Source organism: Pelecanus crispus, chromosome 4 (genome assembly GCF_030463565.1).
Source record: "Pelecanus crispus isolate bPelCri1 chromosome 4, bPelCri1.pri, whole genome shotgun sequence".
Classification (NCBI taxonomy): domain Eukaryota; kingdom Metazoa; phylum Chordata; class Aves; order Pelecaniformes; family Pelecanidae; genus Pelecanus; species Pelecanus crispus.
In genome coordinates, this window is record NC_134646.1 from 38,820,019 (window position 1) to 38,880,966 (window position 60,948).

Sequence of the window (60,948 nt, forward strand, 5' to 3'; positions counted from 1 at the left end):
TGTTCCCAGTGCTCACCTATGCAGGTTATCACCATGCTTAATGAGCTTTATACTCGCTTTGATTACCAATGTGGAGAGCTAGATGTCTACAAGGTACACAATTTATTGCATTTCTGTGGGGTTCTGGGGCAGGAAAGGAAACTAAGACTAAGCGGGACAGAGGATAATAGAAGTCCAAAAAGTATTTTGCCCTAAACCTTCACTATAAGAAAGATGTATTAAGATAAATCACAAAACAGACAAAAAAATCAACAGAATCAGCCATTCATGCAGCCAAGAGAGAAACCCATCAAAACTTCAGAGTTAATTTAAAGAATTAATTTCAATGACAGTGCTGTGAATCTGGAGTAAATAGGTGTCTAAGGTAGCTATGGGTGCCTGACAGCAAGTGAGCAAGGAAAAGTATTTCAGCATCATGCCCAACAATAAATACAAGTTGTGCAATTTTTCCTTTTGAATGATACTGCAGGATTTGCCCAGGACTTAAATAATTTAGCAGGACAAATAAGACTCAGTCAGTATGTAGGTACAATTCTTACTGAAGCCACAGACTATTCTTTTATATCTCAAACAGTCTAACAGTAAGGAACAAATATGCCTGTTTTAGGTTGAGACTATTGGAGATGCCTACTGTGTCGCTGGAGGTTTACACAAAGAAAGTGAAACACATGCTGTCCAAATAGCATTGATGGCCCTGAAGATGATGGAGCTGTCAGATGAGGTGGTGTCTCCCCATGGAGAGCCTATCAAGGTCATATATTTTATTGTATTTTATATGGTTAAAGTGGACATTTTTGTTTGTTTAGTTGCTTTTGGGGTTTTTGTCTCAAGGAAATTTCACATCATTGCATTTACTCAGACAAGCTGGGGAATCAAGTGTGTATAGCTGGAGAAGCTGACCTATTTAGTTCTATGAAAGAGTTTTGTGGAGAGGTAACGATGAAACAGAGGTCTGAAAATCAACCCGAAAGACTTAAATGCAGTGAAATCAATAGGTGCACACTGACATGCTGCAGTTTTTGTCTCAGTAGCAATAAATTTGTCAGTGACATGAAATATTCTGTTACTGTTTTCTAATGAGGAGACTAATCCTCTCTCAGAATTAGACCCAATGAGAACATCTAAGACTTTTGAGGTAATAGGTATAAATATGAATCATCAAAGACATGTTCTGATTGCAGTAACCCACACATCTTTAAAAGATTCTGTTGCTGTTCTTGTTTTACAGTCAGACACTGAACCACTACCATAAGATAATGGTGTTAATGCTGTCAAAGCAACTGTTAGATTTGGTGGTAGTTATAATTATGGCTTCCTTTCAATGAGGACTTACACATGTACTGAACTTTTCGTGTCGGTTTACCTCTCACTGAGGAAAAAAGAGAAAGGCCTGTGTACCTGACAAATGATGTGGACCTTCTACTAAGTTGAAATGTCCTGGAATGGGATCTTACTATTTTTAATACAGGTGTCTCAGTTCATTATGTCTTTCAATTGCTCATTTTTAACATTTATCTGTTCATTTGTTCCTTTAGAAAACTTCAGGCTTCTTTGATTTGAGATTGAGGAATATTTGTATTCCAAGACATAGAAAATGGTTATTAAGAGGATTACACACTCTACATTTAGAATAGCAGTATTATATTATAAATAAATGTTTTTCTTTTTGTATTTCACAATATCAAATTAAATTACACTTAAAAAATCTGGAAACATCTTGACAATATTAAAACATGTTTATAATTTCCATGCCAGTGCTACCTCTGTAATTTTGAATGAGGAATGCTATTACGTTTTAAAAAGTAATTTTAAAATAGGGAGAAAAAAATTGTATTTTATAAGTACCTACTAGAAGCTTCTTAGAAGAAAAATGAATCTTTCTATTTTTAATGAAAGCATGCATCTATTTTAATGAAATGTGTCATGAAAGCATTGGCTGTTTTGCAAAGCAACAAATATGTCACACAGTCTACTGTCATTGTCATTCTCAAACAAAAAGGTGTGACTGCAAACCGCTTACTTTAAATCATACTTGTATATCCATGTACATATTTCAGCCATCTTTGCTGTGTAGGTAGATTTTGCTTTTGTTGCAGGCTTTTCTGCTTTTACACTCAAAATTAGAAATTGTGACTTCTTCATAATATGATATTCACTTGATATGTAAAGAGCAGCACACACAGTAGATACACAAGCTTCCCGACATCATGGTGTTAGGGTGTCAGAGTGCTATTCCAAAGAAAACATGTCTACACATGTATAATGCACATAAGAAAAAGAACACACCTCTAAAAAAAAAAGGAACATAGAAAGCAGCACTAGCTAAGCAAAACTCAAAAATCTGAGTATGAGTTACAAAGAAGAGGTATCAAAATATTTCAAATGCTGTATAATTTGATTAATAATCAAAATTCTGTACTCTGGGATTGGGATTTACTCTATGTGCAACCTTGTCAATAGAGTTCAGTTGGAACTACAGCATATACATACTATCTTTGCTATTCCCTAAAACTTGTCTTCTACCTTAACAGCAAAGCAAGTACTGTTCATTAACTGTCACCAGTCCAACAACATGGTGTCAGGTAATTCCTCCCAGGAAACAATCCAAGTGTCATAGTAACTCCTGCTGATGTTTCTAGATCAATTTACTGCCACAGAGACCAGCGTTATCACAGTCATATCAGATGAAGGGTTACTTACTATAAATGCAAAGCAAGGTAAACTTCAGCTAGTTTCCTCTCCACGAGCAGTGATGACCAGAATACAGATATTTTACGGAGACTGTACTAACTCAATTTATATCAGTAGCTCATTATTTCTTTTTTTTTTTTTTAAGTAGAGGAAGAATATATAAAACTGACTTTAACCATTTTATTTTACTTAATGCTGTTTTCTGTCTTTTATTTAAAGATGCGTATTGGCCTTCATTCTGGATCTGTCTTTGCTGGAGTTGTTGGGGTTAAAATGCCTCGTTATTGCCTTTTTGGAAATAATGTAACCCTTGCCAATAAGTTTGAATCTTGCAGTATACCTAGAAAAATAAATGTCAGCCCAACAACTTACAGGTACAGTGCTTCATATCTGTAAAATGTCCACCTGAAGTAGTTACCGTTCATTACCTTCCTATTCTTTTTTTTTCCCCCTCTGAAGTACTGCTGTTTATTTTCCTTTTTCTCTTTTTATCTGACGGCTCATGAATGCACCATGGTTATTTTAGTCAGAATGCAACCAGCAGCAGCAAGAAAAATGAAGCAGAACAGCTGATATCTATTTTTCAGATGTTACATTTAAAATAAATGGACTGTCTGGGCCAATTTTCCTTCTTACCCTGCAGCTGTATACCTCTTGTGTTTCTTTTTTTTTCTTTTCTCATATAGTTGGCTCCTCTTTGAGCTATGTGGCTTTCTGTGTGAACTGGATGCCAAACTGGCTGCAGGTGCCCTTGAAAATAACAACCTAACTAAAGAATTGTTAAACATCACCCTACATATCTTCATTCTCTTTTGGTTAGGGAAGATTAATGAATAGGTTGCAGTGAAACAACCATGCCAGCGTTTAGTTTATACAGGTCTTGATCCCAACTCAGTTTAAACCTTTTAGTATGGAACATGGGCTGTACTATTTATCCACTCAGATCAGACATTTTTAGTAATGTGTACTGTGTGATTATGCAGACAGCTAGCAGGCTCTCCCATGGGAAATACACCATATTTCCTTTGTCCTCCAAACCTAATACTCTCTCTGTATTATCTCTTTAATTGCACTTAAAAATCACCTTGCAACATGTTCATGGCCAAGTAACACCATCTTATAGGTGGCAGGCAAAATAGTAGGAAACTGTTTTGAATTTGGATGGTAACAACAGTATACATCTCAACTCCAGGTCCAGGTCTGAATTTTATGCCACTGAGCTGGTAGAGACTATTGTTTCTTCCAGAGTCGTCGAAAGTTTTATAAGAATGAACTGCAGAGGGTGAATCTACTAGTAGAAAGTGATATGCCTGGCTGGGTAAAATAACCAGAAATACGGATATAAATTACTTTTTCCTTTTAAGGAAGCTCTGCTACCCTCACTGTAGCCTGGACAGTCAGTTGTTCCTACTGAGCTGGTACCCGCTGCCATATATCTGATAATGCCTTGTGGCAAGGTGCTGTGTCCAATGTCAGACAGAGAATTTGGCACAGGATCCTGACATCCCCTGCAGTATGGGCAATGTGACTTACAGGGTGCCAAGCTTTAGATCATCTCATATAGGTGATTTAGATAAAAGTAGCACAGGTATTAGGGCACACAGTAAGTAACCTTTTTGTTCATGCACTCTAAACAAATATAGAGATAGCATTAGCATCGCCAGTGCTTATGTATGTCAGAAGAACAGTGCTGGCCAACGGTGATTTTTTTTTTTCCATATCCATATGGAAAATAATTTTGAATGATACTGATTACAGTCTTTTCTTAAAACCATTAGACACTTCGTCCACACAAGACTTGCCTATAACTTGTGGCATAAGTAGGTTTCTGCATGGCTCTGTATTCATCTCAAGAATATCTGAAATGAGTATACTGTTGGAAAAAAAAAAATAGAATTAATTCTCTGAGTGCCTAGAAAATAGGCAATTTGATTAGAGGGTTGTCGTGGTTTAGCCCCAGCCAGCAACTAAGCACCACACAGCCGCTCGCTCACTCCCCCTACCCCGATGGGATGGGGGAGAGAATCGGAGGAGTAAGAGTGAGAAACACTCCTGGGTTGAGATAAGAACAGTTTAATAATTGAAATAAAGTAAAATAGTAATGCTAATAGTAACAGTATAATAATGATAATAATAATAATGATACACAAAGCAAGTGATGCACAATGCAATTGCTCACCACCCGCCGACCGATACCCAGACAGTTCCCGAGCAGCGATCGCTGCTCCCTGGCCACCCCCCCCAGTTTCTATACTGAGCATGACGTCATATGGTATGGAATAGCCCTTTGGTCAGTTTGGATCAACTATTCTGGCTGTGCCCCCTCCCAGTTTCTTGTGCGCCTGGCAGAGCATGGGAAGCTGAAAAAGTCCTTGACTAGCATAAGCAGTACTCAGCAACAACTAAAACATTGGTGTGTTATCAACATTCTTCTCCTACTAAATCCAAAACACAGCACTATGCCTGCTGCTAGGAAGAAAATTAACTCTATCCCAGCCGAAACCAGGACAAGGGTAAACTTATAATTGTTGTGGTATGTTTGTTTCTTTTCCCTGAGTGAATGACGTGTTAACTCCTTTTTGTTTAGTTTTTTTCTTTTTGATTTGTACACAAATTCTAAACACATACTGGTAACATTATGGCACCTTGCACAACTCCTGTATATTGCAATAATTGTTTGGAAGCTTAGATACCAGTCACCAGTATTTATCCCTAAGGATTAGCAATCTGTGTTTCAGATATAGAAGACTACTGGGTTTAGAGGACACATGTGAAAAAGCAAAATTATTAGAATTAGTAAGAGGATCTCAATAGTTTAGTTAATAAGCTTTTCAGTATTTCATTAGTTAAAACATTAATTATGGTGCCAGTTTCATGTGCAAATCTGAGATAGTTTTCAGTACTAAATAATTTTTGAAAATATTTACAACAACCAGCACCTACATGCAAAACATTGACAAGACAAAAAAAGAGACAATCCTGCTGTTTGCACTGGTACACAAGTTAATAGGTTATCAAGGTTACCAAACAACCACTATTTTTTTTTTATATTTTCAGTAGATAACATATAAATATTAAATTAGAGTCTGCCCTGCCATACATGAAGAATTATTGAATGTCTGTACTTGTAACTATTAGTGACTGATTCATTTTTAATCAAGACGATTCATTTTTGTTCTAGGTTGTTAAAGGAATACCCAGGTTTTGTGTTCACACCTCGTTCAAGAGAAGAGCTTCCACCAAATTTTCCCAGTGATATCCCTGGAATTTGCTATTTTCTGGATTCTTATATTCAAGGAACAAACTCACAGACTTGGTTTCAAAAGAGAGATTTGGGAGATGGCAATGCCAATTTTTTGGGTGAGGAAACAGGGATAGACTAAATTGTACATTCACAAGCATATAGAATAAATTTATAAATATTTTGGGTTTTGTATAAATTGAAAATTTTTAAAAATGTATGAAACACGAAAGCACTTTAGATTGTTAACACCTGAAAGCCAGTATTAAAATTTCAGGAAGTATGTCACTGACTACTTTTTATTTTTCCTTTGCATAAGGAACATAGTCACTAAAATAATGTTGCAACTTCACTGTTGAAAATGCTACTAAAAACTACATTTTCCCTGTGGTAATTTGTAAGTGCTATGTAACAACTCTCTCAGTTCTCTCTGTGCCGAGAATTCTAGATGTATTGTACATGCAGTGTGTCAGGAAATGTAATGTGCAAGTGATGCAGCCACATGCAGTGTTGTGAGCTGGTGCTTATCAATGACTATTAAAATATATTTTCTTAGTGATTCTGTAAGAAAATATCCATTAAAATATTGTCATTGCTTTCACATACTCCTTCCAAGTGCATCATTTGGGCCCCATCCTAGAAGCTGCTGACCATCTTCTAACACTGACTGGAGTCAACTTGTTGAGGGTGCTCAGCATCTACTGGATCAGGCTAATTGTAGCTAATACACATATACATAGCAGAGTTTGCTGCTTACTGTTTCATGAACTTTATTTTGTGTATAAAATGAATATAGATTAAACCACTGTATAATCACATACTAAAGTCTCTGTAATCATCAAACAATATTTTAGTTCTTGGGGTTTTTAAAATACTTTACAAAAAATAATAATATCCACTTGCTATTATGTATTAGAGCAATAAATGTTTTCTTTTTGTTGTCATTTAAGTTTGAAATGTTTTGAAAGAAGTGTAATAAAACATTCTTTGGAGTGTTTGCTTAGAAAGGAAATTCCAGTCAGACTGTATAAAATGGAACAGAAGCACACCGGTTTAAAGCTGTGATCCTTATTCAAGGACAGCAATGTGGGTACGACATATTATTGGAATGCCTATGGTACAGTCACTTTAAAGTTGCCAGGGGAATCTACAGGTAAACAGAAATTATTTAAGACACAAATATGAAGTATTACTATTACTACAGTACGAGCTTTTCTATTGTGGATGGTAGAACATGAGTGGAAAAATCTCAAGGGTGTCTAGAAATGGCAGGATAGAGTTTTATGAGCCCTGAGTTTAGGATTTTGCCTCTCTCACTAGGAGATCCATTTGCACAGAAATTTCTCCGTGCTACACAGTTTGATCCCAGGTGCAGGCTGGAGAACTGCACTGCTTACACACATACAAATATTTCCAGTAGTATCAAATATTATTAGTTATTATTCTGACCTTTTAAAGTCTTGGGTTTTGGCATATCAAGCCATAAAAGTCTTTCTTCAAGCTACTTGCCACTGAATCGGATTTTGCTCTCTGAATATTTACAGGGAGTAATTACATTAGACTATGGTGCCATTCCGTTCATTTTCTGAACTTGACTGGTTTATTCTGAAGCTCGATATACTGTTTTATCCTACTATTTTGCAGTAGAAATTCATATAGAACATGAACCATCAGAACCTTGAGAAAAAATCCTTATAAGGGACTAGCACTAAGAACATTTTAAAAGCATATTTTAATTCAGATTTCCTGTAAGCAGCATTTGAACAAAACTTGAAACATTGAATCCTGCTATTGCTTGAGGTCTCCTGTATCCATCCAAGATGCTTAGAAATAATTCAGTGACACAAAAATGGAACCTGAAGGTCTCTCTCTCTATTATGTATACATACATCTCTCTCTTGCACATGCCATATATACACACACATGTATACAAGCAAACATACTTGTAACATATTTAACAGCAGTGTTTCAAGGAAACAAAAACTATGCAAATCTTGGCGACTGATCTTTGCAGTATTATTTTGGTCAGAAAATTCTGTTCTATTGACATAAATACCCAGGGTCTAGTAGCAGTCCCATGTGGGTGCTCCTGGATTTGAAAATGCAGGAGTATTTGATGACTGACTCTTCAGTAGGCTCATTATATTAAGCCAGTAATGACTAAAGTCAGTAGGAATCTATCCATCCCTGGCACCTGTTGAATGTTAAAAAACAAACAGGCTTTTAAATAAAAAGCCTCTCTTTCTCCTTATCTACCAAATGGGAGGGACTCTAAGGAGTGAATTTCCTTTTGTCCCTAGGAAAGAACTATTGCTGGACTGGATGATGGCCATTCTCAAAGCCAGGTTTCATACAGATCTCTCATTCAGTAGGATGTTCATCATGGCAGTTCCTGACACCTTCCTAAGTGTATCTCTGTAAAATAAAATGTGCCCTACGCCAAAGTTCTTCTTACAGATCAAATTAATCTTCCAGCATTACTTTTTATAACTCTCTATTTTGAGTACACCCTAGGCTACATTACCAGCTGGGACAGAATTGCTGTAGAATTCCTTTTTACGTCACTAACTTTTTTTCTGAAAAGTTCAAAACATTTCCATGTCTACTTCAGCATTAGTACAGAGAAGAATCCTGATAAGGCGCTTAAGTGTACACACAAAGCAATATGCTTGAATCTCAGTGAATTAAATAGGATTTAGGCATGTATTTCAAACAATGATTCAAGGAAGTGTTTTAAAATGTACTTGTGTTCAGACCTGTTCTGCAAAAAAACACACAAGTCCGTCGTTAGCTTTAAGCATAACTTAAGAATGTAGGTCTCACTGAAGCCATTCCTCTGTTTAAGGTTTTTGCTGAATTAATATGTATTTAATAAGGGACAATTATTTTTAACTAATCTTTTCACTTAGATCTTAAATAGTCCTTTCACTTTTTAACTAATGTTTTCACTTAAATTAAAGCCAAAGGAAAAAAAGGAATCAGAAAGCCAATAAGCAAATTGTTGAGATAAACAAAAGGAAGGCAATTTAACTGATATAATACTGGGAGATTTTGCAAGGAAATAAAACAGTTGTTTTTAAGCTGATGTCTTGTACAGTATTATGTTGTATGATATTGTGAGTCTTCAGAGACTATGCAATGCTATTTATATAACTATACAAATACTTAGTATTATGTCCAGAAACAGTTCTGTTACTGTGTGAATTTTTATTTTATTAGTTCATGAAGATTCTGTGGGGCTGATTCCTGTCCACATTTACACCATGTGATGGAAGGTGCATTTTTATCGCACTGCGATTTCTTTGCCAAAGAGGTGTAAATGGCCCTTGAAATAAATAAAAAGTGGGTCCTTTGAATCTTAACAGTGACATAGCTAAAGTAAAAGCTATAGTTAAATAATTCAACTAATTTTATTTCATTCAGGCAAGACCTGATAACATTTCAGGGAGATGTTGGAAAAAAACTTCTCATTGCTGGTGTCAGAGGAAGTGCAATTAGAGTAGAGCTGATGTTTTCCTTCTCTCTGAACTACTGTGCAAAAACAAAGCAAACGAACTCAAAGAAACTGACAAAACAGTGAAGTGCGCCCACAGTTGAGCCCCAGGACAGATCTACTTTTTCCTGTGAAATCTTACAAAGGAAGAATTCAGAACTCCCCCAAACCCTGTTTATTTCTCCCATCATTTGCTTTTGCATTCTCTGCAGAAACAACTGCAACAGATAGCACAGGAGGCAAAATCAGTATTTCCAGCTGAAAGCCATCAGAATTGAGGGGAATTTCTCTTGAATCTTGGCAAGGGGACCGTTTTTCAAACCCCACCCATCCTATAACCTAGCCACTCTAGCTGCTACTATTCTTCATGCCGGCTCATTGTTCTGCAAAAGCAGTGGAAGGGGAGTTTTTGTTTCCTGCAACAGCAATAATTTTTTGTGGCTATTTGCCATATGGTGTACCAGGGACTGTGTTGCTTTCAAAGCCCTGCTCCAGCTTATCAGAATTCAGCTTGGCAGGAACCAAATTTAACTTTGACGCTGTTTCTGAAATGAAAGCTAGGACTTTCTTTTCTACCTCTAAAGTCTGCAAGATGTGTGCCACAACAGCCTTTAGAGATATCTAAAACCATCTCTGATGGTATGGCTGCTCACAACAGCATAGGAAGGAAATAATCAGATATAACCTTTTTTTTCCCCATCTAATTTCCCAATCCCATTTGCATGAGTTCACTGGCAGTCCTTTTATGCAGAGCAAAGGAAGAGAGTAAAACTCACTGTCTTATGTTACTCAGTATTGCTCTGATACTGAAACACAAATAAAAGATGGAAGATAATCAATGGTTCTGGAACCTCTGCTACATCCAGATGCAATGGTTTAGAGATATGTACTCTCCTGAGCACAAACAGTAGGATCTGAATGTTAAATATGCAGTTAGGCTGGAGAACCAGTCAGAGAAATAATAAACTGTGAAAGAATCTAAGACAAAGTAAACAACCTTATAAAGTTGTGTGTCTCATCTGCTTCAGCAGATTTTTGATGCTGACAGTAAAGTTCAGCCAGTGATTTCCTAATATAAATGGAAATGAGCACATTGCTTTGCAGCTCGATTATAAGGCCTCCTTTGAAGATCTGTGCTGAAGTTGTTTCCCATCTTCTGAGCAGTACAAAGTTACAAATTCCTGTGCCACTACACCAACAAATGCCATGTTTCTATGAGTATCCTGCACAGACAGCATGTAATGGGAAATAACCTAGAGCAATATATGCACTAACATCCAAAGGATGTGAAAAGGGCAGATTAAGTCATAGGTACACTTCCACTCTTCTGATTTTTTCAGCCCAAACAAAACCTGCCAAAGAAATATTGAGGATGATAACATTCCCAGGAGCTTTGGACTACAAGCCTATGAAAATCAACAGGAGTCTTTCCACTGACTGCAGAAGGTGTTAGGGAAGATTTTGACATATGACTAGTTTGCTCTACATTGCTAAGATTACATTCCTCTTACAGCAGGATGCAACAGAGCCCTCAGAGTTTCTCAGATCTACACAGGTTATTGCATTATAGAACATCATTGACATATTGAGGGCTGCTTCAGTCATAGCTTGTCAATACCAGTATTGGAAAATGAATGTAACGGTATAGTGAAATAGTGTACGGTGGTACAGTAGAAATAATGAATCTTGCTGAAGTGATCTTAAAAAAAAAGCATATTTCTGCACTTGAGAAGCATTATTATGACAATCCCAAATGTCAAGTCTCAGACCATTATGATTTGAAACAGATAACTAGAAAATACCCATAATTCAGTTTGATGTCAGTAAAGTAACTCCATCCTCAGTAAGTGAAATCCAGCAATACCATATAAGGCAGCATTTTATTCAGGATTACAATAACAATATAAACTGTAAGAGCAAAGTCCAAAGTAAAAAATGCCACTTATTAAAATATTTTCTTTGTTTTGTAGTGCTTGTGTATTAATGCAAACCATATTGAACTGAATGTAGATGTTCTCGGCCAGCTAGTGGTTTTCCCAAAGTTATCGTGTCAGCAACTGCCCTTTCATACAGCATAAAAGGATCCTATGCTACTTTTTGCTTTCATGGATTTCAACAAGAATTTGCACATAAAGTTAGCATCTCAAAACAGGAAAAAACATGTATACCACCACTTAACATGTACAGCAGTTGTTTTTCTCCCGTAATCACTGACTGCAACTCTTTTGGCTTTCTGATGGCCAGCACAGGAAACTCCTCCTGAGAAACATGTTCCGGGGGACACAAAGTGGAGAAGCTGCCTTGTAGGATTTCAGTTACAGAAAACACTTTCTAAAAGGCTCCTTTCACACCAGCATTCCATCCCATGCACACCCCAGTTGTGGCTAGTGCCACAGCTACCCTCCCACTCCTGAATACCAAAAAGCAGCTGGGTAGTGGGTCATGAGCTGTACCTAGTTCATGAGGGTCCCGAATGGGAATGAGATTGCATGCTATAGTGAGTAAGGTGCAGGCTTTATGGAAGGGCGTCACAGTCCACATGGTTGCGTGATGTGCGTAATGCATGGGACCTAACAGTCCTGATACTGATAGGGTTGGGCCTTGAAAACACAGGCCAGTATTAACAACTTAGTCTGACACGTAGTTTACCTTGTTGACTTAGAACCTTTCCTTCAGCTGAAACCAAATCTTGCCTACGACCTCCCAGGTAGTCTTGATTCAGCAGGCATCTGGAATGGAGCCCTCTCAGGCAACCACTTGGTTGAATTCTTTAATTCAGCATCTTCCATACTTTTAAAAGGGGATCCCTGTTTTAGAAAAGTAAATCAATCATTGCCTGCTTTAACTCTGCCTGTGCTGTTTCCAGTTCACATTTTACAAATCTCACCTCAGGTGCTAGAACTTCCACTTGTATTACAAAGGCTTAATCACGAGAACAGCCTGCAAATGCTGGCAAAACCTACCAGGCCTGAACCAAATCAGAAGAAAGGCAATTTCACAATTGTCTAAAGCAATTTTGACCTTTGCAGATATCAGCACTTTTGAAAAAGTGTCACTCAGGTACACAAAATTGCCAGGATAATCTACTTTCCAAAAACTGTATCAAAAAAGAATTTTATGTAACCTCTCTAGTATCATTTTATGAGCATGAGGGTTTACCACATATACAAACTGAGCAAGTGGATTCCCTTGAAACTTATGAAGAATGGGGATGTTGTTAACACTGATTCTCAGTCCAGTCTTATTGTTTCCTGCCCGGGATGTGCTGTCAGGACTTCCTTGACATTTTGTAGCCTCAAAACTGTTTTATAGGTGTGTGAGGAGAAAGACTACACAACATCAGAGGGCAAAACTCCCAAGTATTGTCTTAGATCTTCCAGTAGTGTAGATGCACTGCCACCCGTAGGCACACAAAGATTACAAAGGGCATGCAACTACAACATTTGTATTGTAGGGTATGTTTTCCCATTTTCCCAAAACTTCCTTCCTAAGAAATAGGAAAAGTAGCTGGTGACCTGATGTACTCAAATCCTAGTTAGCTGGCGAGAAGCTGACCCTCCTCAGCTGTAGGGAAACGTAGCCTTTTGTCTGGTTACAACAGCATGATTTATTACATCATCTCTGTTGCCAGTTTCCTGGAGATTGAAGAGATTCTTAGAGATTTGCATCTCTTCAGTTTTTGTTTGGTTTTCTACACAGATATCTTTAGGCAGTAGTTTGGTTATTTTTTCTAAAAATTTTCTTTCCTCCCTTCATTAGCATATTATTTGTATGGTTTTAACTGGTTATATTGAAACTATTGAGTTAGTTTTCCCAGTAGATTTGGAATGTGTTAAACTAAGTAGAATTGATTATTAAGCCTACGTGACCTAAAAGCTGGGTTTCCCTCTACTGTTCTTGGAATGCCTACTGAAATGACGTTTGCCAAATTGCTAATGGCTATCCACCTGTAATTTGTCTCCTCACTTACTAGCAATTTTAACAGATCTTAACACAGATTCAAATAGATGAGATTTCAAAAGATTTTAAATGCTGTCACTTGTTAACTTACTTACATGGAAGTTCCAATACACATACTCCATTTTGGGGGTTTTTAAATTTTTTTTTCATGACGTACGCGAACAGTTAAAATTTTAAACTTATTTTGTACTATCTGACTAAGGACTGAACTTTGCAATTTTACTTACATCTAGAATCCATCTGGATCAATTAGCCTCTATGGTTCTGCTGACTTCATGCAGCAAGGTTTCTACCCACGAGTTACTACAGGAGTAGCCCATCAAGTGTTCATCCTATAATCCTCCTAGATAATCTCATTATCTCTTGAATATATTTTGATTCTTTTTAAGCAAGGAAAAAAAAAAATCAGTTAGCCCTCTTAGGATTTTTATTTCATACACTGAGGCCAGATCTTTAGATGGTACAAGGGGCTTTAAAATAAATGGGTTTTTCAAGTGCTGCACTATCTTTTTTGTTCCATTTATATGACAACATATGACGACAGCGTGTTATTGCTGAACTGTCCTTGGCATGTTGTCAGCAATCCTCTGCTCAAATACTCCTGTTGTAAGAGTCACACCTTACTCGGAGAACCCTTTGTGAATCCGTATGTAGCAGGTTAGTGATACACTGCAGTGTTTATTCACGTTGGCTGCTGACAAGGACTCAACACCACAACAAAAACATTACTGAAAGCAGTGACTTTTATGCTTTTATCTTCACTAGCCTTTGAAAAATGAATGCGCGGAAAACAGAAACATCTGTGATCATTTTTCCCCTCGGATTCTTCACTTTTTAGGGGGCGTTATCTGCCTAAAAAGTGAAGTGGTTGCATTGGGGTACAAAACTGAGGAAGCATTTCGGTTCCTGCGGAGGCGACCGCTGCACAGGGCACCGAGACCAGCGCCCACCTTGCCCTGCAGGCGCCTACCGAAGCGCTGGGAACCCGCCAGGCACTTCGATGGATCTCCTGACCCAGCGTCAGGTGGGCCCCAACGACTCCAGCGGGAGAAAAGCATTTGGAAAATCCTTTTTGATGCGTGGGAAACCGTGCGACAGACGCTCGCAGGGTTCCCCGCTGCGGCGAACATCGGGGAACACAAACCCGAGAGGGACGTATATGTATTTCCGAGGCCTGTCCCTCCGCCCCTCCCCTCCGCCGCGCACGCCGGCCTCAGGCGACAGCAAACGCTGTTACCCCGCCGACCGCCGCCGCCCCAGCACCTGAGGAGGAGCAGGGCGAGCCGCAGACCTGGCAGTGTGCACAGGGAACACACCCAGCTCCCAGGGCAGCCGGTCCGGCCCGCACCCTCCAGCTCCCCGCCGGGCGAAGGCAGCGGCGCCCCAGGCCGCTCCGCGAAGGGCTGCTGCCCGCGGCCCCCGCGCCCGCCGCTCCCACGTCCCCCCCGCCGCGCCGCCGCATCCCCCGGCCACCCTCGGTCCCGCCTCCGCCTCTGATTGGAGGAGAGCACGGCGGCCGCGCCCGCCATTGGATACTAGAGCAGCGGCCGCGCTTGCCATTGGCTGTCGGTGGGTGCCACTCGGAGCGGCGGCGGCGGCTGAGGGAGGTGGTGAGGCGATCGGGACCGATCTCCTGCTCCGCGGCGGGGTGGCGGCGGCGGCGGCACCACCATGGTGAGCTCCGCCGGGCCGCCCTCCCTACCCGGGGGACCGGGGCTGACGGAGGACGTCCGGTCCGGTCCGGTCTGCCCGGGCCCATGGTGGGAGGGAAGAGGCTGAATCCGCTTGGGAAGAGGGAACCGTGAGGGGAGCCGGGCCCCAGCCCTTTGTTTTTGGGGGGAGACGGGGGGGTGTTTCGGAGAGGTTGCTTCTCGCCGGGGTGCCCGGCAGCGGGATGGGATGGGATGGGATGGGATGGGATGGGATGGGATGGGATGCTGCGGGGCGGCGGAAGGGGCTCCCCCGCCCGGTGCCTGACCGTGCCGCCGCCTCGCCCTGCCCCGCAGTACGGCTTCGTCAATCACGCCCTGGAGCTGCTCGTCATCCGCAACTACGGCCCCGCCGTCTGGGAGGACATCAAGTAAGTGCGTGCGAGCGGCTGAGTGTGCCCGTGCCCGTGCCCGTGCCCGTGCCCGTGCCCGTGCCCGTGCCCGTGCCCGTGCCTGTGCCCGTGCCTGTGCCCGTGCCCCTGCGGCTGCCCGTGCCCCCGCCCCGTCGCCGGGCCGGGCTGGGCCCGCGGGGGTACCAGGCCGGGCGGCCGCGGCCCGGCGGTGCCCCGCCTGCCGCCCCGCCCCGCTCTCCGGTACCGGCGGGTCTGTATGAGGCGCTGTGGTCTGGCAGCGGTCCCCGGGAGGCGGCTCTCAGCGGTGACAGGACCGGCACGGTTCTCGCCGCCTTTCGTCCTGCTCGGGGCCTTTCTTCACGCCGCAGAGATCCGCCTTGTCCCACCTATTCCGATCTCCAGGAGCCGCAGCAGAGATGACATTGATCCCTGCGGCTGCCTCGATTATACGAAGTCTGTGGCAGAAGCAATGTGCAGGCAAAACGTCCCAGAAACCACGAAAGCCCTTCCTTGAGTCAGAGCACCAGACGAACCATGCAACAGCCATCTCTTTGCGTTCCTGAAGGAACTGAAATACAGTTTTTAGCTAGTAAACGCCATCTAAAATTAGCGTGATATTTTGGTAACGTACTCAGCTTTAAATTAAAAATAAAAAAAAAAAAAATTAAGAAAAGTCACTGCCGTAGAGAAACACGTGTAAGAATGTATGTATAAGAAAGATTTTTGGCTTTCTTCTCTTGGACCTGATTTCTTGTGTCCAACTGTTGCTTGTCTGGCAGTATAGCATTTTTCCAAGGCGATGCCTGTCTTCACTTTAAACTTTTGATGAATTGTGAGATTGCACAAAAAATTTGAAACGGGTAGAGCAAACAAAATTCTATTTACTATAAATATGGTAGTATCGATACTTGGGCAAAACTACAAGAAATATTTTTAAAAAGACAGAAATGCTTACAGAGTTGTAAACTTACTTTGTAAGGCTTCAGGTAACTATGTAGTTAGAAGAAAGGGTTTAATATCTCTTCGTATTGTATGTTTTAAGGGAGAAGTAGATTATCCAACTTGGAGAAAGTGGTCTTCTTTCAGCTGAACACCTTCTTCTATACTCCTCTCTCCCATTTATTTTGGGCCAGTTTTAATATGTCTATGTAGCTGTCTTGCGATTGTCCCAATACAATTTTTGGAGTTAAAGGAGTGCTCTTGACTGTGAGATTTTTGCAACCATGACACTTTTTTTTTATTAATCCATGTATTAAGAATGTGGTAATTTTTCACAGTACCATGAAATCAGAGAATCATAGAAAAGTTGGTTGGAAGGGACCTCTGGAAGTCATCTAGTCCAGTCTCTGTTCCAACCATGACTGTTACCGTCACTAGATCAGGGCTCAGCTATGACTTTTGTCTAGCTGAGTCTTTAAAATCACCAAAGATGGAGAGTCCACAGTTCTGGTTCAGCAGACGTTCACTGTTCCAGCGATCCCTGACAGTTAGTCTATAAGGTACTCTTTGCAAATGCACTTCTATGGATTGTGTAGATGAGTCTTCAGTGAATGCCACACAGTTTTGTGCTGTAAGTTAAGTGAGCTAAATAAGTTTATTTTTCTTACATACCTTGTCTAAACACACTGATCTATTTTAAATTCTTATGGTTTGATACTGGTTTTATACGACACATGTAAGTTAAGAGACAGTAAAAACAATAGTGATACATATATTGTTTTCCATGAGAATTATAATAAAATATGTATAAAATACAATAAAGAATGTTCACTCTTTCCTGGCATGCCATCCCAAGATGCTTTTGAGTATTGTGGTCCACTTTAGTCCAGATTACCCACTGAACAGAATTTGTAGTTAAGACTGATCCTTCTGAGAAGATACAAAGTTTCATCTTCTAGTACAAGATCATGCTGTAGGCTGTCAGAGAACCTGGTCATAATTCCTGATGCATGCTATCTCTAAGATTTTACATACCTAATAGAATACTGAAGATGACTAAAGCCTGTGCGGAGTGTTACTCATTTAACGTTTTGGAGAAATTTAATAGAAAGATATGAATATTTTGCTAAAGGTCCGCTGTGAAAATTCAGGAAGCTGCTACATCGTGTTTCTGTCTTCCAGCTGAGAAACATTTCTGTCTTGTAGCAGCCCAACAGCTAGGCTCTGCTGTTAACTCACAAGAGAAGATTGCTTTCTGGAAGGAAACTGTACCACAGCACCACCTAAGCAGACAAATGGAGCATGATCTGCAAGAAAGAGCCGACATATATGCAACAGCTGCCATAGCTCCTTATGCAAAAGGTGTTTGTAACAGGGTATTTATTCAGCAAGATTTATCTTAAAAAATAGTGTGTTCTAGAGTTCAGAAACCAGCAAGCAAATACCTATATATCTCACTGGATAATCTCTCAACGGATTATAGTGGTTGTGCTGGTTTAGGGGATGGTACAGGGTCAACTGATAGACACAAAATGCTTCTTTTTTTAGGTACTTCAAGGTCCCGCGGTGCACTTACAGAGATGTTGTGGAAGAGGTTAGATGTTTTACCTTATGTAAGCAAATACAGACTTCTTGCAAAGGCTTTGTTAGAACTGTTAATCATTTAGGAAACAAAGAGAAAATACAGACCAGTGTTGTGGCATGATGGGTTGAATCAGTTGAATCACTGATGACTGAATTGAAGGAGTAATTGTTGAAGTCAACAGTCCTTGGCTGTTAAAAAAAAAAATGAGAGGAACTTTGCACTGTTAGTGTGGCTGAATTTGCAACAACTTAGGCATTTCTGTGAAGCAGAAAAGCCTCTGGGTAGTTCAGTACAAAATTTGACATCTAAGCTTTTTAATTTTTTTTTTCTGTTGAGCTGATCACATATTGCTATTTTGCTCTCCCTGAAGTCACTGCAGAAGCTGTGAATCAGCATTGCAGAGTGGTGGGTTGTGATTGCTGAGTGATTCTCAAATGCCAGTGGGTGAATTTGTACTTAATATTGACAGAAGTGAAAAGACAACATAGAACTGAATAAACTGAAGTAATTAAAACAGGTCATTCTTCAAAAAAAAAAAAAGTACATTCAGAAAAGTTAAATACTGAATTGGAAGGGTATGCTCCATCGGAAGCATGAAAACTCTTGTCTCCTGTAGCTTCTTCAGTCAAAAGGGACGTTGAATGAAGTTCTTAAACACAAAATTTGGGAAACCAAAGAGTTGAATTTGATGCTCTTGTGAGAGTGGTGTTCTTCTTGTCATCAGTTACTGTTAACTGAGTCAGAATGATTTCAAGTCTCCGTTTCTGCTATTTCATGAATTTTTCAACATCCTTGTGAAACCACGATCTATCTGAAAAAGGCATGTACTGACATCGCTTTTAAATGTCCCAGAGTGGAATTCCTGGGAAAGTTAGACACCATGTTTTTTTAATCCACTTTTAAAACAGAGCATAACTAAACAACAGACTTTTTTTTTACACATCAGGCAACCTTTACAATGAGGCACTAAGCTCATGGAAAAATTACAGTATATGATCTGAAATTTTACTGAATATCAGTTTTGTTGGCTCAAGGGAAATATGGCTTGGTTTTGCTAAAGAACTAGAATTGAAATGCTTAAAACCCAGTACAATTCAAAAACATCTGTTTCTGAACCAGCATTGTTGACTTGAATTCAAAATAAGATGAAGAAAGCTGGCACATGATTAATGAAAGGTAATCTTGATTTATGGAGCCTTTATTCATCTTCTCAACTGCAAAGTCTCAAAAATTTGTTTCTCCTTAGTTTTTCTCTGGCTGCCACTCACAGAATTGCGAGCTTGGGCTTGTGGATTTTTTTTTTGTGATGAAGCCCTAGAAGCATTAGAGGGATTTAGCAAAGCTGGGTGAGAGAGGGAGAGTGAGAGCCACTTGAGGAAAGTCCTTCCTGCAGTTGCTGAATTCTGCAGGAGCAGATTTTTCTTAGTGGAAAGTGAAGATCATTCAGCATAATAATTTCTTTTGCTTACTGGCAGCTGTAAGCTGCATGTACACTTCTCATTGTAGTTCACTCCTACAGTCCTTGGAAGGAGAGACTTAGGACCTGGAATACATGGAGACATGCTTCTTTGATCAGCCCTCCACTAGTTCTGCAAACAGTTATTTTCTTAGTAAATAAACTGCTACTTAGAGCTGTTAACCACATTTTTGCCAAGAAGATGCTTTTGATTTGTCCCTTGCCTGCGTAAGAGAAAACCTCTCTCAAATCCCTTATTTTCTCATTGTTACATCCAGAGGGCTATTTCAGCTTGTGTGGCCACAATTGCAATGGCTTGAAAAGATGGTTCTCAAGATTCCTTTGGCATTAGATATCTTCAGTTTCTCTGCAGCCAGCATAAACACTCGGTGACATAAATTGTCAGGCCTGACTGTTCTCACATACATGGAGTTGTGTGCTCGTGTCTGATCAAGGCGAAATCCGTAGTGCTGGGTGATACGGTAGTCTGTGAACATGATAGTAAGTAGTGTGTGTGGAATTACTGTCTATGTACCTGTCCAAAATGAAACAGAGGAATTACCCACATTAAAAAAACCCACAGAATCCAAGGCTTATGAAGTTCTATCTTCTCTGGTATGTTTTTGTAGTGAACATATTTAAATAGGTGTATGGTTAACACATTTTTAAAAGGGTCTTCTGTCATGATAAAATGTGAGCTCTTCTGCAACAGCTGTCACATCTGGCTGAGCTGAACAGCAAATATATGTGAAATTCTGAGCACTCCATTCAGCACCTCTGAAGGTTTAATTGTGTAACAAACAAGCATTAACAGGGATGTCTTCTTGAAACAGCTCCAGGGCAATATGTGGGAACTAGGGCCATGTTGTCAGCAGGGAATATGTACATAGTCATTTATCCTGTGTTTCCCAACAGTATCCCTCTCTGTTTGATTAAATGAATACAGGCTTTTCCCACAGGCTCCTAAATTTGAATTTAGGCCAGGTTAGATGCTCAAACTGTGACACTTTCAAATATATTGCCAAGAAAAGGAATGAGAACTCAAATATCATATTAAGAAATGCATTAAAATGCTTCATCACAGGACTGCAGGATAAATTAGTATATTTCCCACATAGAGGTACATAAAAGATCTGTATTTGGGAAGTGAAATGGCACAACCAGTCAACTACAGTCTTCATCTTCCTTCGGTTTCTATGTTAGAAGTCCCCACAAAACCATCTGTAGCCTGGTAAGCATCGAAAAACTAGAACAGAAGTTGAAAACTCTGTGTTTGCAAAAACTAACTACCTAGAGGTCAAACCACTTTTTAATTGATTTTAGAAAAGAACATCTGTGTTAAAATGTGCACAGTAACAGAACAGGCATTTTGTGCCCCAAGAGCCATGTATCCTTTGCTGGCTGTACCTTAGCATGGGGTGCAGAAAGCAAGTAGTAGTCTTATTTTCCTTGTGCTCTATGCTTAGTGTAGAATTAAGGCATCATCCTGCCTTTGCCCTTTTTTGTCCTCCTTTTGTGGGTTTGGCTGGCACGTGCTGTCCATACATGCTCTTAAATGCCAGGACTCAAGATCTGGGGAGCCTGTGTGGTAGCACAAACTTCACATGGACCCAGTGGTCTGGAAGTGCACATAAAGGAAGAGCAAAAATCAATCACTTGTCCTATGAGGAAGGAAATTTTTGTTGTTCTCCCCCAGACTTCACACATTATCACCTACCAAGGCTCCAGGCTAGTTGACTCATCAGAATTTGTTTTCTGTAACTGTCCTGCTATGGTTAAAATGCTGAAACATGGAGGGTTGAGAAATTATCCTGGTGCAATGTAAGAGGAAAGCTTCTCTCCTCAGTTTCAAATTGGGTTCAACTGAAGTGGTAGAAAACTGTACAATTTGGGGGAGTGAAATAAACTGTAGGGCTATCACTTGCCTTTAGAAAACTAAACACACTCAGAAACTTCTGCATCATATCAGCAAAGGTTAACAAAGGTCAGACTTTAGTTACTCAGTGTGGCTTTTGCAGGAAAATGTAGGTGATTTAAGAATACATGCTTATTGGGTAAATTTTCAAAGACATTCCTAGCAGTTAGGTACATCAGTGTTGTTGCAGGTTGGCTAGCTAAGTCAGGAGAGGTAGATGCTTTTATTCATTTATGCATTTAAAAATATCCTCCACTGACTTTCACTAGAGTTTAGATACTTATGAACTCATTGACAGGATGTGATGTTCTGATTAATTTTATTTGCAGTTATATTCCAAAATAGTAAATAATATAAAATCATAGAGTCATTTAGGTTGGAAAAGACCTTTAAGATCATCGAGTCGAACTGGAAACCTTGGCAGTGGCCAATCAAATCAAATAAAATACTATAATAGAAAATCTACTGAACTCTGCCTTTAAGGATATGTATTACAATTTTTTTTACAGATGAGAGAATTGGATTTTTTTTGAAACTTGCATTGTTTCCTGGGAATTTCTGGCATAGCAAAACCTGTCCATTTTTAAGTTTCCTAAACAAAGCAAATAATAGAAGACCTTTTGTAGCTGCAGAATAAAGCCACTAGCTTGACTTCTTGTGTCCATATCCTGAGTTCAGAATGTCACCTTGTCAAAGCTGGGTTTTTTCTGCTTACTAATATGGCAAAACACAGTTTACATTTGTTGACAAATCCTGTAAAAATCAAAGTTTTGGCCTATTACTGTTGCTTAGCACAATGTTTAGATGTAGTAATATCATTCATACTATATTATAGTTTGCCGTTTCAGAAATGTCGAAGATTATGCACAAAAGCTGTAATGGAAGACTTACAACTTGCAACAGTAAGCTCTTAAGAGGTATTGGAATTCAGGTAACTTGTAGGTCTGATGCTGGTGGCATGTAAAGTCCATGAAAGCTGTGTTTTGAGCGTAAACACTGAGCAAAACCAGATCCACCTGTCTCAAACTGGGCACACAAAATTAATGAAATTTGATCTGTAGTAGTCTTGCCCATTTAAAATGGAAATGGTATAATTGGCCTCACGAGCTTGTTGGAGAGCTAATTAATGCTTTTGCATGCAAATAGTATAGGGATCAGTTCCACAGGAAGGCTTGTTAGAAACAAATAATTCTGTCTTCAGAGCTGGATTTAAAAACTGTGCTGTAAATCAAGCCTGAGTTTATATATTGATGAATGGGATAAAATAAAATACAGAATAGTTGTACATTAACTGAGTAGGATCTAGCCTCAGTACTGAAAGAACCCGTAGCCTGGAGGAAGAAGAACAAGTTTGCTGGGCTCATGGGTGTGACTGGTAGGTTGCATCAGGCAGGCTCAGGGAGAGGCAGGGAAATGTGGCTTGGAGCAAACTTCATTAATGTTGCTATGAGTGGTACCTAAGCCCATCTTTCCTGTTTTTACAAAACAACAAAAAAATGCTCATCAACTGCTTATGGCTCTTTATGAGACACTCATTTTATTTCTTCATAATCATTCTGGAAAATGTAATGTTTTCTAAGTTTTCAGGCTGACCGTAGTTTCTAAATATATAGGGCAACCCTTTTTTTTTTTTTTTTTAGCATGTAAAACGGTACCATAGTCTATACCAATCAGTCTACAGTGTTAACAGTGTCACTTCTGCTAGGAGAGAAGATGGATAATCATCAGCTTAGAATGTAAAGTTGTTGGAGAAACTATATTTGTATATGTAGATACTTAGGCATGTAAATATTTATGTGTATGTGTGTGTGTGTATGCATATTATGTCTACATAACCACAGTGTGGCCTGGGCAATAAAAATACACACTAAGCACGAGATAAGAATCAAAGATCTGTACAAAATGTGAGGTGTGGCATTTCAGTTAGTTACCATGTGTAGTTGAAGCGAGTGAAAAGCCTTCCAGTTATTTGTGGTATTTCTCAACAAGGACTGACTTGCAAGAGAACCTTAGTGCCAAACTCCTTTTAAACATCTAAGTGTAGGTTTGGATGTGCCTAGGACTTCAATTTTTTTTTATTCTATTAATGCCTTTGGGATTTGTCCCATCAAATTGCTGGCTTTCCTATTCCTTTCTTTCTTACTTCTCTTTACAGGGACTGTAGAAAAAGTCCAGGTGGCTAACAAGTGGGTTATGGATTTTACCACGTAGACATGGATAGCTGTATATTGCAGTGGTGGTAATCAGTCCGATGTGAATCACCTCTCCTGCTTTGTTGAACTGCTGTGAGCGTGCTTGGTATTTCCCTTTCCCAGACCACAACTAATTTATTATAAAAATGCTTGCTTTGTAGTTTACCTAAAGTTACTGATTCTTTCATGCCCAAAAACATTGCAGATGTACTGTGTTAATTATCTTAATTGTCTTCTCACCATGAACACTGATGAAAAAATACACTGTTCACTAGAGTTTTAGATTGGAAGGCCATACTTACTTTGGGTCATGTAGGACTCAGTAATAATTAATTGCAGTGGTCTGTGAAAAAACATGAAAATTGATTTTTTGCTGCCTCCATAGCATCATGTGGGTTTACCCAGTGCTGGAGATGGAGTGTTCTGTTCAATCAACCTCATAACAGTTTTGAAAAACATACAGATTACTTGTAAATAGATGCCAGAAAGAGACTTTGGGAAGCCATTAGTGGTGAAAAGCCAATAAATTAATTTTTTTAATCTGTACATTAATGAGTACATTAATCTTAACATTAATGAGTGTTTCTCCAGAAAGTGGCATTAAGTAGAAACATTTATTGTTGTTTATGTTTCTAAGTCCTTATTTCATAGTATTCCAAAGTTCTAAGCAGTATTTTTTAAGTTTTCTTAAAACTGATGCTGAATAGATGGTTCTTCATGGGTCTGGAGGTTAATATTCACAAGATTTGTAGGGTCAGGACACTACACTTCCTGCTCCTTCAGTTCTTCACAGCGGAAGGACCTGCTTGGAGGTCAGGAGTTTAAACTGTGTGGATGCCAAATTCTTTAATTCGTCTGGGAAAGACTTGGCTAAAAGGAAATAGTGGCATGTTGTGAAACATGGTGTGAGTGTTATTGCAGTATCTCTCAGGTACTTTTCCATTTTCCCAGAACTGGGAAGTGCTTTTAGACTTGTCAGGATACCAGGTGTTATAAACATCACTCACTCTTATAAATGAAATGCTTAAAAGAGTGTTTTGTAAATACCATTCCTTTTACTCCACTTATGTAAAAGGAAGTAAAGTAATACTAGCTTTATATTTTTACTAATATTTTTAGTACTTGGAGTAGTAGCAAAGAACTTGTACATTTGTTAACTGTATCTTCTAGGATTATCTTGTTTTGAAAACCTACATTAAACACTCTCATATCCAGCCTGTAAAACTGGGAAACAGCTCAGAGTTCTGAAGTCTATAAATACACCTATTTACTTTACTCAGAATGTCATTTTCCTGGATAGATTCCCATTTTTATTTAATCTTGTAACTTAATATAATTTATGCTTTTCCCAACTGGGTGTTTTAAAATATCTCTGGACCATCCACAACATGTACAAGTCTGTTTGCTTTTTTTTTCCTTTTGGGAGGAGTGAGAAGAGTGGTTCAATATTTTTAATGATTTTTAGCAAAGCATCTTTGTGAAATACATTGAAAAGAGATGAGAAGCATTTTGAAAACACAAACCATCTGTAAAGTCATATAATGAGCAGTGCATTTGCCATTTTAATGTAAAAGAGATGCAAAGACGACAATTCTGGTTTCACTGATACCATCTTTAGTTCTGACACATGCAATTCTGTTTAATAGCGTTACTCTTGGAACGGAATTAAACTTGACATGCTCCTATCAGTGAGATCAGAACCATGCTGGGTTTCTAAGTGCAGTAGTGTTATTTTGTCATTAAGATTGTTTTGACTGGTCTCTTCAATTTAACGAGCACTTTTTCCATCCTTGGTACACCAAGAACAGTTAAGCACAATGGTGGCAGAAGTCCCAACAGAAACAATACCTATCATGGAAGAAGTCCTAGAGGTGGTCTTGGAACTAGTTGTTGTTGTGGTGTGTTCAAGGTGACACACCCAGGGCATGCACTTCGGACTGGAGTTTTGATAGGAAGAGATCCAGTTGTGCCTTTGGAATATTAGATGATATGTTAAAGTGACACCAACAGCTTCTAAATAATAATGTTGTATCACAGAGAAGCCTGTGGTTGTCAGGATACAAAGTAATTGTTCTATGCAGTCTTGTACCATCTTTTTTTCCTGTTTGTATCCATTACATTTTCTCAATATTTACTGCATGAGAAGTTCTGTAATGGGAAGGGTTCTTTTTCTGTAAGAATTCTTTTTTTTTTTTTTTAATTCCAGCTTCATGACTGACTTACAGAGACAGGATAGCAAGTGCTACTTCACATGAATAAAAAAGTTCTGACAGCAGCAACCTGCTTTTTGGTTATGATTTATTCAGATTCCCTTTAAATGCTACAATCTGACTGTAAAACTACATTAAAATCCACTTTGTGCAGAATAGGCTATAAAAGTAAGACCAACCTGATGTGGGATCTTGTTCAACTATGTTGTCTGTAAAATCTCTGAAGATGGCAAAAGAAATCCTTACTACATCAAAATAGAGAAAATATTTCCTCTCTGTGAAAGAAAAGTGTGTGCAATTTGTGGTTTAAAAATCTGCAGTGCAAGATCTGTTCTGATTTTAAGAATGTTTTTTGTTGGAATGTTTGTGCACACTTAACATTTCATCCATCTCTGTGAATTATTAACGTTACCTTTGAACATTAGTAGTGTGTTTTCAAATACTAAACTACTTTCACAATGGGAAAGATTTTCAAAGGGCCCATTGTACACATGTAGTTATCACCTGTAATGCTATTCTGTGCTGCTAGACCAACAGCAGTTTCAGGGGTGTTAGCATGACTGATGGAGGGAAGGCTGCTTTGAGACTTGATCCTGCTTTGATCTACTCAATAGGAATTTTTCCATTGATTTCAAGGTCAAACCTCTACGTGAAAAATAGCCTCTGTATAGCTGTGTTATTTTCTGTGATGCAATGGCTAAGTTTCTTTTTTCCCAAGTAAACTTCCTCACATTAACCTGGATAATATAAACATTCTGGAGGAAAACAAAGGGATTTTAGAAAAGTCTGGGCTGGAATCTTTGTTTCCCATAATTCGAACAGCTCTGTGTAATCATTCAAAATTAGTCTAGAGTAAATAAAAAGGGCTGCCAGACCGTAGCAGTTAGGACAGGCGTAACATAGGATGTAAGTTTTGAGCCATGAAGTGTCACATCCCATGTGCTGATAACAGGAGTCGGTTTGGGCAAGAGCAAATAGTTTTGAACATAAGCTTACTGGGGAGCAAAGCAAACCCTTCTTTTGTCTCTAGAAATGTAAATGGGACATTAATTGTAAATTCTGTTCCATTTAGACTTAGAAGTTATTTTGAAAGAAAGGCCATATGAAAGTTAAGAGTTTGCTACTGTAGTGCTGCTGCTTCACTAAAGAATTAACCAGGGCTTGGGAATTTGCCAGAGGTTGTTGCTTTTGGCTCATTTCCAGTCAAGCCCTTAAGAAAGCCACCAACATGTTATTGCTGTTAATGCCTTTGTGATCAAACACTGCAGTCAGCAGAAAACATTAGAGCTATGCTAATTTACTCCCATAATTTTATCTGGTAAAAAACTGGGAATACAGATTGCAGCAAAACATTTCAAGGGAAATGCCACAGTTTTTCATAAAGCTATGGATTATGAAGTTTTCTATGAAGTATGTTCAGCCAAATGTAAATTCTTTGCATCTAAGGGTGCCATGTTATATTGCAGTTCTAATCCCAGCTCATGAACCATCTGTCAGCCAGGAGAGGGAAGCTGTTCAGATGAGAATAGTTGGAGCCTTCTGGTCTTTTAAAGTTCACATACTCAGGTTTATAGCTATACCTTCTTGTTCCACACAGGCAGGTTTGTTTTCATACGTGGTAGTTGTAGATTATGGAGTCAAGACCAGCTATGTCACACTGGAGGAATTACTGTTGATGGACAGCCAACCACAGCAGCTCTGCAAAGCTGACAAAGGAGCCTCACTTTTAGTATTAGTTATAACAGTTTTCACAACACCATCATATATTTATTCACATCACCCTTGTTGTAGAACCAGTTCTATAGTGTCAATGCAGGCAGGTTTGATAGATCAGGTGGGGGTCAGGTAATTAGGTGAGAAAACTGCAGCCATGAGGAAAGAATGTAGGGATTGCCCATTCACCTGAATGAAGATTTCAGTGACTTTGTCCTGTTCCCTAGACTGCTGCTCCTCACATCATGGTTAGCCTCTCCGGTGCTGACAGCTGTGGTGCTATGCTCTCTGATACAAGTTTATTAGACAACCTGCTATTTTGTAGACTTGCTGAAGGACAAGTGCCTCTGTAGAAATAGGAGTGTTTTCACTACACGATGTTCTGTATGCACAGCAACTTCTGTGACCAGGTGATGAAGCAGACAGGGAAGTCCATCCAGCAGAAAAAGAACCCTGAAAAACAAACACCTAACTAAATTATATTTCAGCTCAGCGTCTAGCTAAATGATTGGGATGTACCAGCACAACAGGGCATAGAGGTATGGAGAAGGGAGGAGGAATTGTCCTAGAAAGGAAAAAAAGAGTTCTGGAATATAATACTTTTCCAGCACAGGCTTTAAAAAGGCAGTCTATCTTTGGACACAGGTTTAGATCAGAGGTTGTCATGGGATTTGCCATATTTGTAGGATAGGACAAGCAAAGAGATTGTTGCCCACATGGTTTTGAGTGAGGAGTGTAATTCCCTGCAGGAGTAAATATTTAATTTGAAAAATTTTCTAGAAAAAAATTCCCAAAATGAGATTGGCTTTTGATGGATTACTTCTCTTTTTAGTATATTTTCCCGTGTTTTTTAAAAATAAAAATAACTAAAAGGCAGAACATTTTTTTTGTTTTGGAGTATTAGCCTGCAGTACAAGCACTGGGTGCTTTTCCTGTAGTGCTGGAACGCCCAGTAAGACTGCTAATGCTGAGGGAGAGTGAAGCCATAGAGCAGTGAGTTTCGCCCCAGAAAATTATATCCAAGGAATGCAGATGCAATTGCTAATTGAACTATTTTTTGTTTAACTTTATTGATAAAGTTATTTTAATGGGAAATACATCATTAAGGCTACAGAGAAGATGGCTGTCGAGTGATCCAAAACATCTAGAGAAAACTGGAGAAAAACAAAATTGCTAAAATAATCTAAATGGAATAGGCATTGAAATAACCAGTGGTGATTTTAAAAAAGTGGTGACTCAGGGAAACTGCAGGTATTGAAGAAAAAACTTGACAAAGTAAACTAAAGACAATTAAAATAAGAAAAAAGGAAGCATGGCTTGGCACAGAGAAGGAAACAGGAAAAGTTCTGGTCAATGTAATTGAAAAGAAATGTAAGAAGTTTTGAAAGACATACTAGCATCTTCAAACTGGGTCAATTTTTAATAGAGAAAATTCTCACACACAAAAACTGTGTCTACTGGATTGTACAAGTATGCAGTATTTTTGAGGATGTTCATTGCTTTTCCAGATGTGTATGTTATTCTTTGTGGTTTTGCTGAGATCAGAGAGACTAAAAGAAATCACAGTGTGTTTCAGAGATGTGGGAAAGTTTGTTCACCCATTGCAAACTTCCCTACAAACTGTATCTGACTTCCAGTTACATATCATGTTATGAGAATCAAAGAATCAAGATGGTTTTCTTTTCTCATATTAATTTCAGTTCCATTCGTAGGAAATACAAACTCTACCTTCTTGTCCCTGACTGACCTCATATGCTCCAAGACAACATTTCCCACTAGTAACTCCAGCTCTCCTCCTGCTTAGGAAAAGAAGGAATATGTGGCATGGGAGCTGTTTTCAGGAATCAGTGAGACTTGATATCCTGCAGGCTGATCTGAAGTTTTCATAGAATGGCTGGGGAAGAGGACCAGAAGTACTATTTTGGAGTATGAAAATATGAGTGTTTTAGGGGACCATGTGTACACATACCATTTCTGCTTTCTTTTTTATAAATATACTGTTTCTTCAAGTAATGAATAAATTATTGTAAGTGATTATTTAAAAAAAAGATACTACTATCTTTATCTTTTTGTATCTCTGAGAACACTCTCGCAGCCAGTTTTGTCCTGCTTGCTAGTGTCCATTCTTTCATTCCTTTTGGGAAGTTCCCAAAGAGTTTAAGAAAAAAAAAAGGCCCATTAAGTTTATTAATGTTTTTCATGCCATTGAATAGAGAATTATGTTCCTTTTATGTAGAATTATATAGGATGTTTAGTCTCGCTTCCCCTATAGCCTTGTTGTATTACTTTGGGAAAATAGCTTAGCTTGCTTTTAGCTCATTGTGCCTATTCATAGAATGAGTATAAAAATCTGTATGTCAACTAGCAGTTACAAGACTTCATTAATTAATAGAAACAGATACATTTTTGAAATATAAAAACAAGGTAGTATGATTTTTGATGAGCAGGAAGAATGTGGTGAGCAAGATTAAAGGAAGATGAAGGGGAAAAAGAAAACAATGGGTTCCAGACTTTCATTGATAAGTGAACAGTTTATCAAAGACTGATAATTACTAACTGGAGGGCTAAATGAGAAGTAATTTCATTTAGGTCAACAGAATACTACCATATGAGATTGGAATCAGGCCGCATCAGCAGTACCATTTGCCATCTAGCAGTTTTAAGATGAACAAGAGTACTTAATTTTCAGACCTCTCTCCCCCTTTGAGTAACACAGAAAATGTTTCTGTTTGTATGGCTGGATAATTCCACTACAACTGAAAATGCTTGAATTGTTGTGCAGGTATTATTATTTTGTATTATTTCATTTTTAAAATAAATGATGCCAGCTCCAGAAAATTAGAATCTAAGTTTCAGTCAAAGACTCCTGTTTTGATTGATGGTTGATCATGTTATGATGATGAAGATTTTGATGTAAAAGAGGATGTAGGACTTACACAGTAGATTTAGAATCTACTCTTTATAGGTTTATAATTCCTCTGATGACCATTAGAAATTTAAAGCAGTTAAAAATATTGGCTCTTAAACTGTATGTTTCAGCCTTATCTCGAGGAGCATTTCTGTCCTAGTCTGGTAAAAGCCCTTCTACCATGGTACTAGTAAATGATTTTTCACTCGTGAGTCTCTTTCATTTGTACATTAGAAAAATAATTATTCCAGTCCTGAGTTGATGAATGTCTTGGTTTGCATGACATATGCTTAGTTTTTTTATAAAAACTACCTCATTGTCTGTCTTTTTGATATTTCTTTCTAATTCTAAGGCTTTTTTCTGAAGAATAACTCCCTGTACTAATTTTTTTTTTTTTGTGTAACATAAGAAGGTGTGATTCAGTCATTCTCTTCTAGGCTTTCCTATCTCTTTGCCTTTCTTTTGTCTTTCTGAAGTGTTCTACAGCATAGATCTGTGTTTAGATGAAAGGGGATCTTTTCTTTTTAATGAAGTAGCTGTGACCCTCCACCTGCAAAGATACTATCGATGCCGTGATCATATTAGTTTTGCTGAGCCAAAATACATTCTAAGCACATAAATTAGAGCACGAGTACTTACAAATGTCTCCTCTCTTGTCACTATTTCTGCAAAGCACATTGTCTCTATACAGAGTCATTACAGGCAAGATCACAGAAGGTGAACAGCTATTATAAAAAATATACTGAGAAAGGAGGCTGTGCCCCTTTGCCAAATGAGGACCTCAACAAACAGAGCGTGGCTTTGCTGGAGACCGCAGTGTGCCCCCTGCACATCCCCCCTCTCTCTGCTGCAGGAGAATGTGCCAGGGAATGAGGAGCAAACAGAGAATGTGACTTGCACTTGCAACAGGGCAGGGTCACAGCCATGTCCATTGGCATGCTCTGTGCGCAGCAGGAGCAGCCACACAGGGCAGCTGGCCCTTCAGGGTCCTGGGGTCTGCCTGTCCATGAAGGTGCTCCTTGTCCTTCTCCAGAGAGCTGGGACTCGGCCACCACTGCAGCACCAGTGGCCTGGCTCCTGTGTCAAGCACGTGGGGTAAAACAGGAAGGCAGGCACTTGTGGGCCCTCTGTAGCAACTCAGTTGTGTCAAATGCAAGGCTTGGAAAGCACAACAGTTCACTGCCTAGGGATATCAGCTTGTTTTCCTCAGGGAAAAAAAAAAAAAAAGCCTACAGAGCTGTGCTGCCTTTTGGACTAGCTGCTGACTCAGTGTTCAAGCTGAAGAGAATAATAAATGATCCTGAAAAACAAGAGCCATTTTGGTTTGGTTTTTTACTTAGCAGCAGCAGTAAGTGTACACATGACGTATGCATGAGTCTTGTCTTAAACCTAAGGTTGAGAATTGTTTCCTTTAGTGAAGAAATGTATATTTTTAGTGTGCTTTAGCTAAGTGGTGACACTTTACTCATGAAGAACTGACGTGCAATGTGAGAACAAGGCCTTGCAAAATCCTAGCATCCTTTTTTTTATTTCCATGTACTGGCAATGCACAGAATTCTGAAAAAAAGGTATTTGATTAGGTACCTACATCTGGATTTTAGATTCCTCTTTGAAGATACGTACAAATGGTTGTTAAAAACATCCCATGCCTTTTGTAAAATAAAGTGTAATCAGTATTGGAAGGAATGAAAACACTTGCTTAAACAGTGTTTAAAAAGCTCATCTTGGGCTGGATTATTGGATAGTCCTGTATTTTAAAATGCAAATTGTGTCTTTATTAGTTCAGCAACTTGTGAGGCTCTGTACTGAAAAATTGTGTTTAATTTCTCACAGATAATTCTTATTTTCAGAACATAGAATCATAGAATCTTTTAGGTTGGAAAAGACCTTTAGGATCATCCAGTCCAACCATTAACCTAACATTACCAAGTCCACCACTAAACCAACTAAGGGTAGAGTAGGAATTTTGTGTTTCCTGGCTTGGTGGCTGGATTATTCCCAATGAAAGTAAAAACTAGGAATCATTAAGGTTGGAAAGGTTCTCTAAGATCATCAGTCCAATCATTGACCCAACACCACCATGTCCACTAAACCATGTCCCAAAGTGCCACGTCTACCCGTTTATTGAACACTTCCAGGGATGGTGACTCCACCACCTCTCTGGGCAGCCTGTTCCAATGCTTGACTACCCTTTCCATGAAGAAATTTTTCCTACTATCCAATCTAAATCTCCCCTGGCGCAGCTTGAGCCCATTTCCTCTTCTCCTATTGCTAACTACTTGGGAGAAGAGACCAACACCCACCTCCCTACAACCTCCTTTCAGGTAGCTGTAGAGAGCGATAAGCTCTTCAGCCTCCTCTTCTCTAGGCTAAACAATCCCAGTTTCCTTAGCCGCTCCTTGTAAGGCCTGTGCTCCAGACCCTTCACCAGCTTCGTTGCCCTTCTCTGGACACGCTCCAGCACCTCAATGTCTTTCTTGTATTGAGGGGCCCAAAACTGGACACAGTATTCCAGGTGCGGCCTCACCAGCGCCGAGTACAGGGGCACAGTCACCTCCCTGCTCCTGCTGGCCACACTATTCCCGATACAAGCCAGGATGCTGTTGGCCTTCTTGGCCACCTGGGCACGCTGCTGGCTCATGTTCAGCCGGCTGTCTACCAACACCCCCAGGTCCTTTTCGGCCAGGCAGCTTTCCAGCCACTCCTCCCCAAGCCTGTAGTGTTGCATGGGGTTGTTGTGACCGAAGTGCAGGACCCAGCACTTGGCCTTGTTGAACCTCATACAGTTGGCCTCGGCCTATCAATCAAGTCTGTCCAGGTCCCTCTGCAGGGCCATCCTACCCTCCAGCAGATCGACACTCCCACCCAACTTGGTGTCATCTGCAAACTTACTGAGGGTGCACTCAATCCCCTCATCCAGATCATTGGTAAAGATATTAAACAAGGCTGGCCCCAAAACAGAGCCCTGGGAAACACCACTCGTGACCAGCCGCCACCTGGACATAACTCCATTCACCACAACTCTCTGGGCTCGGCCACCCAGACAGTTTTTTACCCAGCGAAGAGTACGCCTGAAATGTTTGTATTGTACCTTAATGACTCTGAGATATGGAACAGATTTATTTCTCATTTTCTATCTTAAGTGACTTCTTAAAGGTAGAACCTACAAACTTATTTCATGTAAAAGACTAACACTAACAATGTGGAATTGATTTATCTATATGGTGCTTTTCCCTCAACCAAAAATATTTTGTTCTGTTTTCTTTTTAGGAAGGAGGCACAGCTGGATGAAGAAGGACAGTTTCTTGTCAGAATAATTTACGATGATTCTAAAACCTATGATCTGGTTGCAGCTGCAAGCAAGGTCCTTAGTAAGTAACATGGATATCTTCTTTGCCCACTCATCTTGTAAAAGATAAACCCCCCAAAAAACCTCTGTGTAGCAGAGAGAAACAGGAATTAACACAGAGGAAGTGGAAACAGGGTATTGGTCAAAGAGAGCATTTTTTTAAAATCTCTGAGGAAAGGATTTTGGGGTTTTATTTATCTAAAATATTTTTATTCCTTTTATTACTTGAAGTTATTTTTATTAATTCCAAAGTATTCCAAGTCATAGGTACATCTTAAACTACAGTAATATACCTCATCTGCAGAACATGGTCAGTTTTACAAGCAGTCATGAAGTAACAATATACCCCTGTAACTACCTTGCCAATACACCCAAGTTTCCACCACTGCTGCAGGAGCAGCCTGTGAATGAATTCTTGATCTCCCTGCTGAACAACTATGCTCAGTTACAGAAATGTTTGTGGCATGAGCACGTCTCATTTTATATCTGCCATTGATTTGGGTCACATTCATTTTCAATCATTGCAGCTGTGGTCTGGAATTTAAAAGGTAGAATTATGCCCATCAGCATTATTTTATCTGCAGACCCAAGTCTTGTATGAATTTGTTCTGAATCAGTAATTAGCCAAGAACCCATAAGACTATGATGACTGTAGTAGTTATGTTGAATTGGAGCAGCTGATGTGGTTTCATGCTATTGAAAACCAGAAGTAACTCCCCTGAGGTGAGCACTACCAACAACCGAGTTCCTTTATTTCCAAGTAGTGATTTCTTATCTGTATCAAAATCCAAAATGCTATACATGCATGAAATGCACAATGCAGCAAAGTCATAATGGTACTTGGTAAATCCTAATGAAATTCCTGTATTGAATACTCATTATTTGCCATGTGGGCCCTGAATCTTGTTTTTCTCATGTTCCTGATCTACTGGATCTGGGTAGAGTTTAGGTACTGTCTGTCTTATTTATGAATACGAGACTAAAGTAGTAAGCAAAGTGACTGAAATGCAGTGTTTGGACTGAATCATTTTCCTGTTTTAACTAGATCTAAATGCTGGGGAAATTCTTCAAATGTTTGGGAAGATGTTTTTTGTATTTTGTCAAGAATCTGGTTATGATACAATTCTACGTGTCCTGGGCTCAAATGTCAGAGAGTTTTTGCAGGTAAGAATTTTGTGCCAAATTATTTCAGATACCAGACAGAAGTGTGGTCTAGTCAACAGATTACATTGAGATTTGGAGATACAGGTTGTACTGTATAATCTTCCAGTTATTTGTGGAGAGGTGTCTGAAAACTTTCTTCCTTGGTATTTGTATTCTCTAGAGCTTTGCACTGCTCAGCACTTTCGGCATTGTTGTTCTCTTTCCTTCTCAGTATATTATTCAGTTGCCTGATAGAGTAATAATTTTCCCATAGCATCTTTGACTGTCCTATTTCATAAAAAAGGATTGAGAAGGCAGGTAAGGTGGGGTTGCAGACACATTCATAAATCTGAAATTTCGTTTGAAATTCCAAAGAAAAGTTGTTAACAGGAGTTTTCTCTAACAAAAGTATGGAGTACAAGAGATATGAAAAAACCCACTGATTCAAATTGTCTGTGTGTTTTAATTAAAAAGACTTACCTTGTTTGTACTAACAGAAAATGTGGTCTTCAGATTTGTAGGATATTTCTTCTCCTAAGTTCTCTTTTACTAATGATAGATAGTGGTTATTTCTAATTGCACGTTATGTACAGAGCTAGGGCTCATACACACTTATCTCTAAGATACTATCCGTCATCCATGAACTGAGGGTGGGATAGAGCAGCAGTGTTTAACTCAGTTTTTGTGCTTTCCTAACTTCAGAACAGTGTGATACTGCACTGGAAGCCAAAACAAAATGAAACAATTTTTCAATAGCATGTAAGAAATGTAGTGACTTCTCTAAAGTGTGATTTCTAGAAAAAAATGGGCTTCCCTTTTTTGTCACCTGAAAATTGTTCACTTCAAAAAACCACTTTGGATTTAAGATTTGTGATATATATCACTCTTGGAGAGAACTGTGTGCTGTAATGAGTTTAAAAACACTGAACTGATTAAGATTTCACGGGAGATTGCCCAAAAGCTGAATGTCAAATCTCTGTTGATTTTCACTGGAAATTTAGCAGCCTCTTGTCATCCGTTGCCTTAAAATCTCTCCAGCAATAATACGTGAAAAGAGCAGAGTGTGTAGTTTGCTGGATTACTAGAATATTTACTTCTTTGTCTCACTACCTGCCCCAAAACCTGGATTATACCACAGCATCCTAGATGTAGTCAACCCAGATTTCTTGTACAAATCCCATGGAGTGTAATTGCTGGGCAGACAGACAGGGTATGTGTATGCTCCAACATGTGCATACTATGTGTGATCCATATACCATTGTCTGTCTATGGGATGTGGCATCCTTTATATTTCATAGGTTCATTCACAGGCTGCCCTCAAAGCAAGCCTTCAGATGAATGTAATTTTTAAGGATGACTCATGTACTGAAGTTGTGGTTAGGGTTGAGCAAGAATAGGGGAGGAGGAAAAAAAAGGTGTAGCTGGCCTGTTGCCCCGTCACTTTGGGTACACATGGATGGACCAGTCCTTCCCTATTCCTTTCCCTCATCCCCTTTTCCATATAGTATACTTCTCTTTCCATTCCCTACCATGTGTGGTGATGAAGAGACTGGATGCATTTGTAGTGCACACCAAACCTCTGCAAAATCGTGAACAGCTTGCATTTACATTCTTCTAATGACAGTATTTTAGGCTGCTTTGTTTGAATTTCAGTGTTAACAGATGACATTGTCTATTATATACTTCTGTAAATTTTAACAGGACTAATGTATTAGTAGCTGTGCCAGAAGCATACTTTTTAGCTTTTTATTATGATGGAAAATCAACGTTATCCATGATTTATTATATTTGCATCTTCCAGCAGTCAGATTAGGTCAGGAAACTAATTTATATACCTATTACAAAAATAGGTGCAGACTGGTTTTAATGTGCTGAACTTTTGTCAAATGCTTAAAATACATAATAGAGTTCCAAAAGGTGCTTCTTGAAATCTGTACTGAGTCCAGGATATACGAAATAATTGAGGGCTGAAGCTTTTTAAAGCAGGTGAAAATAAATCTCATATTTATGTTCTGTTTCCCTTGACATCTCAGAGAAAATTTAGTTTACTAGTAGATGAAACACAGGTACTTCAAGCTTCATGAAAGAGGAAAAAGATAGCGCAACTAAATCTAATATTTATACTTTCTGTGAAAAACACAGGCCTGGAAAAATGCAAATCATATTGAAAGACACTGTGCCAAAGAGAAGCAGTGTGAAAAGAGGTACGTCCTAAGAAACCCAAAGTGGGCTTTTATGTTATGTTCAGTAGCTTTCTACTGAATGAAAATCAAACATTGGAGTAGTGGTTAGTTCTCTCATTTAGGGAATCATTTACAAGGCTACTTAGTTGTTTGTGATTGCAGTGCAATAAATTTCAGGGGACTAATTCCTCTTTTAGAAAAGTTTCCAGATGCTGTGTACCACACAGAGCTGAACAGCATGTCTTTGTATTTCAGGTGCCAGTCACAACTCTCTTGCTTTTAGACAGGCCAGGATGTGCCTGATTTAGTATCACTGCTTGTTCTTGCTTGGATATCCCTTTGTGTTTCACCATGGAGCTGGTCGCTGCTCTACAAAGCTCTAGAATTCGTGTCTCTGGTCCCAGCACAAACTCTGGCATACATCTGAGCAGTCTATGAGCCAACAATTCAGGGAGAGAGCTTAACCTGTTATTATCTGTACCTGACTGCACCTCTGGCCCACAGCAGGTGACCAAACTAGAAAAAGACACATTTGTTCTTCCAGAAGCTGCAATATCAATTTAGAATGGATCAAACACAGCAAAAAATGGGAGTGGGAGTGACAATGACAATGTCCAAATGACAGGATCTGGGAGTGATTTCAGGTCCTTGGTCTGGAAGCATATCTCTGCTGCTTCTTGACTATGTGTTGTAGCAAGGTTCTGAATACAGTAAGCTCATTGCTCACCCCATGATCTGGATGCATAGGGAGAAAAGACACATTGGGGACTGGAAAAACAGCTGCAGTACATCCTGAGGCAAGTCCCCCCACTCTGGATGATTAGAGAGTCAAGACTGAAGGGCATATCACATGGGCTCGCCTGTGACACTGCTTGGACAAAGTCAGTAATGGGGTACTAGGGTGGCAAAGCGGTCTTGTAGAATGGGACTACTGCCATTTGTTAGCAGCACTTGTGCTGGACTTGAATGTTAATAATTAGACAACCATCTTATAAAAATTCTGTCCTTGACATTGACCATTTCTTGTAACAAGCTCCTTTTGAAATTCTTCAGGTGTTGATGAGTGTGTAACTGGAAGATTATCATCTTTTCCCATGTATCTCCTTAAGAGGTTTTTTCCAAAAGGCCAGTATATCCCATCTGTTTCTGAGGCACGTGTACTGAAAGAGCAGTTCTGCACCCAGTTAAGGAGATTGTGGGGCACTCCCTTGGAGCCAGTCAGCTCTCTCGCTCTTTTCTCATCCACACTCTTTCAAAGCAGTCTCTTCCAATTTCATTGTCTTGAACCCTGCAAAGTTCTTACAGAATTTGCCTTCAAGCTTATACTTTTTGCAGTTGAATGCCCACTAACAGCTGGAATGAATTGACTCCCAGATTGTTGCCTCTTCAATTTGGAGGTGTTGATACAGCAACAAAAAAATGGATTTGAAACAAACTAAAAAAATTAAGGAGGAAGTTCCAGGCTGAGTGCATACTACGGAATTAATTTCTAAGATTCTCATTTCCTCTGGAGGCCTTCCAGGAGAAGAGGCAGCTGTTTGAGCACTTCACAGCTCACATGAAATCAAGTTCAGTATGCTTCCACAGATTTGATGATCGACAGATGCTCATGAAAGGTGGAGAATGGCCCAGACAGCACATTGAAAATATTTTCACATCACTTCTTATGCTGGCAGAAAACAATATGCAAAGCCTGGTGCTAGCAGTTACCTGGGAGGGTGGGAGAGCAACATTTAAAATATGCAGTAATGTTCTGGACTTCAGATGTAAAGGACTTGTATGAATTTTGCAACATAGGAAAATAATTGTGTGGGTTGCAACACTATCCAGCAAGGTTGCTCTGTGTTGCTCTTTCTGTGTTAAATATACAGTAAATAGCAAACTGGAGCCTTGATAATTGCTTCATAATCAAAGTCAGAGTTAGCATTGTGTTCTAAGTGTGACTTTGATCTCACTGTTCTCTTTAATGTCCTTATTAGATAAGCCTATCAATTTATCATTTAGCTTTCCTCTCCAGATAGCAATTTGTCTGGTCAAAATTTAAAGTTAAATACATAAGATGCCGAGGACATCAGCTGGAAAAATAGAAGACCTCTGCCCTTCCTTGAATAACCTGTTCTGAAACATTATTACAGCAGCTGTGATATCTTCTATGTATTCTGTGGATTTTTTCTGTTATTCTCAAAGAAAGTATGTATTTGAGGCTGGTCTTTTAATCATTTAAATCTTTATTTTAGAATTTGAGACTTTGTCAGCCCTATAAACTTGGGCTGACTCTATGGTGTCAGAACTAGCCTGTTTCATTGAGAATAAGGAAAAAGATCAATGTTTATGCAAATATGCATATTTGTATCTGACACCTAAATTCACATCTGAAGAGGAGATTATAGGGACTAGAGTTTGGAAGGGGTGAAAGTGGATGAGGTACAGGATTGAGAAACACACACAAGGTCTTTCATCATTGGAGTGTTTCAAAATACAGTATAATCAAGCATGAATTCTTACTAGCTGGAGTAATTTTTAATAGTGCTAATTTTGATGCCATTCATTGTCCAAATATTGCCACAGTAGATGGAAAGAACATTGTGATCTACCTGAAAACCGTGCTATGATGACAGTTCTACAGATAACAACACAAATGCATGGGAGCGTGAGCATTAGGAGAAAGAAAATGTTCAGATTAGACAGAATATGTACTTACTTTCTTCAGAACTAATAAGTGAATGCCTTATAATCATGTTTTTAATTTCTTCTTCCAGAACCTTGATGCTTTGCATGACCACCTTGCTACTATTTACCCGGGTATGCGAGCCCCTTCCTTTAGATGCACTGATGCGGAGAAGGGGAAGGGACTCATTCTGCATTACTATTCGGAAAGAGAAGGTCTCCAGGATATTGTCATTGGAATCATCAAAACAGTAGCTCAACAGATCCACGGTACAGAAATAGATATGAAGGTAATATCTGAAGGGATGTACACATTGGAAGTTTATGTCATTAGGACAAAATCAAGAAAATCAAAAGTGAAGTGATGGCAAACAATCATTTTCATTGTTGCTGTCCTCTGTGAAGCAGTGGCATCAGTACTGACTCAGGAAGAGCCATCATTATTTGTGTTGCTTTAAGGACAGGTCAGCCATGTGCTGAGAAGGCCAGCACTAATTTGCAAACAGACCCAATTGGGAACGGTTCAGAACAATATCCCCATATTCAAAGAAGGAGATGACACATAGAGAAATTAGGTACTGGGTTATTTGGTGTGCTTTTTTCCACTTTATTTTATATTTGGCATATATTTCTTGCTGTCTACTGTGTTCTGTGAGAACATGGACATTTTGTCTCTGTGTCCTAGATTCTTCATCTGTGTGCAAACTGTGAGGCTGATGTGCATTGATGAGGCCTGGCTGGCAAGCAGAGTGTTTTCCTCCCAGCCTGCATGCCAGGTCCAACCCAGAACCAAGATGTGTTTGTGGGTTTCATACTACCATTGTGTGGCTGAATATACACTTACAGCCCCAGAAGTGGAAAAATGTTCCTCAGTCACAGTTATTCATATTTATTTATGTAACATCATGTGTGCTAAGTCACTCATGAAATGGGAAAGAGGCTTCTGCTTTGTGTCCATGCAGAGCAACAGAAAGATTTAATTGATCAGGCCTTGCATATGTAATGGTATAAAATCAGAGCTTGATCCAAGGTGCAGATATATCTGGGGAAAAATAGCAAATAAAAGGTTTCTGGTGTTAGAAATATTGCAACTGACATAAAATACTTTTCATCAAGTGGAAAAGAATCTAAGCAGGTAGAGCAAGCATCCTTTTTTCTTTAACTATTCCATAGTCATGTTACATTTCTAGCACAGTTTCATTGTATACTTGCTCAGACAATCTGTTCCAGTTTCATGAGTGTATCACAAAAACATGATTTTGCTCAGATAAGAGATTTACAAGGACCCCAGTGACAAAGGTATTTGTACTGCTATATCAGAGTATTTGCCTTTTAGGTTTCTTTTTATAAGCTAGCTCAGGTTTATAGTGAATGGCTAGTTCTGTATAGTGATGGTGATACACTTGATGTCCTTGTTTAGGTTCTACTTTGTGGAAATCCATAGTTCAAACTTTTACAGCAGGTGTTAGTAATCAGATACAAAGGGTGCAACAGAATCAAAACAATCTTCTTCTTAGGTCCCTGTTTATTCAAAGTGTTGAGGTAGACAAGGAGGACCATGTTGGAAAGTTGGCTGCAAGAGTGCTGAAGCTGTTGCTTGACAAGCATTTCTTTTGGTCGCACAGGCAGCTTATGCAGCCCCCCTTCTCTTACTGCTCAAGCTTGGCCTATGACAGCTTCTTCAGCTGTGTCTCTCCAGCTGTTGTGATGCTATAAAATAAACTAGACTGAGGAAATGAACAAGGTTCAAAATAACGGGTTTTTTTTCTTGGTTATTTTTACCCCCATCTGTTCCTTTATGTGGTTTGGTGTTCTGTCTATCGGAGAGGGTTCTGCCAGCATAGTCAACAGGTCATGCAGAGACAAAACTGATCAGTGGGGCAGAGGAGAAATCTGGGTTGTGCAAAGCAGCTACCACAACAAACTTTTGACAAACTATGCTCAAGCAGGGCCACCTAGAGCCAGTTGCTCTGGACCGTGTTCAGACAGCTTTCAGCTATCTCTATGGGTGGAGACTGAAAGTTCTTTGGACAACTGGTGCCAGCACTCAGTTTTCCTCACAGTAGAAAAGCATTTCCTGATGTTCAGATGGCACCTCCTGTGTTTCAGTTTGTGCCCATCGCCTCTTGTCCTGGCACCGGACACCACTGAAAAGAGCCTGGCTCCATCCTCTGTGCACCCTCCCTTCAGGTATTTGTACACATTGATGAGATCCTCCTGAGCCTTCTCTTCTGCAGGCTGAACAGTGCCAGCTATCTCAGCCTTTCCTCTTATGAGAGGTGCTCCAATGCATTAATCATCTTAGTGGCCCTTCATTGGACTCTCCAGTAGCTCCATATCTCTCTTGTATGGAAGAGCCCACAACTGGACACAGCACTCCAGGTGGGGCCTCTCCAGTGCTGACCAGAGGGGAAGGATGACCTCCCTCAACCTGCAGAGAAAACCTAAGAAATCTCATGATCGAAAGAGGAAAAAAAATATTGATAAAAATACGTTGTTTGTTTTTTGTCCCAAGTTGTTTCTTTGGGTAGACAAATAGCTAAATGGAAAAAAAATGTTAAATTTTATCACCTTTTTGCAGTTTCACCCATAGCTATTTTATATATACATACATATATATATGCATGTTCTTCTGAAATACAGTAGGGCTTTCTTTTTCCAGAATGGTGTTCTTCAGGAAATGTGCCTTTTCTTTTAACACCTAGGGGGTGTGTGTGGTGAAGGCAAGAAAAAAAATAAAAGGTCTCAGTTTGTCTCTGTTAAACTCTGTTAGCACTGAAAGGCGGGCAATTTGTTTTGAACTTGGATTCACAATTCCAGTTGAATAGTTCAGGAAAGCCTAGGTTGACATTAATTGATTAATTAGTTCAAATCCAATTTGCCTTACCTTCCCTGATATGGTAATCCATTTTTAGCTACATAGAGCTAAAGACTATATAATTTTTGCAGCAGGTATTGTCCCAAGAATTGTTGCTGACTTTGAGAACAGACTAAGAAAATTTAAGTTCTGCCAGGCTGAGTATGAGAACTAAAAATCTTCATGGTGCTGGTGACAAGCTTTGGCATGAGATCTCTGTTAGCAGCCTTCTGGCTATGACTTCTCTTGCCTCACTTGTCAGAGGTTGTTTGTGTATAAATGAGAGTGACCTGTGAAAGTGAAGTCAGGACAGAGATTCCCTCAAGGCTACAAATGGTACGGGTCAATGAAGAATGTTGTACAATCCTACAAAGCCCAAAAATCTGTTGGGAAAACAGACTTCTGCAGTTCTGTTATTATCTGAGAGCAGACTATCAAAATCTTGATGGTTTACAATATCAAATGAGAAAAGGCCAGGGGAAATCCTTGACAAGATCGTAATTTCTGACGGTCTCATTACTAATGGCAATATAAAAAACCAAAGCCAGAATGTGACCAGCTGGAGAGCTGACCTAAAAACTGCTTAGGTACTTGTTATGGAGGACAAACAATACTGATCCATACATTAAAATGCTAGCTGTGTATGAAGATAAGTCAATCGTGCAGTGTAATCAGCCTCTAATTCTGACACAAGGGCAGCAGGAAACTTCACTAGCTCCACGCTCAGAGGTTCAGTGCAGTGAGAGTCTCTGCCTTGAAACCAGCTGCCAGGTGGAGACATGCCCACAGTTTTAACTTTGGGTGTGCAAAGCTAAGAGTGGTACCATTTCCACCATGAACTGCTTTGCCTCAGGATCACCCTGAAACAGCTGCAGTAAAATTTGTCAAGTAGCATTGCACAGTCGGTTTTGATCAGAAGAGATCAAGAATTTCATCCTGTATTGTCCTTTAAATGGCAAAAACCTGACTTTGTATTAATCTTCACAATCTGATGGAAAAAGATCCCGTCCAAGAGCATTCTGTTCCTCCTCCATGCTGAGATACGAGTATCTTGGGGACATGCTCATATCTGTAGAACTGAGTCTTGTCCCATAGATACATCAGTGAAAGTTTAACAGATAGCATGTGTTTGTTTTACATGCTGTATCACAGTGATACTGTTTGATTTAGTATCTTGTGTGAAGCTCACCAAATATATTAAACCACAAAGTCATTTTAAAATAACTGTTCTCTGAATTGTCCTTCCCTGAAATATTGGTGTGACTTTTCACTTGGCTAAGCAAGGACAAACTCTGAAGATACATCTTCTGGAAAGCACAGGCAGGTTAGCAGTTAAATGTTATATATTCTCCTTGAAACCAGGAGAGTGATTTTTCCGTTCAGTTTTTAACTGCAGTTACTATGGTGATTGAGCTCATAGATGTGGTGAACTGATGCTACTTTACCAGCTAAGACCGCAGGGCAAGGAAGAATTAGACTTGATTCCTGGCTTTGTTGCTTCTGTCACTGAACTTTCATTTGTCAAGCATTTAACAGAGGCTTCTTCAACAATATATAAATAATACTGAAATTCTGTGACTTGCCAACTTCGTTTGCAGAATGGAACAATAGATAAGTTCTATTTTAGTTAAGCTAACTGCAGAGCATCTAGGGCAGATCTTTATGCCAGATAAGTATCTGGCCAATTAGACTGGATCTGTAGGTACAAGGGGACAGAATTTAACATATTATGTTAATGGGCAGAAGTTCTCATTTTAAATTTGCTGACAAGGTGGATGAAATCATGAGATAGGAAGATTAGATAGTACATAAATGATGTGAGCAGAAAAGGCATCATGAAATTACATATCCAGTGGGAAGTTATTTAAGGATGAATCAGTAGCTTTTTTAGCCTGTAGAGGGGTATGAGTGTAGCTTCTGTTAATAAGGGTCTGTACATGGATGACCAGAATCAAATTCAGTAAACCAGCCATGTCCACAGCATATCACATTTACCAGGAGTGAGCAGCTGGCACTGTGGCCATCTTGTAGATCTGACACATCTCCGTGAGTTTGGCCTGTTTTTCATTTGCTGCGCTGATGTGATGCACTAGTACAGCAAGCATTTCTAGATGCCCTGAAGTCTGGTCAAAAATAGTGTTGCAAATGAACTTGAAGATGCCTGGGAAATTTGCAGCTTTGCACTGTTACTGACACCGTTCTAATATATAAAGGTTATAAAAATAGCACATCGTGTGTGATGACCGACTTCATCGCTGTGTAAGCTTGTAGGATCTGTGGAGGGTCGCATCTCAAATTTAGCTAGACGTCTTGAAGTGTGTAGCAGTTCTATTTTTATAGGTGATTTTTTTTAACCAACACTTGAGTTTTGTTTATTGATGCATCATTCATTTCTAATAAATGGAAAAAAATGGGAAGTTGTGAAAAATCCATTAGGTGCTGCATGATTGCAGGAAAAAACCTGTAAGTACAGGTGCAGGTTGGTAACAGAATACTAGTATACAGTGTCTAAGATGGTCATTGGGTGATAATACTAATATCTCCGGAAGGTGATGCGCTGTTAATATGAACATTTCCTTAAAAAATATTAGATCTTTAAAAATGAATTTTAAGACTCTGCTGAATGAAGAAGCTTTTCACCCAATGTATGCATTTTTTTTCCAGTTGTGGCAAGAGCAACTCTTTGAAGTAAGAGTCCAAGACTGGAAATGATCTGGAAGCATAGAACAATTCTAGTGATAATTCTACACAATTTGAAAAAGGTTACTGTGTATAATCTTAGCTATTCCTTGCCACAATAATAGTAATAATAAAATAAAACCTGTGGGAGTGTGTATGAGTGATATAAAGTAAGAACTAAGACTGTAGCTGCATTCTATCAATCCTCAGTATAGCCATAGTCTCTCACTATTTCAGGGATGATGATTTCAAAGATGAGGAAGACATGGAGAATCTTTAAACCCTGAATTGAGAGGAAAACTAGGTCTCCATCTACTATGTTCCATTTTCCTAGACAAACCCACATACCTTGTTCTCCTCAAATGACCACCACATATTCTTTCTGAGGTTTACCTCTTAGTAATTCATGATTTGCCACTTCTCTTTGTCACACACTGCCATATGGATTACCAACACAGTTTCTTGAGGAAATTAGGGTTTATCATCATTAACATTTGAACTTGTTCATACATCCAGCTTTAGGTACCTACATTAGCTGGTAAATTTAGTAGGTTGATCTTCCTCTAAGTTACTTAGCATATGCAATAGAAAGAGAAGACTAATGCAGCACATGGTATAGAGCACCTAAATCAGGCTCCTGCTCTGAACTGTCTTCCAGAAAAGCCTCTCTTTCCTTCAAATGAATAGTCAAATAGGAGATCAAGGAACACTACCTTCTTAAATTAAGCATCATTTACCAATAAAATAGTGTTATGTTGTTTTACACTCCTCCATTTATATAGGAACAAATAAAGGAATCGACACTCCCCCACCGATCAACTAGCATGGCTGACAGTTGTGGAGGAGAAATATTTAATAAACTAAACATCTTAGGGAGCAAGTGCAATGTTTGTGCATATCTGTTCTGTTTTCATATTGTAACTGTTAATCTCTGTGGGTAAGCTATGCGTAAAGGGCAGAATCAGGATGCATTAGAGCTTTTGAGAAGTCTTTTTTTGCTTCAGTGGCTTTAGGATCAGACTCTACATGAAAGTAGAATCTGGTGCAACATGTTCCAGAAAGTTGTTGCTAAACAATACTGTGCAAATAGAATTGTTCTGTTCCAGTCATCAAATCTAATTAGGCTTGAGAAGAAGTGAATTTGGCCTCTCAAGGTAAATTATGTTATTGTATGAGTTATTAGCTTTAATTATACTGCAATACATGACTCTCACAGCAAACAAAATAATCCCTATTAATTTCATATTTTTTACTAACTTTGAGTAAAATTACTAAAGTGTGAAATGCTATATTCAAGACACTTATTTGAGATTTGACTGATGTAGACGACTGGTTTTGCTGTCATTTCATTTAATATAGAATGCAGCTTGAAGAAGATTGTCATTGCTTTGGTTTTTTCTGTTGGTCCTGATCTTGCAGTCATCACTGCTTCAATGTGTAAGGACTGTATATTCAAACATCTGCTCCATCCACCTTTCTTCTGGCTGACTATGACATGCCCATCCTCTGGTCAGCACTGATTGCTGTTGTGTTATAGGTCTTGCAAAAAGCTTTCATCAAAATAAGGATTCAAGTGGTCTGTAATTCAAGACTTGCTACATGTTCATTAAAGGGGAGGGGAGAATCCTGTTTTCTGGCACATACCGGTAAAAGCAAGCGTAACCTGAGCCTTGACCCCTGATTTCACTCAGGCTTTATAAATTGTATTTCAGTGATCTTCAATGTGTTGTTCACGCAAAGAGCAACTGTGGCTAATCAAAGGCATGATTATTCACCTGGAATTATAAAGACCCTCTAAAATCAGAAATGCTTATTAGAATATATTATTTTTCAAGATGCAAGTATCATTCTTGAATTCATCTTTCTGCTCTAAATGTATTCCTGTCTTCACAGTAGCATTCCAGTTATTAGTTAGTAGCAGACTTTTCAGTTTTTCATTTTTTCCTTCATTTTTCTAGGTTATTCAACAGAGAAATGAGGAATGTGACCACATTCAGTTTTTAATTGAAGAGAAAGAGTCTAAAGAAGAGGACTACTATGAAGATCTTGACAGATTTGAAGAAAATGGTACCCAAGAGTCTCGCATCAGTCCCTATACTTTCTGCAAGGCCTTTCCTTTCCACATAATATTTGACAGAGATCTGGTGGTCACGCAGTGTGGCAATGCTATATACAGAGTCCTTCCACAGGTTAGATGATTCTCATGCATGAATAATCATAGAGAATCCTAATGCTAGAAGCTTCACAGGTCTATTTTAAAGATGAATAAAATAAATTTAGGATTCTCTGTCTAAACAGCATTCCTGTGTAACTGTATAATATTTATTACATTGTGCTCCTCTTGTTTGAAAAAGGTCTGTAAAAATAGCCCTAATTCTACAACAGCTCTGTTGCTTATGATCATATCCATGTGCAGTAAGAGAATAAGCTTGAGCAGAGAAAAGCTGATCATCCCCACAATTCAGTTGTTAGCTTGATACCCGATCCTTACCTTGTAGCTCACTCCAAGATACATTTGCCATGAAAGTGGCAGGGAATTCTCTAAAGTGAATGAGAGACAGTCAGTGCAACTTGGCCTGATGTTCAGGAAATGGTCTTGCCCATACTACTGTGTAGGGTAGCAGCAGGTACATAGTCTATATATAGTACTTGACAGTAATGCCTTCAAATACTTAAGCTGTCAGATGCACAATAACTATGCAGAATAGCAGAAATTGCGGTATACTTTCTTGGCTTGTGCATCAAAAGCATCAGTATTAACTAAGATGAGCCAAACTATGTTTGTGATATATATATGTGTGTTCTGAACTGAAGGCAGCTGCTGCAATTTCCTCTGGTTATTTACAGTAAAAGAGTACTCAACGTCCATTTAATGTTATGTATTCTGTATATGAATAGGATACCTCAGTTCTTGCCTGAAAGAGCTGACAGTGATTCTAAAAATAAGTAACAGGTAAAAACAGTAATATGACAGGAGCAAAAGATAAGATGATGAAAACATCAAATGATCTTTACAATTAATGTAGGCTAACGTTGCACCTACCATGTTGTTTCTGAATCATTGACATGCTTTTAAAATGCAATTTTATGTTATTTGCTTTTACCTGCAATATGGTTTTGGTGATTTCTCTCTGAATTGTGCAGAAAGATTTGAAAGAAGAGCTTTGTAAGTAGCTCTGACGGATTTTTCCCAAGGGCATTCACTGAACACTTATAACTGACTATTCAGCCTACTGAGGATGGCTATCAGAATCCTTATTATCAGAGTTGATGCTTTAGAGAACATAGCTTATTGAAAAGGGAGTTTGAAGGAGGTTGGTTAGGAGGAAAACTCTGGAAAGCTTTTTTTACTGTGGAGTGGGGATGGTTTGACAAATAGTGAATGTGATAGTCTAACACAATTTTAAAAAGTCATCTTGCAGACTAGAACTGCACTTTGAATTCAATATACTTCTGATGTAAAATCCTTAATTTGGAAACCTTGCATTTTAATGGAGAAATGCATAAAGTATATATTCTCTTCCATTCAGTATGGTCATCTAAGCAAATTGAATTTAATTACTCCATGTATATTTTTATTATAAAACATAACAATCTTTTTTTTTTCTTTTTTTATTTTTTATTCCAGCTGCAGCCAGGAAATTGCAGTCTGTTGTCAGTTTTCTCCTTGGTCCGGCCTCATATTGATATTAGTTTCCATGGGATCCTCTCACATATCAATACAGTCTTTGTACTGAGGACCAAGGTAACTAGAGAGTATTCACCTGGCTTTTCTTTAAGGAAGCATGCTTTGGAGAGACAAGAAGAAGTGCTGAAAGCTTGGAAGTCTTCAGAGAAAATTCTTTGCACAGTAGTACGCTCAGTCCCTTTTGAGTCTTGAGCCAAGAAAAAGTCACAGGTGTGAATTCATGTGTAGCTGTTAAGTAGAATGCTTTATAGGAATGGTGGACTACATATACCTCATTCCTGATGCTTTCTTTGCAAGGTGCCAACCCATTATATGTCATTGTATGAAAGTAAATGTAGAAAGGCAATTACATTTACTTTTGCTTCATAACAATACAGGAGGCAAATATGAAATGTGTTCTTGCTTGGGCCATACGTTCATACGTAGTTCTGTGTCCTTTTCTCTAGAGAGGGCAGAAGAGGAGGCGAGTGATATGAACAAATGCAGCATGTGGAATAGCACCTACTATGTCAAGGAACCTGTTTATTTATAGAAAACTGTACCTGAGAGAAACAAACAAGATTTCTTGGAGATGCTCCCTGGTGCAGATAGAACTTCATAGAATAGGCAATACTTTTGTCAAACTATTGTTAAGAAATGATGCAGAAAAAACCAAGAAGTTATGAACATGAACATAACAAAAGATACCATACTTCATGTCTCTGAGGTAGCAAATCACAGCATTAAAATACAGGTGGTGTATGGTGTTCAAATGAGAAATTAATTGGGTTTTAATGTAGGTTGTAGCTCTACTCCAAACATTCTGACTGCCTTCATAGTGAAGGCACTTATGTATGTGGCCTGGTGCATAACACATGTACCATTGCCCTTATATAATTGTGACTTTTCATCACCAGGAGGGGCTGCTGGACGTGGAAAAGCTGGAGTGTGAAGATGAACTGACTGGCACAGAAATCAGTTGCTTACGCCTGAAAGGACAAATGATCTACTTGCCTGAAGCAGACAGCATTCTCTTTCTTTGTTCGCCAAGGTACTTTAAACCTTAAGAGTTCTATAATATTGATTTACATTTTACAATTACTAATTTTAAGAACAAGTATGAGAGTAGTACTATAGAGATTAATTGGTTCAAGTATTGATTTCATTGATTTTGATGTGTTTATACTAAAAGAGGGAGGAGCATTTAAACATCAGAACTTGACTGGTTATTAAATAATTCAATATAAACATTAGGATGCTCTGGCCCAGTTTGTACAAATAGGAATTCCATGATTTTTGGCAAGTTTTGTCCTTTGTTTCTTACTCTCAGAGTGCTAAGAAATGTCGCAATGATTTGGTTTCCTATGTGGATTCATATATTTTTGCAGTAGTTTTAATGTCATAGAGCAGTGATGGTTATAAAGAAGTGGTTGGAATGGGGGATTGAATGGAGGGCTTCTTTAGCTAAAAGCATGTTGAGCTAACACATCAGATTACACAGTTATAATATGTTAATCTTCTGTGTAAAAGGGAGTGGATGAAGACAGAAAAGGAAGAGACTACCGTAATGTAATCTCACCATTATTTGTGCACTGAATTATGTACATTTGATATGTTCATGGAACTCATCAGTGAGAATTTTGTATTTAAATGCAAAAATCAAGAGCCATGTGTTAGCATGAATGCACACGAGTAAGGTATTTCATAGAAGGGGTATGTTGTACAGCTCATTGCAAGTTCAGAAGCATAATCTTTCTTCTGTTATTCAGTTTAATTGTACCCATGTTATTATATATTCCTCCACATTGCAGTGTGATGAACTTGGATGATTTAACCAGAAGAGGTTTATATCTGAGTGATATTCCATTGCATGATGCTACCCGTGATCTGGTTCTTTTGGGAGAGCAGTTCAGAGAGGAATATAAACTGACTCAAGAGCTTGAGATCCTCACTGACAGACTGCAGCACACACTGCGTGCACTGGAAGATGAAAAGAAAAAGACAGACACGTAAGAACCAAATCCTGATTTTGAGCTGAAACAGTCAAGGCAATGTATTATTTATAGTTACCTTCTTCAAAAAATAACAGAATCTTGGAAGGAATGTAAGAGATATTCAGGGCTGATAATTTTGGAGTCAAGAAAGAACATTTTACTTTAATGCCTCATAGGGTATTTCTTTATTTAGATTGTCAAATGTCATCTGCAGTCTAGGCTGTTACATGCACAGGTGTTTTGATGGCTCCTTCCCTGATAAGGGAAGTAATGAGAAGTGAACTGACAATCCTTTTTGCTTTGTGAATTACCTAAAACAGTAGTTTTGCAAACTTTCTTACATGCAGTCCCTGTAGCCAAGATGAATTTGATGAATGCCCAAATGCTACTATTTGACAGAGTACTGTAAAACAGCTGTAGACCACTTTGTCTTTCTGGACTGCCATGCTTACAGGTTAATAGTACAGAAAAACATATCTTATAAGCCTTGAAAATAGTCTATGTAAAAGTAAAGTTTTGCAATACACTAATGCTATGAATTTGTTTTTACAGTTATCTGTAGAAATGGATTTGGGGCTATCTAGATAATAGTACTATCTAAATATAAGTACAGAACAATAATAAAGTATATGTGTTGGGCCCCAAATCCATTTCTACAGATAACTGTAAAATCAAATTCATAGCATTAGTGTATGGCAGCTCAGCTCAAGGACTGCTGGCAAGTAAATTAAACAAAAGTTTATGTGACAAGAAGTATGGGGCTGATGGTTGACTCTAGTTTATAAAACATAGTTCCTATCTCTGTAATAGAAGAATTTCTTCTGGATTATAATTGTTTAGTAGTAGAATTAACATTTGTTGTGCTATGAATTCTATTGACAGATTTTTTTTTCTGTAGTAGAGTAATGGAAATGATTGTAAAAAGACTTGAAAGGGATGGACGGAAGAGTCAGAGAGAAAAGAAGCCTAAAAAATATTTTTTCTATTCATTCCTGTTGACTTGCTTTATAAAGTCATTTTACCTTCAGGAATTCTAGCCTTCTTGGCAGCCGCTGGAACGGTATCAGTTACTATATCATGTGCCAAAAGTATTCACTAATTATAACTCATGCAGTAGTGAACTTGCCAAAAATGCAGCTAATGAGGGTTTGTGCAGGAGGCTGTGTACAAAATGATGCTCAGGATTTGTGAAACAGAGATCTTCAGCTTGCCCACTTAGCTGTGTAAGGAGGGAAATACACCTTAAGATGGCAGGTAGAAAGTTGAAGAAATACACATGAGAGAAGGGTGAAGCTCTCTGTGTGTGATTTGGATTTTATTTGCATAATTTGTAATATGAACTAGTGTTAATATGTCATATAGACTATTAATTAAAAAATGTAATAAACCCTAAAAGCAGCATTCTCAACGGAAGAGGAAACATTTAGCAATGCATGAATTGATCAAAGGTGGAAAACTGTTTGATCTCTTCATGGCCTTTTTGGCAGTTTTTATGGTTCTGTGAGCAAAACCAGATTATATGAGCTGAGGATATGGCAGAAATGCTTAAGCAATAAGCAAAAATGATCCAAGACACTATTAACAGATCATGTCAGAAGAATTAGTAATATATGCCTCATTTTGTTGGTAACTTAGATGTATTAATGTGTGTTTGATGAAATGTCATGGCTTTAGATATGCTGATGTAGATCAGTTCCTGTTTCCCAAATAACATATTCTTCAGTAAACATCTTTTATATTGCTCTTTGATGATGTGAGTATGTTATAAACCCTATGGGAGGTACTAAGTTAATATTTGAAGAGTGCTGATGTAAAGACCTTTCTCCACATTCTTTCTGTTTTGCTTGTGCCTTTCTTTTCTTACACGTTTAGATTACTCTACTCTGTTCTACCACCATCAGTGGCAAATGAGCTGAGACACAAGCGTCCTGTTCCAGCTAAGCGGTATGACAATGTGACCATTCTTTTCAGTGGCATTGTTGGATTCAATGCCTTCTGTAGTAAACATGCCTCTGGAGAGGGAGCCATGAAGATTGTCAATCTTTTAAATGATCTTTACACGAGATTTGATATTCTGACTGATTCACGAAGGAATCCATTTGTTTATAAGGTAAGTAGAAAATTTTAAAAGTATTTAATCTGTGACTTTTCAATAATTTTCTATCATGTCACTCTTTTCCATCCTTTGGATTTTAGGCTTTTTTTTAAAAAATAGTTATGTTCTCACTCTCTGAACTGTGTTACCTGATATTACATAGCTAAAGAAGAGTATGTTGTTTATCTCTAAATGTGTGAAGGAACATAAAGGGCTTAGATCTCGGCAGGATTTCTGCACAGTCACCCATTAGGTGGATATATAAATCTACTTCCATGTTTAGCAGATGTCAACACTTGTACAAGCAGTTTGTGGTTCTGCTGACCCTGTGCTTTTAAGTTTTTCAGTCATGTACCTGGGTCATCTGGTTGTAAATTATAACTTATTATTCAGTTACTCAATGTGAATTTCATTCCTTCATTAGGAATGAGGTGTAGTTGCAGATGCAGCTGGTAGCAGGTAGATAGGTAAAGAGACATATATATCCCATATATATGTACACATGTATGCTTGTGTGCTTTTGTGTATAAGATTCATTCCTAGCTTTTACTAGAAGTCAATTTTGTGTCCTGTACAAAGTGAATCAAGGGTGTGAGTCAAAATAAACATAGTGCTCAGTTTCTACGGAAATTCAGAAGACCCCATAAGAGAGGCTCAAGTTCACACAATCACAGTGTCATTTTAATTTGTTACATTGTGGACATACAATAAATTCTTTTCAATAAGAAGCAGAGATGATGGCAGTTAGGGTGATTTGAATGAAAATGAAGAGAAACTATTTGAAAGGACAAGCAGTCGTGAAGGAAGCACTACGTCCATTCTAGTACTCTAAAGTCCACGATAATAAAGCGATTGAAAAATATGTATCTTGATAGGTGGAAACAGTTGGGGACAAGTACATGACAGTGAGTGGTCTACCAGAGCCTTGCATTCATCATGCACGATCTATCTGCCACCTGGCATTGGATATGATGGAAATAGCAGGCCAAGTTCAAGTAGATGGTGAGCCTGTACAGGTTAGTAAATGTGTGGGCTTGAATGAAGACCCTGTTCTTTGATATGATGATAATCCTTTAAAATATGATAATTCTTAAGTCCCAGTCCATGCAAGCTTTGTTATTGTTAGCTTTTGAGACTACTGTCTACAAATAATATGGAGTCACATGTAGATGTGACATGTGCAGTTCCCAGACCTTAAAATCTAATTATTCTGCTTAACCTTTTAAAGGACTAGTTTAGGTCTGCATAATTTATATCTGTTTTCTGATCATTTCAATCTAATCAACAAACGCCCACTGCGCATCAAGTACAATTCTTTGAGACTTTTTCATCTCAATGAACAGAACAATAATATTCCCTCACTGATACTTTTGAATACGCTTCAGATCCTCACCTCAGCATGACAAAATACTGCATTAAAAAGAAAAGTACAGTTCCATAGGCAGTTATGGCAATGGTTACGGGCAACAATGTATATTAATGGAAGTTCACTCATTGTGGGATTTCATGAAGATGTTGTGGCATTAATACAGAACTGGGGAGGATGCATTGACCTGTCCTCATCAGAAGGCTGTGAGAGCAAAATAAGTAATGAGTGTGGTGCATATTTGTATTTACATGAATATTATTGGTCTATCACCTCACTTAGATCTGTGTACTTCACTTTGTCACTGGGCAAAGAAGTGAGAAGGTTTGATCTGGGGCTTTACAATAACTGTAATGTGCTGTAAGAATGAGCTTCTCCAAACCCCTGTCCTATCTCTTGAGCTTTTAAATGTAGAATACCATGATGTTTTCTCTGAGAAACATCTTTTTTTCTTGACCTACACCATCCATTTCTGCACCTTCTGAGCACTCATTAAACACAGACCTGCAGCGTATGCCTCTCTTTCCCTTTTTTTAATTTCACAGTACATAATAGCAGCATGGCATGGTGTATGCTGGAAAAATATGGATTTTGTTCTTTAATGTGGGAAGCAGAGCCATGACACTGCACAAATTAAAAAAAAAAAAAAGTGACACAAAATGCAAGGCTTTGAAGAAGCAGGAGTGGCACACTGAAAAACTGAAGTCTAGTAGACAGAAATGGCATAATACCTGTATTTAGTCAGAAGCATCAGATTAGTTACTTTGATTGATTTTGAATATTCAAACTTTATTTTTTCTCTCTAAAGATAACAATAGGAATCCATACTGGTGAGGTAGTCACAGGTGTCATAGGCCAAAGGATGCCACGTTACTGTCTCTTTGGAAATACTGTCAATCTAACAAGCAGAACAGAAACTACTGGACAAAAGGGAAAGATCAATGTCTCTGAATATACTTACAGGTAAGTAATGCAGTATTTTTATTGGTGTTGACATCTTAAAAGAAACCACTTTGTCAGCATAACATCAAAGTGTCTTTGGAATTGAAAGTGACAGGACTCCTGCAACACATTATTTAAGTAAATGAGTTCTCATGAAACTGTATGGCAGACTGCATTAGGATATACCATTATTGGTATGCAGATACGATAATGATCTAGAGATAGATTTGACTCTTTTGTCAATTTGCTCAATATCTGTAGCATGTTTAATATTCTATATAGTGCATGGTGTGCATGCATAGTACATACATTTACATGTTTTCTCTTTCAATTTCAGGTGTCTTATGACACCAGAAAATTCAGATCCTCAGTTCCATCTGGAGTACAGGGGTCCAGTTTCTATGAAGGGTAAAAAAGAGCCAATGCAGGTTTGGTTTTTGTCCAGAAAGAGTACAGAGACAGAGGTATGACTAACCAGGGTGTGTTTTTTTTTTTTTTTTAAACAAGGCATAAACATGACAAATTTAATCTAAACCACTGAGATCCATCTGCATTTGCAAAACTAAATGTTCCCTAGAAAAAATGAAGTTTTGTGCAACACTATTTCATTAATGCATTTACTATCTTGACAGCACATTAAAGTCCTTGGTTATTTGTCTCTGCAGTTTATGCAGTCCCTGAAAGAATACATTTGTATTTTAAAAAGTCCTTGAGAGAATGCCAAGTGTTTAAATATTTATACCTCCCTCTTCTTACAGATTTCTCCACTGTACTAGATTTTGCAATATAACGTCCGTTTCTGTTTAGCTGACATGTCTGGTTATCAGCACTTCAAAATTCACCATTTGCTTTCTTACAGTGAGTGAATAAATGTGCCTTCAAATATTTAGGAAACAGTCTAGCAACTACCTGCAGGCAGGTTCACACCTGATGTATATGGTGGTCTGTTAAGCCCAGATGGATCTCCTTGTTCGGAGTCTGTTGCACAATAGAGGTCTTGCTTTAGAAATATACGGGGTGAAAACTATTTCTTCTAAATGACATATGAGCCTAAATCCTCTTCTCAAAATGATGTAGGGTAAAGCTCTTCAAGCACTGAGTGGTCTTTAAGCTTATGCCTCAATTTCAGAAGTCTGGGCATGTATTAACCAAAATCTCATTAAAAGGCAATGAGATCTAGACTCATAAGCGTGCTACAAACTTAGACACTTAATCAGGTAACAGTATGCCAGCTGATTTGCCATAGCTGAGCAGATGCATACATTCCACCCATTGCCAACAGGGAGAAATAAAGGGTAAAAGTAATTTACATAGCTCAAATTTTGTCCTGAAGTAATACAGAAAGACAGAGTTTTAAGCTAATGTATTTAATCTTAAAAATACACTTAACTAAAGTAATGAAAGTCATCAGTTACCTTGGCTGAAATAATACCTGTAAGTCACAGGAAATTAATTACGCGTCTGAATATTCATGTCCTCCTGAAAATGAAATTTAGGCTCTTAAACTGTTTGGGTTCTTTAGGAGATCTAATCCAGATTTATTACCACTGGTACCCAAGTATATGAATACTGACTTTTTAATGGTAACTCCCAGTAACCCCTCGTATTAAACTTCAGGAGAGAGCATGTACTTTAACTCTGCTGAAGTCTATTTTAGTATATATTACTTACAATAATATTCTGGGGGCCACTTCTGATAATACTTTCCTATTTTTATTCTATGTCAAGATTAACTATCATTTCACATGACTATCGTTCTTTCAAATCTATAGTTGTATTTAAAATATATTTTAATTAAACACCTTCCACTTTTTTTCTGTATTATAAATTCTATCCTATCATTTGTAGCAGGGCACAATGTAATTTTAAATGTAAAATTTCAGAGGGGTACTGAGTCAGGTGGGTGTTTTCCTTGTTTCATCCTCACATGTGTTTAATATGAATATAGGGTTCAGATAGTTTAGAATTTTAAATATTGCAATTTCCTTTTAGAGATCTTGCACAACAGTTGGTTTTGTTACTCCTCACAGCAGTCCTGAGAGGTACTTGCTGATACTATTATCTAGTAATCGAGCTTTGTAGATGGGGACATGGAGGAGGAATAAACCTGACACAAAAATACTGTCAGCCTGATTTTCAGGAGCACTTAAGACTCACAGTTTAAGCACACCCAAAAAGTCTCTCTAATTTTTGTTAGTTTTTGTTAATTCTGAAATTCAGATATACATGTAATTCTTATAGATAGGAGGACTTCTCCAATCACAGGTATCCTAAATTGTAGTAGGTTTGGGAGAATAGAAGACTAGAAAGATATACTCATGTGGTGACTGGAACTGATAATCATTTGGTCAGAGGTGATTTTGAAAAGTGAAAGAATATAATCCTCTAATCTTTTAATTCTTTTTCACTCCCTGCACAATTTCATCTGTCCATACACAAAAAGATGCACTGAGTTTTATCCTTTAAGATTTTCTGAACTGTTTGCAGTTTCTCTTTGTCTTGTGAAGGTACTCTTCATGTTATTTCTGGCACTTTATAGGCTGTACATGATAGTTGTAAGCCAAAAGCGGAAACCAGATAAGCAACTTTTTATGTTTGATTACCTTAGAGTAATTGCTTAGCTTTAGGCAAGGGTGTAGTTTCGGTTTTCTTTTCAGAATCTTATTCTCTCTGACCTTTCAAACACATACAAGTGCTAATGTATTATCATGTGCAGTGCCAATCATAACAATAAATCTGGCATGTTAACATGTATACAGAAACTATGGCAAATATCCTGAAACGTCACTCCAGAATATTGCAAGAAGTGGCTTATAGAAGTAAACATGAAAATATTCCTTAAATCATCCTGAAGATATTTCTGCTGATTATTCTTTTACTGTGAAGTTTTCTACCTCCAATATCTTTAAAACTAGGATAGATTCACACTAGTGATGCATTCTCCTTTTTTTTACATCCCTTAGAGAGTGATTAGCTCAGCATTTGCAAATCTATCAGCATAATATTTTACCCTGAAGCCCAGTAATTAATATATGGTAAGGAAAGAGGACAAAATACTTACAGCTGGCATAGAGATGTGAAACCAAGGCTTAAAATAGGCTGTCTCTCTGTGAGGCCTGTAGAAAATGGTAGGGTTGGAGCAGCTCAGCATACCTCAGACTTGGTTCCTAAGTTGGCACCTCTAATATCAGTAACCATGAGCAGTAGTTGCTTCTGAGAAAGACCTGATTTACAAGAATCAGTGTTGGTTTGGGGTGCTGCTCCTTTACTTTTTTCCACTTAAGCGATCTCTTCCATGATACCATTACAGCAAAAATTAGAATCGCATCAGGAATATACATAGAACAAAAGCAACTGTGACCAATTACTCATTTTGCATCCGCTTGTTTGCGTATTATAAGATTAATTATTACTATCATTATTATTTTAACAGAAGTTCAGCTGCAGCTTCTCTCTTCAGAAACAGATTTGTAAAAAAATAAAGGTTGCAGAGAGCCTCAGATGCCTGACTGCCATTTTTATCATTCCCCAATTCCAAATATCTTTCTCTTCTGCCCTGTCCCCACATTACTGATGGGAACAAGTTAAAGTATCTCAGTCAGAGCTAGTAGTTCATCAGAGAATGTAGGAATTGTTACGTTCCTGCATACAACACATGTGAAAGAAATACGTGCATTACCTATGCTGTGTTTTATTATTTTTATTATTTGCTGATATTGGTTGCAAGTTATAAAATGTATTTTGTCACTGCATTGACCCACCATGTTGTTGCTTCAAAGAAAATCCCTTACTTCTCAAATTCTACTTGCATGCACTCAAGGAAACAAAGCAAGATGCTTTCTGAGCTGAGGGAAGAGGAAGAGGACGCTGGATAGGGTGCAATACTGTCTCCAAATAGGGTGCCAGGCATTAAGGTTGAGTTATGAATGTTATTTCACATCATAGCTCCCATTCCCATCTGCAGTACCACTGTCTCTTGCCCTACTCTTGAAATCATACTCACCATTTTTCCCAGGCTCGCTTGCTATTTTTTTTTCCTTAATGTTTGGTATTGTTATATCTCTGCTATGAGCATGTATTTCAAGCTTTCCTTTTTTGATATGCATTTTTGCACATCAGTCATGTGGCCCTTCCTACCACCGAGATAATATTGAATAAAATTTTGTAATATGCACGCCACAACTAACCACTTCAATCTGACACTTTACATCTTCATCTTCATCTCTGAAGTACAGTGGTTACATGAATCAGTGACATTTCTGGAAAGATAGGTATCTCAGTTGTTGGGCAGAACAATGAACTTAAAGAACTATTTTTAAAAATAATACCTAAAGCAGCATTATGAAAATTATTGTGTAAATGTTGCTTATCAGATTTAGTTTTGCTATTACTGTGCTTCCCATTCATTTTGTGAATAACACTTGATGCCCTGTAAATTCCTGGTTAGAAAAAGGTTCCTCTTTTGATATCCTGCATTTTCCCTTTGTAAACACTATGTAAACATCTTCTATATTGAAAGGGGGCAATTCTTTGTCTGATACTGCCATTTGAAGCATGTGCCAATGTACTTCTACTGAATGCTGTTCACTCGCAATGTATTTCTTATTGATTTATATTAACTAAATTAGGTTGTCATGTTAATAATAGATTGCTGGACAATTTTAGACCACCTGTAGTGCTTTGATTCTTTTCTGATGGAGCCCCCAGAATTGAAAGGCATACTGCTGGGACATGGTTGTCATGGTTGCCTTTTGCTTTGGTCTTTCTAATTTTCAGAAATGATCTTATTTTATTCCTTGGGAGGACCTGATAATATTCTAGGCATCATGGCATAATTAAGGGTTGTAAAGCTTGTAAGAGGACATAGTGTCTTTTATCAGCTGATACAGTTAGTAAAAGTGGACAAGGTTTCAGATGCATAGACCTTCCATAACTTCAACATACAGTGCATTTTTATGTTTATAATATCTGTTCTTATCTGGCTGATAATTTCTGAATATTTGCATTATAAAATAGGATAGTGCAATTACTTTGTGTATAAAAATTGTCTATATCTAGTATACCTTATCAGCACAGAATATATATGTATAAATGTTTCATGTTAATGTGCAAAAGAAATTGCAATAAACTATTTTTTCCACTGACTTACAGAAATTTTGGGATTTTCTTTTCGGTGAAAGCTGTATTTTATTGTTTGATACAAAACAAGTATGTTCTCCGTCCCATAATTTGAAGCCCAAGTTTAAATAATTTATCGAGTCATTGTTCCAATGTTTGCAAATGTCCAAGAGTCTCCCACATTCAGGTTGGTGGATCACATCCTCAGATGAAAGTAGTGTTCAAAATGTGTAATTAATGCTCCAAAAATAGTAGACAAGGTCACAAAAATGCATGCATTGCTTTGAAACTCTTGGACAATATTTAACAATCAAAAATTATTACCTGTCCACTTTAAGCAGAATGTACACTACCAACCAAAGTTTTAGGAATGGAAATGAAGAGAGGAAGCCACATGCATTCCTTTCCATCATCTCACTGTCAGACAGCAACGCATCCCAGCACTCCATGAGAGATTGCCATCGCTCTAAAGATACACAACAGCAATTTGCACTTAAAGTTGATCAAGCTCACCAAAACTTTA

At 38.5% G+C, this 60,948-nt stretch overlaps 2 protein-coding genes across 3 annotated transcripts in view; both read left to right on the forward strand.

The window, feature by feature from the left end:
* Positions 1-6,074, forward strand: part of GUCY1A1 (guanylate cyclase 1 soluble subunit alpha 1) — a 14,687-nt gene extending 8,613 nt beyond the window's left edge. For both annotated transcript variants that reach the window (XM_075709313.1, XM_009477843.2), the window contains exons 5-8: positions 1-93; positions 608-751; positions 2,911-3,065; positions 5,873-6,074. The exon at positions 1-93 is cut by the window's left edge and continues 393 nt beyond it. In XM_075709313.1, coding sequence (XP_075565428.1) covers positions 1-93; positions 608-751; positions 2,911-3,065; positions 5,873-6,074 — 594 coding nt within the window. The remainder of the gene's footprint in view (positions 94-607; positions 752-2,910; positions 3,066-5,872) is intronic.
* A 9,323-nt stretch (positions 6,075-15,397) lies between these two features.
* GUCY1B1 (guanylate cyclase 1 soluble subunit beta 1) lies at positions 15,398-59,151 on the forward strand. Its single transcript, XM_075709309.1, has 13 exons — positions 15,398-15,465; positions 33,636-33,736; positions 34,760-34,878; positions 39,800-39,997; positions 47,202-47,432; positions 48,872-48,988; positions 49,828-49,961; positions 50,722-50,919; positions 52,777-53,014; positions 53,875-54,015; positions 55,174-55,328; positions 55,645-55,771; positions 59,128-59,151. The coding sequence occupies exons 3-13, from the start codon at positions 34,786-34,788 to the stop codon at positions 59,149-59,151; spliced, it is 1,656 nt and encodes a 551-aa protein (XP_075565424.1). The 5' UTR covers positions 15,398-15,465; positions 33,636-33,736; positions 34,760-34,785.
* Positions 59,152-60,948: the final 1,797 nt, after the last annotated feature.

What these genes read in the sequence shown, in the direction of transcription:
- GUCY1B1 (XM_075709309.1), top strand. Translation starts at nt 34,786, where the DNA reads ATGTTTGGGAAGATGTTTTTTGTATTTTGTCAAGAATCTGGTTATGAT. An exon ending in ATGTCAGAGAGTTTTTGCAG is followed by an intron (nt 34,879 to 39,799) that starts GTAAGAATTTTG and finishes TTCTTCTTCCAG; the next exon opens with AACCTTGATGCTTTGCATGA. An exon ending in GGAATCCATTTGTTTATAAG is followed by an intron (nt 53,015 to 53,874) that starts GTAAGTAGAAAA and finishes GTATCTTGATAG; the next exon opens with GTGGAAACAGTTGGGGACAA.